General features: G+C 37.5%; 3 protein-coding genes, 2 long non-coding RNA genes and 1 pseudogene across 7 annotated transcripts; 5 read left to right on the forward strand and 1 right to left on the reverse strand.

Annotated features, from left to right (window-relative positions):
* Nucleotides 1-2,173: 2,173 nt before the first annotated feature.
* LOC9304525 lies at nucleotides 2,174-3,701 on the reverse strand. Of its 3 annotated transcripts, none has more exons than XM_021016639.1 (4): nucleotides 3,392-3,701; nucleotides 2,908-3,088; nucleotides 2,672-2,817; nucleotides 2,174-2,581 (listed from the first exon to the last, which is right to left on the reverse strand). In XM_021016639.1, the coding sequence occupies exons 2-4, from the start codon at nucleotides 3,080-3,082 to the stop codon at nucleotides 2,330-2,332; spliced, it is 573 nt and encodes a 190-aa protein (XP_020872298.1). In that variant the 5' UTR covers nucleotides 3,083-3,088; nucleotides 3,392-3,701; the 3' UTR covers nucleotides 2,174-2,329. The 3 variants fall into 3 exon arrangements, with proteins under 3 accessions (XP_020872298.1, XP_020872299.1, XP_020872297.1); XM_021016640.1 differs by having other exon boundaries at nucleotides 2,678-2,817; nucleotides 2,908-3,096; XM_021016638.1 differs by having other exon boundaries at nucleotides 2,908-3,096.
* A 3,950-nt stretch (nucleotides 3,702-7,651) lies between these two features.
* LOC9306535 lies at nucleotides 7,652-8,647 on the forward strand. Its single transcript, XM_021019928.1, has 2 exons — nucleotides 7,652-8,209; nucleotides 8,291-8,647. Exons 1-2 carry the CDS (start codon nucleotides 7,985-7,987, stop codon nucleotides 8,435-8,437), a joined length of 372 nt encoding a protein of 123 aa, XP_020875587.1. The 5' UTR covers nucleotides 7,652-7,984; the 3' UTR covers nucleotides 8,438-8,647.
* A 17,046-nt stretch (nucleotides 8,648-25,693) lies between these two features.
* Nucleotides 25,694-27,115, forward strand: LOC110226940. Its single transcript, XR_002330832.1, has 2 exons — nucleotides 25,694-25,966; nucleotides 26,594-27,115. It is a non-coding gene; the product is annotated as an uncharacterized LOC110226940 (long non-coding RNA).
* A 588-nt stretch (nucleotides 27,116-27,703) lies between these two features.
* LOC110226930 lies at nucleotides 27,704-31,420 on the forward strand. The gene is made up of 4 exons (XR_002330818.1): nucleotides 27,704-27,962; nucleotides 28,034-28,072; nucleotides 28,778-28,849; nucleotides 29,235-31,420. It is a non-coding gene; the product is annotated as an uncharacterized LOC110226930 (long non-coding RNA).
* Nucleotides 31,421-33,769: 2,349 nt separating this feature from the next.
* Nucleotides 33,770-36,724, forward strand: LOC110226154 (annotated as a pseudogene).
* Nucleotides 36,725-37,010: 286 nt separating this feature from the next.
* On the forward strand, nucleotides 37,011-37,862 carry LOC110226155. Its single transcript, XM_021016826.1, has 2 exons — nucleotides 37,011-37,428; nucleotides 37,535-37,862. The coding sequence occupies exons 1-2, from the start codon at nucleotides 37,279-37,281 to the stop codon at nucleotides 37,793-37,795; spliced, it is 411 nt and encodes a 136-aa protein (XP_020872485.1). The 5' UTR covers nucleotides 37,011-37,278; the 3' UTR covers nucleotides 37,796-37,862.
* Nucleotides 37,863-72,089: the final 34,227 nt, after the last annotated feature.

Genomic DNA, 72,089 nt, shown 5'->3' on the forward strand with positions numbered 1-72,089 from the left:
ACCTAATGGCATGACCACCTTGTTCTTTCAACAGTTTTGGAATGTAGTTGGTCAGCAAGTAATCAAAGAGATTACGTTGTTTTTTTATTGTGGCATCTTCCCATCTAAATGGAATTTCACTCATCTCTGCTTGCTGCCAAAGACTCATCATCCTACTGAGATGTCTGATTTGAGGCCAATTGGTTTTTGTTCTGTTTTGTACAAGACTATCTCTAAGATCTTGGTAAGTAGGTTACAACCTATTATGCCTTTGATTGTCTCTGTGAATCAGTCAACGTTTGTTTCTGAGAGGTTGATTTCTGATAATATCTTGGTGGCACATGAGGTGGTTCATAGTCTTAACTCTCATGTGGACATCTCCTCTCATGGCGGTAAAGACTGATATGTCCAAAGCTTACGATAGAGTTGAATGGAGCTACTTGAGATCTTTATTGATTGTCATGGTTTTCCATCATAAGTGGGTTGAGTGGGTAATGATATGTGTCTCTACTATCACTTTGTTGATGTTGATAAATGACAACCCTTTAGTATGATCTCTCCTCAAAGGGGACTTAGACAAGGTGATCTCTTATCGCCTTTTCTGTTTGTACTATGTACTGAAGGGCTCACCCACCTATTGAATAAGGGTCAAGGTGATGGAGGGCTTCAAGGGATCAAATTTACTGATGATGGACCAGAAGTGCATCACTTGCTGTTTGCAGATGACAATTTATTCATGTGCAAAACTTCTCTGGATCAGTGTAATTTTCTCAACAGATATCGGACAGCCACTGGTCAGACCATTAATCTCAGTAAGTCATCAATTACTTTTGGTTCTAAGGTCTCTTTTTTTTTTTTTTGATAGCAATCAATTTGGTTCTTAAAATATCGAATCATAGGAGGCTTGGCATCATTAATGAGGGTGGTGCGGGTACATATTTAGGTATGCCAGAGTGTTTTAATGGTTCCAAGGTGGAAATCTTTAGTTACATAAAAGACAAACTTAAAACTAAACTCTCTGGTTGGTGTGCAAAATTTTTGTCTCAAGGAGGAAAGGAAGTTCTGTTAAAATATGTGGCGCTTGCTATGCCAGTTGTTGTCATGTCATGTTTTAAATTACCAATGACAACTTGTGATTCGCTTTCTAGTGCCATGGCTGACTTCTGGTGGAATAATGTTGAGCATTCCAGTAAAATTCATTGGCAAAGTTGGGAAAAGCTTTGTCTGCCAAAAGATTTGGGAGGACTGGGTTTTAGGAATATCAAGACATTTAATCAGGCCTTACTAGCCAAACATGCATGGAAAATTCTGCAATATACAGACGGTTTGTTTGCAAGACTTATGAAGAGTCGATATTTTCCTCTATCTGACTTTTTGACTGCTAGTATTGGTTCTAGACCCTCATATGGTTGGAGAAGTATCATGTATGGAAGGGAGCTCCTCTGTCAAGGCCTTGTTAAGAATGTTGGAAATAGTAAGTCTTTAAAAGTTTGGATTGATGAGTGGATTGAAGATGAAGTGGAGGGTTGGAGGGCTCCTTTAAGAAAGAACTACTTCTTCAATCCTGATCTCAGAGTTTCTGACTTGATTGACTGGAGGAAAAGGGACTGGGATCCACAGAAACTGAGTGACAATTTCTTTCCTGAGGATATCCAGAGAATTAGAAAGATTAGACATGTGACTGAGCTGGAAGATTTTTATTCTTGGAAGCACAACAAGAGTGGTGACTTCTCTGTTAAGTCTGCATATTGGTTGGTGTCACAGTCTTGCAATCTCCAAGTCAAACTTCAAGGTAAACAACGTCCCTCTACTAATGAGCTGAAAGCAGAGGTTGGAAGTTGAAAACGGACCCATAGATTCAGGTCTTCCTCTGGAAAGCTCTTAATGGTTTACTGCCTATTGCAAAGACATTACAGAGCAGAGGGATGAAGGTGGATGAGAGATGCCAGGTCTGTGGAGGTGACGAAGAATCGGTGAACCATGTTTTATTCACTTGTTCTTTAGCTAGACAAGTTTGGACTAGTGTGACTGAGATCCATTCGGGTGTTTAGTGATATCCATAACCGAACCGGAACCCTTTTTCAGTTCAGTTCGGTTCTTTGGTTCCGATTTATATACCGAGACCTACCCAGGTATTTGTGAAATTTAATCATCAAAAAAAAAAAAAAAAAAAGTAAACTAAAACAAACTAAAATTGAAAATCAAAGGATCGTCAATAACACTACTAAATGTTACGTAGAACCGCTTAAGACAGCCTAACTCGTTAATCACAAACATAACAAATTCAAATATCTAGATTCTAGATGATAATTATCAGATCTCTAGATGATAGTTATCAGATCTATAGTCGTTAAGCGCTTCTGCGTCTTATAGACAATCGCCTTGCATGTTTTTTAAAACACCGATTAATAGGCTTTACATAGCCAATACGACGAAAACAATAATGGTGTACTATAAGAAAGATTCCCAAAGCGAGAGAGTTTATTAGGAAAATCATGTTCATGCATGCAATCGTTGTATGGTTTGGCGCGAGTTGATCATTGTCCAGTTTGGGCTCCATATCATCCATGTGGAAGCAGACATGTTGACATACGGAAACAATCTACACATAATATAACGACAATGGTAAATGATATATAATTGACACTAAATAAGTAAAGATTATGCAAAAGGATGCATGATTAAATGGTACCATAACCTCATCAAAGTTGTGAGAATCAAAAGTCGACACAGCTTTCAGAGTGGCTATTCCAGGCCTCTTTGCCTGGATAACTCCATAGAATGACACAACCAAAATCCTCGTATCTGAGCTGAGCCACTTGTAATCATGACCGGATGCTTTTGCGCATCATATATATATTGAACATCAATTAAGATCTCATACTCATGGCACTTAATAGTCAAACAAGGAAACAAAAGATCATATACCTCCTCTCACAGCTAGATTAATCTTCTGAGAAACATGAGGGGCCCATTGGTCTGGTACCTCCTCTGGATTCTTATGTCCATTAGAGTAAGCATATTCAGAAGAAGCTCCTCCTAGAGAAAGCATGGCCATAACCAAAAAGCACAATGCCAGACGACGGACACAATTGGCCCTCATTCGAACCTAGAACACTAATTAAACACAAAGTCAGATTTGATACTGGAGCAGCAAAAATCTAATGAATAAAGCCCAACGTTAAACTTAATATATACATTAATTCATTTCCGATTATGAATTCCTGAAACGGAACAAACGTATAGGTCCCTACTCACGAGAAATCCGGTACGGCAACCGAACAGCATAAAACCCAACCATTCTATTCTAACACAAAAGAAACTAACAACAAGAAGAGAAATCACGCAGCCATGTGGTGAGCACAAAGCGAACTATTCTCAGTAACTTAAGATATCGGAGAGACATTTGTACCTCTTAATCCAAATATCTGCAGAGGAAGGACAAGAGAGCGAGACGGAGGAGAGTCGGCAAAGATCGATGGTGGACTATATATTAGGTACGTGAAAAATAAAAGATCAATTTGTTACATAACACTAAGGGGGTGTTACTGGATTGATGTTTTCAAAGTTTTTTTTTAGCTTAACCGATAAATTTGCAAGTATTTTGATGAGTTTTGACCAAGTCACTTCAATACACGAACACGATGGAATTTCTCTTGTATATTGGTATAGATTTTGACTGAGTTCCCTTTCCACTACAACCATATCCAAGGATTCCTTGCCAAAAAAAAAAAAAAAAAAAAAAACTAATTTAGTTTTAAAACATAATTTTAGTTTCCCTTTACAAAATAGCTAACCAACGTTTCTAACCAATTTTCTTTTGATACATAAAATATCAAAATCGCTCGATGTTTTATGTGACATACTCAAAGGACGAAACGATTTTTCGCAACCAAAACTAGTAACGCCAATAATATTCAATAAATGATCCATGAGTTTAGATGACAAGCTTCAACTCTTATAAATCCTCTAACAATTGTTTCTATGTTTTGTTTTATAACTTTTGAAAGTCCATGTTTTAATTGTAAAAGCTCATGTGTTTGCCCATTAAATACCACAAAGCTCAACACGTAATTTAATTTTTCAATAACGCTAGGATAAAGCTTTTCACTAATTATTTACATATTTTTTTAATATTTTCAAAATTAAATATAAAAGAATAATTTAAGAGAAATTGCATCTTATACTCCCAAATCAAGTTTTTGGGACAAAAAAAAACACTCAAAAGTTTATTGGACAAAAATAGCATATTAGGCGCGTTAATAGGAGTTAAACTCAAGGAGCTATGCGCCTTACTTTCTGGCCAATTAACATCTGGAAAGTTGTACAAATATATGTTAAAGTATGAACCTAAAAACAGTTCTGAGATGGATTATTAATGGCGTCGTTTGGAGGTCAAAGAGTTATTGGATCTTGCTGAAAATTGATGGAGTTATTCATGGTACTACATGCTAAAGAATAAACGGTGAAATTGAGTTTTCAACGGTTAATTTCTGATTTAATCATGCATTTCTGAGATGGTTTGGTATAGAGCAAATTATGATAAGATTTATTGTTTGGTTGGTAAAATGAGCTTGGATGAGCCGAAGCTCTGCATGAGCATTTATGAGGCATTGATCTATGTCTCGGTTGATGGAAAACTAATCTTGAAACCTATGTTCGAACCGTAGCGTCTCCGACAAAATGCGAAGGTGAGGGTGGTAATCGTGGAAACAAAATGGTTATCCTCTAAGCATGTTCTTCATAAATTGTTTGTATAGGTTTGGAAACTATGTGCTTGTTTGTATGTTCGTTGATTGATATTGTGTGATATGGTAGGATGGTATGATGTATGATAGGAAAACTTTATATATAACATGCATCATATGATATGAGTTGTTGTGGTGGGGGCACGAACCTAAGATTGGTTTTGTGTTTCATGATGGGCGAACCTAGGATTGGTTTCGGGCCTGGCGATTAGACGAGCCTGAGACTGGTTTCGTGCAATACAAAGCCGATGGGATTTCGGTTTAGCGTTATTGTCGATTTTGTATATGGTTGGATATTGTATTAAAATGTTATGTTGTTGGACGTATGGTTGAGAATATGGAGTCTCATTCTATGTTATGCACTGATTGTTGAGTGTGATTAAAATTTCGCCATTGTGTTCATCCCTTTTATCTTTTCCCTTAGGTTAATAAGCTTTATGAGATGTAGAACAAAGAAATAAGCGTTTTGGCGGGACCATATGAATCCATATGAATAACATGCTGACTTCGCCTGTAAGGCGGGCCGGGTGTTACAAACATATTTTTCGCTCGCGGCAAGAAAAAATATCGTCAAAATTTTCCCGCAAAAAAAATTTCCGTCCGACTTTTCCCGCCAAAAAAAATTTAAAGAAATTCAGGAAGAATTCAACGAAATTCAGGAAGGATTCTACGTAATTCATGAAAGATTTCACGATCCGTGAATTTCTTCATGAATTACGTGGAAATTTGTTTTGCAGAAAAATGTTAAAAAAAAATTTTGGGGGGGAGGGGGCGGGGGAATTTTTGACAAAAAAATTGACGGAAAAAAATTTTTACGTCGCGAAAATTTTTTGGTTGAAAATTTCTAATTTTATTTATTTATAGTAACTAAATTAATTATTTATATTTGATATTGAAGTTTATATTGCTATTCGTAGAACTTTTGAAATGTAATGCTATTTGGAGAAGAAAATTTTAGTTTGGTTACGAAGAATCTGCGGAAAAGAGGACTTGAGTGTGATTTAGGATGTGCCAGATGTGGCGCATTTGAGGAAACAATTAATCATACACTTTTTCAGTGCCACCCGGTACGACAGACTTGGGCGTTTTCACAGATTCCTACAGTAATGGGGAATTTCCCCACGGAATCTATTTATGTGAATTTGGATCACTTATTCTGGAGAATACCTTCGGAATTTAACTCATCAGCTTTCCCATGGATTATCTGGTATATTTGGAAAGCAAGAAATGAAAAAATATTTGAAAATATAGATAATGTTCCATTAGAGGTATTACGGTTAGCGGAAAAAGAGGCACAATTATGGCTTTCAGCTCAACTAGAGCTTACTAATGAAAATAAGGGCCCAGTGGAAGTGGTAAATCGATATCGAGTGTGGGATGCCTCACTTGATTCGACCTATTCGGGATACCGTTGTTTTGTGGACGGATCTTGGAAAGAAAGCGACAAGTTCTCCGGGACAGGATGGTTTTGTACATCATCAACTGGAGAACCGCCAACAATGGGAGCAGCGAACCTCCGTAGAAGTCTATCTCCATTACATGCAGAAGTCGAGGCCCTTCTTTGGGCAATGAAGTGTATGATTGGTGCAGATAACCAAGAGGTAACGTTCTTTACAGACTGTTCTGACCTGGTGAAGATGGTGTCTTATCTTCACCCAACCGAATGGCCGACATTTAGGAAGAATTTTCAAGTTTTTCTTTATCTTTAATTTCTCGTAGTGCTAATACAAAAGCGGATAATCTTGCACGACAAGTTCGTACAGAACCGCTTCACATCACGTATGTAAACAACATTCCTCAGGAATGACTTTTTTAAGCTCTAATTAATTTCGGATGACAAAAAAAAAAAAAAAAAATTTAGTTTGGTTCTATTTATGTCAATATTAACTTAATTATAATATTTATTTAAATTTTTGTTAGTTATTTTATTAATATTATTTTATTTTATATTTTCAATTAAGACTCATCCTCTCCGTCCCTCTTCTCTCAAAACCCTCCACGTCCGATCCACTCAGTTTCTTCAGATCTATAATTTTGGCCCCAGAACTTTCAAGGACATCCCTTTCCTACTTGAACTTCTCTTCGATCTTCTCGTACTCTCCACTTTTGGTTTCGGAATCTTCTCCATTTTCATTAGAAATAGCGATTACGGGAGCTCCTCTTCCTTCCCCTACGATTTCACCTCTAGCTCCTGCGTCAAAAATTCTACCTTTACGAAATTTTCGGATGGGTACTACTAGGCTTCTTCGAGTGTCATGTACGGTATGGTTTCTCCGTCTGATTCAGTCTTTGAGAAGGATTTGATCTGGACCCTTGTTGTAACGCTCATTTTTAAGTGTGCCTTTCTGTTTTAGCGTCCTGCTTTTGCTCAAACACTACACTAAGCAGATTGTTTATGCTTGTTTACCTCTCTTTGTCCTTTTCCCCATCTTTTTTCAATGTCTATTGGTTTGTCGCTTGTACTCTTAGCTCTTCTTGTAGCGACGCCCTCCCTCTAGCTTACAGAATTCTTGTCCTAGTCTTCGTTTTCTTGATCATCGGGATCGTTGTCTGGATCATAGTAGCTAATTGGCACAAGATTGAGCTCACTATCCAAATCATCAGTGTTGCATCGGATGCCTTGTCCAAAAATTTGAAACTTTTTGTTGTGTTGCCGCTGCTGATTCTCGGGCTAGTGGTGTACTATGCGCCGATTGTGGTGTTCTTGGTGTTTGCAAGGTTTAATGGCAAGTTTGTGCCACGAGAGTTGGATGGTCACTACTTTTGTGAGTGGAAGGAAGATTCTTGGGTTCCTGCCTGCCTATTATGTGCTTGCCATTTTAACGATGATCTGGTCTCTTGCTGTAATGGTGGAAATGCACGTGTATGTGATAAGTGGAACTATTGCTCAGTGGTATTTCTCCAAGGAAGACTCAATGGTATTCATAGTCTAGACCTTATAGATTGTATACATGTATTGGAATCCATCATCTGCACTTGTTTGGTACTTTAAATGTGAAAAGAGACAGCAGACAGTGGTATTTTCTGAAGGAGATTATAGTTTTGAGGATCCAAATTTGCACTAGTCTCCAAATCTGTTGTTGGCTTATGTCAAATCATGTGTGAATCTTATTCTTTTTCGTATCTGTGTCTTTAGGAACGCATTTGGTCAATCCTTTGGTACAATATGTGTATCAGGACTTCTCATCTGCATTGTTCGTGTGGTCCGGGCAATTGTGGACAATGCAAGAGAAGAGAACCCACAAGGGATAGTGAACATGGTTCTCCTTTGCTGCGCAAACGCCTTACTTGGAGCCCTTGACAATCTCAACAAGTTCACCATCGAATTTGCTGCAATAACAGGGGAAGCCTATTGCACCTCTGCAAAAATGACTTACGAGCTCTTAAGACGCAACCTACTGTCAGCTGAATTTGTCGAAACGGTTTCCACCAGAATCCTAACCGGAATAGTCTTTGTCCTCTCAGCCGCATATGCAGTCGCGGTAAGTATTATCTTTTGCTTTTCACCAACTAAGCATTTAATAATTGTCTTAATCACTAATTTCCGGTTTGATGATGCACAGACATGGGGTGTTCTGAGAGGAGTGAGCAACCTGGGTATAGATTCGTATGTGGTGGCTATACTCGCGTGGCTGTTACTGATTGAGGATGTGATTGACACAATCTATGTCTGTTATGCGATTGATCGAGACAAAGGGGATATTTGTTAGCAGGAAGTTCACGAAGTTTATGTTCACAAGATCTTCTCTCATCCCAAATGCTCTTAATGCAGGAAAAAAGATACCGAGCTACACGAAGTATAACGAAATACATGGCTATACATGCCAAGTTTAGAAATGTACAATCAACTACACGAACTAAATATATTGCATGCCCACATATACCAACTATATGATGACATGTGATCAACATCACGAACATTTTATTCTGGTACACCAATCATTAAAATCCGGCGATGACCATCGTTGACCGGTATTACAACAAAAATATTCAAAAAAATTATTTTTATTTGTTTTAAAATTCTATTGAATCTTTTATGGTACTGTATAATTAAAGAAGAAATCCCATTCTATATTCAACATAAAGAAATTTTGTATTAATACATTGATTATTATAATTAGTTAGTTTTCTCAATTTCAAAACTAAAATAAAAGTGAAATACAAATAATTAAGCGAATTACTTATTTTTACATTGTCAATAAAAACATTAACTTATTATTTTACAAATATTTTTGCTAACATCAATATAGTTAATTTTCTATTTCCTATATATTAAAAAAAATTGCAACCTTTTTTGTTGTTTACGCGTTATTACGAGAATGTTTTTTAATAATTTTAATTACAAAAGTTACCAATGTATTACGTTTAGACTAAAGAGTATGTAAAATTTTCTATATTTTTAACTATGTATCATAATTTTGATTTTAGCATAAAACTTTATATTTTTTACCATGCCAATTTTAGATTAAAGTGTCATAAACTCAATTTTTCTAATAAAATTTATTTTATTTCACTTTTAATTTAGTTTTGAAGTTGAAAAAATTAACTAATTATTGGAATCATACAAAAAAATTTTTGTTAAATATAGAATGTGTTTTTTATTATTATACAACACCATAAATGATTCAATTGAATATTTCTTTTAAAATAAATAAAAATATTTTTTTGAATATTTTTGTTGCTCAATGCCGGTCAATACCGGTCAACGATGGCCAACGCCAGATTTTGATAATTGGTGTACGAGAATAAAATGTTCGTGATGTTCACCACATGTCGTCATATAGTTGGTATATGTGGGCATGCAATATATTTAGTTCGTATAGTTAGTTGTACATTTTAAACCTTGGCATGTGTGACCATGTATTCTGTTATACTTCGTGTAGCTCAGTATTTTTTTTCCCTTAATGCATAGCAGAAGATGATCCAACGTCTTTGCTTGTTGTATTTGTTTTTTGTTTGTTTGCACCATTGTAAATTCCTAACTAGAGAGTTGAATCTGGTGAATTGTCGTTTGTCTTCTTGGGGTTTCTATTGATATTTTGTAGAGTTATGGGATAATGTTGAATAAAAGAAAGACTTATTTTAGGAATTACTGTAATGTGCTATGTGTTTCTTTTATTAATTGAGGGGGTGATTGGGAGAGGATTTAAGTACCGTAACTTTAATTTAAAGTCTTCAAAAACCAAAAACTTACCAATCACGGTTTTAGTGTTTTAATTTTTTTTTAAAGCTTTTAAAGTCTTACTATCCACTTTTACTTCTTTTATGTTCAATTTCTTAAAGTCACAAATATGAAGCTTTTGAAACTGTAGCAAATAAATATTAAAAATATGTTTTTTTCTCTTTCTTCTTCCCTATAATGATTGAAAATTATGTGTAATTTATCACAAAGATATTTTGATAAATTAATAATAATATTTTTACTAGGCCTGGGCATTCGGATACCCGTTCGGGTTCGGTTATTTTTTTCGGGTATCGGGTGTATTTGAGTATGGGGTCAAGACCCATTCGTGTATTCTAAAAATTCGGTTCGGGTTCGGGTCGGTTCGGGTATTTTAATAAAAAAGCAAAATACCCGAAAATAACCAAAAATACCCAGAATATTTTCGGGTTCGGATCAGGTTTGGGTTTTTAACTCATATATACCCAAATCTAACCGAAATACCCGATTTCTCGAAAATACATTGGTTACTCTTTACCCAAATATAACCATAAATATCTAAAATACCTAATATATTCGGATTTATGATTGTAATTTTAAGTATCCGGGTATTATAAATATAAAAATAACTAATATTTTTAGGTGTATATTTGTATTTGGGTACATTCGGATATTGGATTCGGTTCGGGTTCGGTTCGGGTTTTTTTCGGGTAGGAAGTTAGGACCCATTCGGGTATTTTTAAAAATCGGGTTCAGGTTCGGTTCGGGTATTGTTCGGGTTTTTCGGTTCGGGTATTCGGTTCCGGGTATTTTGCCCAGGCCTAATTTTTACTATCGTTATTTTGAGATCTATTTTTTATAATTTGTTTTGCATCAACGACCATCATATATAATGGTGCTAAACTTTGTGTTGCTTTTTATCAAAACAACCATTGTGGCTCAAATGAAAATAAACGTAAAATATTAGGGTTTAAAAGGAGAAAGTAAAAAGTAAAGGGCTATTTAAAGAAGCACAGGGAGAAAGAGGGCCTTTTAAAGAACCACATGGAGAAAGAGAAAACGAAAATTGAATTGGCAAAAAAAAAAAAAAAAAATTAAATCTGTTATAAATCATAGGGATGGACTCGTTAACCGGCCCAAGGCCCATAAGGTTTTATCTCTTTTTTGTGTTCCCGTGTAAACTCATATATATACACTCTTATGTGTTAATAAGATTACACAGTTTATAACACGTTATCAGCACGAGTTTGCTCTAGAGAAATAAAACCACCTTCAAAAAGCTCTAACCCTAAAAATCGCTAAAACCGTAAAAACCGCACATCATCAGATCCGATCGCAGTACTGCTCATTGCGGTACTGTTCATCATCGACACTGTTCATCATCAATACTGTTCATCGTCGACACTTTTCATCGTGGTACTGTTCATCACGGTACTGTTCATCGTGGTACTGTTTGCGGTTCGTTGCAGCAGCGTGAGTTACCGAGGTCTTTAGCTCCCGGTCCCAATCAATTCAGAATTCAATCAGTGGTTAAAAGATTAAACCCTAAATCGCGATGATATCCCTAAATCCTAAATTGATTTTTGCTTGATTGTGTGAAACCCTAAATCCAAAATTCGAGAGATTGAATGCTCTTTAAATCATGGAATCGAATTGAGTTTTATGGATTTATTGATAGAAACCCTAATCGCGATCCTATATCGCGAAAGCCAAACTGCAAGTTGCAGTTGAATTCTAAACCTAACCGAACTTATGTTCGGTCTAAACCCTAGGTTAAACCGAAAGTAAACCGAAACCCTAAATCCTAGGTTATACCGGTTTAATAAATCCTGTCACGGTTTAATATCAAATTTCCCATAAATAGAAAGTTCCATATAAGGAAAGTATCCAGAAATAGAAAGTTTCGTAAAATAGCAAGTTTCCCAAAATAAAAGGCTCTCTAAAATAGCAAGTTTCCCAAAATGGAAAGTTACCAAAATAGAAAACTCCTTCATAAGAAAAAATTCCAAAACCCTAAAGTACATGTTTGTTTAGGATTTCTTTCTAGATGAGAAATAGAAAGTTTCCATAAATGGAAAGTTCCATATAAGGAAAGTTTCCATAAATAGAAAGTTCCATACATAAAACCGAAACCCTAGCAAAAACCCTAGTACTATAAATCGCGGATGCTAACACCCTAAAATTTAACCGCGAGATCCTAATATCCTAATCTAGTATGATCCGATTGTTTGGTTGTTTTTTTGTTGCATACTAGATCAATCTTCTAGGGTTGATTTCATCCATATATATATAACATGATTGTTTAGAAAACACTTGCTGAAGACAAGCATGGCTCGGTCTTAAATACCGCATTACTTGGTCTAACCGATTACATGAGTTCTCATTTAACTCTATATATTGTAGATGTCAGAAATCAACTATTATGAATACACGACATTCAATGCCTTTGGTGACAATTATTTACAATGGACTTTGGACACTGAGATTGTCCTAAAGGAAAAAGGGCCTGGTGAATCTATTGTGGAAGGAAACAATGTCACCAGAAGAGAAAGATATAAGGCGATTACTAACATACGCCATCACCTCAATGAGAGTCTCAAAATTAGTACCTCACTATTAAGAATCCTCTGGACCTCAGGACATAGTTGAAAAAAAACAATCAATATAACCACCAAAGAACGGTGCTATTACCCAAAAGTCCGATTCGATCGAAAGAATCTCAGATTCCAGTAATTCATATCCATGAATGAGTATAACTCAGCACTATTTAAAATAGTGTCAATACTGAGATTCCGTGGTGAGGAAGTTAATGAGAATGACTTGCTAGAGAAAGCATTCTCGACCTTTCACACAAACAATATATTGCCTCAGCAACAATATCGTGAAAAAGGTTTTCACCACATATGCAAGTCTAAACTCTTGTTTTGCTACTTGTTGAGCAAAACAATGAGTTATAAATAGTGAAATGAGACCTCCTGGTCCTACCCCATTATCATAAGCCCATTGGGCTGAAGAGCCTAAAGAGCCTAAAGAGACTAAAGAGACTAAAGAGTCTAACCACGTCCAAAGAGATAAGTATCATGGCCACAGTCATGGTAAATGGAATGGACGTGGTAGAAGTGGCAATTATAATTTATATGATCAAGGAAACCATTCATATGGTTAAGGCCGCCGACCCGACTTTGGTCGTAATCTAGGTAGAGGCCGCGTTATACCCAAACCACAACACTCAAATAAACTTGTTTGCCACTGATGAGGAATGGGGAAACCATTGGACTAAGACGTGCATGACACCTAAGCATCTCGTTGATCTCTATCAAGAGAGTTTGAAAAGAATCTAGAAGCTCATTTAGTTCATCACGATGGTGAAGAAGATTTCGATCATGAGATAGATGACTATGAGACTTCGGATTGCCTAAAAGAGGCTTAATTGTTTTCAGCATCTAAGTGTTCTTGATTTATTTTCTTGACTTATTTTGTTTTGTCTTGATGTTTTCTATGTTCTATGACTTTGAATTGATTGATTTATGAGTTATGAGAATTCAATAAACGAAATATCTAAAGACATAGTTCATTAGCCAAATTCCGAGTATAGCTAAATTTAGTGAAGGCTAAGGGCAGGCCCATGGCAGGCCCACATTCCCAAGGGCACGCATCCTCAGATGCTTCATATTTACCCAGCTCAAAGGGGCTTGTTGAGTTTCAAAGAAATGTGTTTGAATGATCCCAACATTGAAACTAAGGGTGAAGGGAACAAAGGATTCCCATATATTACTAAGAGCACCCAAGACCATGAGAAGGTCTTAGAGACTATACCCGCGTCATAGACCTTTACTATGCCAAGGTCAATATGATAAAGGCTAATACAGTAAACAAAAGGGTTTACTGAGAAATTCACTAATGGCATGACCGGCTTGGCCAGCCTGGTTCTAACATGGTGCGTAAAGCTGATATTAAAATCAAAAGGGCACACCCCTTAAAGACCTCACGTGTGTAGCATGTACACAAGGGAAACTCATACTAAGGCCATCACCAGTCAAAGCAACTAGAAACTTGGTGTTTGCTAGATTGCTGGCCCAGACCATAAGTCTGTGAGCCCACATACTTAAGACTATATGTCTAGATAATGCTGGTAAATTATGTCCCAAGCGTTTTATGGCTACAGTATATCCATGAGGGGGAGAGTAGTATACCCCATGGCACATGTCCATACTCTAACTCACAGTAGCTGCTTGGGGACACATAATATTACATGCAACAAGAACTTATACGCATCATGCCATTCTAGTGAGCATAGATATTCACCATCCCAACTACTCACAGGTCAAGAGCCAGATATGTCCCATCTAAAGACATTTGGGTGTGTCACCTATTTACCCATAGCACCACCACAAAGAGCAAATGATGGGACCTCAAAAGGGGATGGGAATATACGTTAAAAATGATTCTCCCACCATCATTAAGTATCTCGAGCCAAAGGCCAGATACAAGGATTGTCATCTCAATGAATCCGTTTTCCCAACACTGGGTGGAGAGACTAACAAGCATGGTCAAAGAACTTACATGGAATCAAACATCCTTCACATGGCAAGATCCTCGGACTCCATCAGAGATCTAAAAGACTATATATCTGCAAAAGCTAGCTAAAACAGTTGCCAAGATTCCTATAATGACCCAAAGAGAGTAACAATATCGTACATACCAGCTTGTAATGCACCAGTACGTATTGATGTTCACAAGGAACACAATCAAGTTGCTACATAGGCTACAACACGTAAGAAACGTGGTAGACCCAAAAGGTTCCAAAGACAAGAACCCTCGGAAATCAAAGAAATGTGCAAGGGAAACCGAGAAGGTTCAAGAAACCATAGACATGGCCGGCTAATAGACATAACCCTAAGGTACCAATCAATGAGGTTTGGGACGCCAAACCTCAAGGTCCTGAAAGTGTAAAGAGATCTCTATCAACTATATCATGTCTAGAATACAATGGAACCGAAAAGATGTCGACATCAATGATAAAATATTTGCGTACAAGGTGGCAACTGAAATAAATGAGGATCAGGAGCCCACGTCTATACTAGAGTGCACTCAAAGACCTGATTGATTAAAATGGTACAAGAGCATAAAACGTGGAGCTAAGAATCATTAAGAAGAGGAATGTGTTTGGTCTAATACGAAGGACAACATTCAATGTAAAGCCAGTGGGACAAATGAGTCTTTGTGATTGTGTGAAATAAACATAGTGAAAGCGTGATATATCAGACACGGCTTGTCTCACAAGGATTCACACAAAGACCAGAAATAGAGGAGATATACTCCCTTGTGGTGGATGCTAAGAAATTTAAATTTTTGCTAAGTCTGGCTATATAAAAGAGAAAGACTTGATTTGCGGCTAATGGATGTAATGCCTGCATATTTATATAAGTCCACTGGATAATATATGAGATTACCAGAGGGTATTGAGCTCAAAGATAAGAAAGATTCTCGAGAACAGCATTGCATAAGGCTGGACAAATCCTTTCATGGACTTAGACTAAGTGGGCGTATGGAAGGTTATAAATGATCCCATCAGTCCATGTATTTTCATAAAGAGGTTTGCAAACAAATGATTTGTAATCATAGCAGTGTATATGAATGATTTAAACCTCTGAGTAATCGACCAAACAGTTGAGTATATCTAAAGAAAGAATCTGAAATGAAAGACCTAGGCAATAATTAAGTTCTGTTTGGGATTACAACCATAGTACGTGAATAATGGAATCCTTGTGCATCAAATGGAATACACTGAAAGAGTACTCAAGGAGATTTAATAAGGACCAGGCCCGCCCATTGACCAGGCCCAATGGTGGTGAGAAGCCTCAGATTGGATAGTGATCCATTCAGTCCGGAAACGCCATACCTCAGTGCCATAGGAGTTCTAATGAATTTGGCTAGACACACTAGACCAAACATTTGTTTTGCCGTGAGTGTCCTGTCTAAATTTAGTTCATGATCAACCCAAAGGCACTAGAAAGGTTTAAAGGAAGGTTTGGTTAAATTTTAAAGTTTATTCTTCATGTGTTGTTTACTTGGGTTTATTCTATACTGATCTAACCAAAGAAGGTCCAGTTTGCTTTGGTTTAGTTTGATTTGCTGATGCAGGTTATTCATAAGATCAGATTATGGCATGGTCAAAGAATAGGAACTACGTGTGGCTTGATCCCTTCCACGGGTACGTAGGCAGCCTTCCTTAAGGCGCAGCTACTACTACATCAAGACCATCATATTTGAAGACAACGCAGCCTGTATTGCTCAACTCAAGGACGGCTACACTAAGAGAGACCGGACAAAGCACATTTTGCCAAAGCTCTTCTTCACACACGAGTTACAGAAAGCCAGTGAAGTACAAGTTCAACAGGTCCGGTCCAACAACAACTCAGCCGATTTATTCACCAAGTCTTTCCCAACATCAACACTTAAGAAACTCATACATCAGATTGGGATGCGAAGACTTAAGGAGCTTCAGTGATGTACAAATCAGGGGGAGTAATGTGTGTTGTACTCTTTTTCCTTCACCACGGTTTTGTCCCACTGGGTTTTCCTGGTAAGGTTTTAATGAGGCAGCATTCCCAAGCACATTACGAAGATCTCTGAACATTTACATGGTTATGTCATCCAAGGGGGAGTGTTATAAATCATATGGATGGACTCCATAACCGGCCCAAAGCTCATTAGGTTTTATCTCCTTCTTGTGTTCCCGTGTAAACTCATATATATACTCTCTTATATGTTAATAAGATTGCACAGTTTATAACAAAATCGGCGCTCTGTGGGGTAAGTCACCATAGACTTCACCGTCAGGCCTAGACAAAATATTTGTAACGTTATGTAAACCTATAGTATATATAGTAACGTGTGGATTTGTACTATAGCACCATTAAATTATTTTGTAGCACCCATTAACCAGTGCCGGATCTAGAATAAGTTTCTAATGGGGTCGTTATCTTATTATATAAAGTATAGTTTTCAAAGTTAATAACTCATGTGATCGTAACATATGGTAAATCTATCAATCTTAGATTTTGACACGTGTAAAACAAAAATTTCCTTTTTAAAATAAAAAAGAAGATAATTGAAAGTAATTACAAATTTAAATAATTTTAAAAATGTAAAAGATAATTATAAGAATAATTGTAAATAATTCATATTTCTATAAAAAAAAAAAAATTAAAATTTTCAAAAGATAATAATAAGGAAATTATACGTTTTTCATATTTCAATTAAACAAGAAAAAAATCAGGCAAATATTTTTAAAAAGGAAACATATGTTATTATATATTAATTTAAAATTTGATATTATTTTTCTCAATTTCTTTTCCAATTAGAAATATGTGATGATTTAATTAAACTAATCTTCATATTATTTATTTGAGTTTATTTTTTCAATTAGAAATATGTGAGATAAATTTGTTTTCCTTTTTGTAATATTTTTTTACTTAACTATTTTTTTTGTCCTCAATTATGATTGTAGTATAGTTAGATTGTTTATTTCAATTTCTCTTTTCATATTTAAATTATCAAAGATTCATATATCATCGTGTTTATAATTTTTTATTTTTAGTTTAACTGTTGTATCTTTAAATTATTTATTTTGGTTTCTACGTTCAGTTTAAATTATATAAGATTTTTAATATATCACAGTTCTAATGATGTTAGATAGCGACATGTGTCATGATTTAAATTATAAATTTACATTATTTATATCAATATTATTTTTTAATTGGAAATATTTGATGATTTTAAGTAAAGTTTTATATTGTTTTATTTGAAATTCTTGAATATGTAAGAAACATATATGCTTCTTTTTTGTTTTTGATATTTTGAATTTAATTATACTATTTCAAAATTGTTTATTTCAATTTCTATGTTCATATTTGAATTATATAAGATTCATATATCATGGTGCTTATAATTTTTTGAATTTATTAATTTTTATTGATTGATCATAAAGTTATTGCAATCGAGTATATAGGAATCGAACCCGCAACGTTAGCTTGGAAGGCTAAAGAATTTAGTCGATTTATCATCTTTATATTTTTAACGTGTCTAATTAAACACCACTTTGGTTTTACTCACCAACTCTATGATGAATATTTTTAATTTTTGTTATTCATATAAGTATACCATTAATTATTGTTATGTGATATATTTTTCATTCAAAATAATTTTGAATTAATAATTTTAGTGGTTAAAGAAACAAAGCAACAGTGAAAAAGTAATATTGTTTTTACTTTTGAAAAAAAAATTCTACTTACAACGTTGTTAATTAATTTTTTGTTAAATTTGATATTAATTTTTTAAAAAATAAATCCGTCCATCGGACGGGTCCTTATCTAGTATTGTATAAATAGAAGAAAAGAGAATTGAAGCTATGTTAATGGGGTCAACTCAAGAAATTTTAACCATTTTCTCTAATTTTTTCTTAATTTTTAATAACAAATCTTTCAAAATATAAAAGTTATTAGGGTCAGTTGACCCCACTCCCACCAACGTAGCTCCGCCACTGCCATTAACTGCTGGTAAATCGTGAATTCAAATTTACCAACAATTCAAGAGTGACATATTTTTCACTAGGCGTGGGCATTTCGGTTTAATTTCGAGTTCGGTTTGGATTTGGTTTGTTTATTCGGGTCACGTAAAACTCTAACCAAACTCAACCGAAGTTAGTTTGGTTTGATTTGTGTTTAGGTTAGTTTATGTTTGGTTATGTTTGGTTTGGTATAGTTTTAGTTTGGTTCGGGTTTAGTTCGGTTTAAAAAATCAATTAATGTAACAAAACAAAATTCTTTAGTTCATTGTCGTTTGTATTTTGAATCTTATTATATAAAGTTGGATTTTCAAAATTGCTAACTCATGTGATCGCGACATGTCAAGTAAAACAGTTGATGTTGTCATATGTGAAACCTAAATTTGTTAATATATACTCCCTCTGTTTCATAATAAGTGTTGTTTAAGGTTTTTGCACACATATTAAGAAAACAATTAAATTTTCTGTTTTACCCATTATCTATATATTTCATTATTTTTTCATTGGTCAATACATTAAATTAGTAAGGACGAAACTGGAAATTTTGCCAAACATCTGCGTTGAAAAAACAAACGACACTTATTATAAAAAAAAATTCAAAAGCTAAAACGACACTTAATATGAAATAGAGGGAGTATTTAAAGGCATAAATAAAAACATTTATAACCATATTGGAAAAGGGAAATTTATATAACTAGCATGAAGTTTGAATTTGTTGATAGAAAAATAGAAAAATTCTTGACCCTATAGGAAAAAAATAAAAAATGTATATATGTAACTAAAAAATATTTGTTTTTATATATTAAAAAAATAATACTATATTGAAATATTGGCCTAATTCTATTGAAAATAAAAATGTGTTGATATATTCAAGAAGAAGTAAAATTAAAATTCCTTATTTTATCCAAAAAAATGTGTTAATATATTAAACTATTACCTTTTCTATTAATTTTTTTTGTTAATATAATAAAAAATAAAAAGTAGAAGTTCTTTATCCTACCGGAAAAAACTAGAGAAATTGTTAGAAATACATTTACTTTGATACTCTTTTTCAAAATACCCCATTTTCTAGCCATTTTCATTTCTACCTTCTTTCAATTTTTAATGACCATTTTATCCCTATTTGAAAATTAATTAGGTCAAAAATGAAAAAAGTGAATTTTCCCGCCAAAAATCAATCCGACAAAAGTTTCCCGCAAAAAAAATTTCTAACAAACTTTTCGACAAAAAAAATTCCCCCAAAAAAATGTTTCCGACAAAAATTTTTTGGTTAAAAAATATATAGATTTACAGGGGTTTTAAAAGGATTTTATAAGGGTTTACAAGGGTTTAAAAGAAATTACAAAGGTTTTAAAGATTTACAAGGGTTTTAAAAGAGTTTTAAAAGGATTTACAAGAGTTTTGAAAGATTTTTTAAAAAGTTCATAAGTGTTTTTAAAGGATTTTAAAAGGATTTAAGAGGATTTAAAAGGATTTTAAAAGGATTTTTTAGGGGTTTTAAAAGGTTTTAAGGAATTTACAAGGATTTTAAAAGATTTACAAGGGGTTTTAATGGGCTTTTAAAAGATTTACAAGTGTTTTAAAAGGGTTTTAAAAAGGTTTATAAGCGTTTTTAAAAGATTTTCAAACGATTTAAAAGAATTTACAAGGGTTCTAAAAGGATTTTATAAGGGTTTTAAAAAGGTTTTAAAGGGTTTACAAAGGTTTTAAAAGATTTACAAGGGTTTTTAAAGGATTTTAAAAAGATTTACAAGTGTTTTCAAAAGGTTTTAAAAAGATTTATAAGTGTTTTAAAGGATTTTAAATGATTTATAAGAGTTTTAAAAAGAGTTTATAAGTATTAACAAGGATTTTTAAAGAGTTTTAAAGGTTTAAAAGGGTTTTAAAAGCTTTTACAAAGGTTTTTATAGGATTTAGAAGAGTTTACAATGGTTTTCAAAGGAATTTTTAAGGGTTTTAGAAAGGGAAAAATGTTGTTAAAATCCCCAACTTATTCAAAACGTTGATTTAAATCCTCAATTCATGACGAAACGAAATAAATATCAAACTTATGTTGACTTTCCAAATAAATATTAAACTTATGTTGACTTTCCAAATAAACACCAAACTTTCATTGACTTTCCAAATAAATATCAAACTTCCGTTGACCTGACCATATTAGGTTCGACGTTAAGTGGGTTAATAAATCCCCAACTCATGACAAAACGAAATAAATATCAAACTTATGTTGACTTTCCAAATAAATATCAAACTTATGTTGACTTTCCAAATAAATATCAAACTTCCGTTGACCTGGCCATATTAGGTACGACGTTAAGTGGGTTAATGGATCTCGTTAACGGAGGTAATTTTCTGTTAACATATATGTTAATTGATAACGACAATGTTTCATATAACAACAAAACGACGTAGTTATGTCGTAACGATTGAATTAAATCCCTAAAGTCAATCTTAGATCCCCAAATCGAGCATTATCCCTAACCCTAAATAGAGTATGATTTGAAACTCGGGATTTTATTGAACAGTTACGACAAAACAACGTCGTTTTATGTTTAGAAGGAATACTTGTTAGTGTTTTGATCAACAAACGAACTCTGTTTTAACAGAGTATGAAGAAACTTGATCTTTATTGATAAGATAAAATGTATTACACACAATGATGTTATTGAGTTTGACTCGATCTACTTATACAACACGAAACAACGTGTACGTACATGTGTTAATCGAAAAGACACAACTTTACGAACAGACACAACTATACGTACGTACATTCATGAGTCTTACGTAAATAACTAACTTATATGAATACGGCTTTAGGTTATATGACTTAGATGAGATTTGATTATAGTTCAACAATACTGTTATTTTTAATTAGCGGGTCTGTTAACAGAAAATTAATCTTGTTAACATTGTCTGTTAACTCACTTAACGTCATGCCTAATATGGCCAAGTCAATGAAAGTTTGGTGTTTATTTGGAAAGTCAACATAAGTTTAATATTTATTTGGAAAGTCAACATAAGTTTGATATTTATTTCGTTTCGTCGTGAGTTGAGGATTTAAATCAACGTTTTGAATAAGTTGGGGATTTTAATGACATTTTTTCCGTTTTAGAAAGATTTACAAAAGTCTTAAAAGATTTACAATGGTTTTCAAAGGATTTTGTAAGGGTTTTAAAAAGTTTTACAAAGGTTTTATCAATTTCCGTCGGAAATTCTTTTTGGTGGGAATTATTTTTTTTTTGGCGGAAAAATTTAAATTTCTCATTACCTTCTCTCAATTAAAAAGGGTAATTTAGTCATTTAACATATAAAAAGATGTATTTTTGAAATGGACAATAAGAAGGGGTATTTTTGATAAGGAACACAAAAAAAAAGTATTTATTGCAAATGCCCCAGAAACTACAAATTTTATTAATGTTATTATATAAAACTCAGTCAGAATTTGACATGTAGAAAAATTGTAATTCACAAAATCACGACATGTTTCAATTAATTGATTAGATTTTAATACATGGTTTAGTATTTTTCAATTTTCTAACATAAATTTGTTTATTTGTTTTGACGTAAAAAATGTTTTAAAAACGACGCTAAAACTGGTGACGTCAAAACATTTGCAATGCTTTCTTACACAACACTATAATTCATTTTTTCTATCGTTTATTGTTCCTCATCATTTGCAATGCTATTGTTTAAAGAGATAATACCAACTTTGTATTTAGCACCATATTTTTGGATTGAAATTCATTTGTATGACCTTTACCAACAAATTTTAATAATGAATTAATTATAATAAATACAATAAATTGTGTAATAAAAAATATATGCAGTAAATAATATCTTTAATGGGAAATTACGAGATAACATTTTTTAGAAAAGTGTATAATCATGTTTAAGGGGATAATTGTGAAATTAGGTTTTCAAAATTTTGGCAATAAAATTGATAAATGGTGAATATTTAGCAAATGTTTTTGGTAATTGACAGTTAACATTACTAAATTGTTGTGATATATTTTAATAATAATTTTGTTTGATTATAGAAACGTAAATTAGTGTTTTGATCAGGAAAAAATAAGACTATGTAAATAAGTAAATAACTTTATTCACTAAGTAAACTACTCTCTATTTTTTCGCAAAATGCTTTGGATACCGTTTCTCTATAATAAATTTTGATTTTTTTTAATATTTCAATTTTATTGTAAATATAAGTATCCGTCGATCGGACGGGTCCTAATTAATCTAGTTTGATAATATATTAAAGTAAGTAACAAGTTCAAGTTAAAAATTTAAATTGAATAATCCAAATAAACCATGAAAAGAATTAAATATTTAGTTATTTACAATATTATTAATATAATTAATTATTTAATTAAAACACATTAGGTTATTGGTTTGGGTTGGTTCGGTTCGAATAAAATTTCCACCCTTAATTTTTACACGAAATAAGTATAAAATATTTTTATTACAACAAAAACCTTAAATATGAGAGTTTATTTAGAATTTGTTTTATTGAAAATATTTAAAGATTGAATTTTTAATAATCGCTTGCATGCGACAACGCTGCTTTGGGCTTTAATACGATCAGTTGGGTTCAGAGAAGTCTTTTATTGGGCTTCATTCGAAGCCGGTTCCGAGTCTCGAAATTTATTATGTTTATGAGATGAGATAGGATATATTATATTTCTTCTTCCTCCAAATTTCCTTTAGTAAAATGCGCATGAAGACAATAATTGGGGTTTTAAATGGAAAAAAGAAATACTGGGGCTAAAATGAAAAAAGAAAAGAAATACTGGGGTTAAAATGAAAAAGAAAAATACGAAGGCCTTTATAAGAAAGACGTCTCGCCTAATCTTCTCTCTTCTCCCGCTCCTCTTTAACTGAATCTTTCTGGCGCGAAAATCGATCACTTTCGTCTTCTTCAGTGAGTTAGGTAATCTCTTCCTTCACCTTTCTACACTAGGTAACCATATATGTTTTACTCTCTCACAGTTCGCGATTGCCAAAAGCATCTTCTACTCAAGTTCTTGGTCACTTCGTCTTCCTCACAGGGATCGGAAATCTTCACTTTCTTGTGCCCGAATCGAATACATATTTTAATTTCCATTGTATCGCTCCTCGCAATCAATGTTTAACTTCAATGATTGTTCACTGATTCATGTTATTGTCATATTTGGATCAACTTGTATAAACTCTTCTGGCTTAGCCACATTACTGTAGTTCAATAACCAACCTTGTCTCTGATTTTTCGTGTAGATATTCTTATGATGGCTGGCTTTTTCTTGTCATATAAAAGAAGAATGAGAGATATCGAATTGAGCATGCAAAGGGGGAGAACAAATTTGTACAGTTTCAACACTCTGCTCGCATTGATGGGGATAATGACTTTTCTTATGAGCTGTGTTAGCTTGGGAGATATTCTGCAGATAGCTGAGGTCCACAAGAAATATCTGAAGGGTTCATTACTGTTGCTCTGGTCATGCCTTGTTGCTATCCTGTTGCTCTGGCCTGCTTTTATATGGTTCTATTGTGCCAGAAGACAGATGGATGTAGCAGAGTCTAGGAGAGCTGCTGTCAATCAGAACTTATACATGTTCAAAAAGAGTTTTGGGCAAGTTCTTACTCTGGGGTTCTTTGCATATTTGGACACTTACCTAGATGCTCATAACAGATTTTGGATAAGATTTTTGTGCGTGAGTGTCTATATGCATCTTGTGCTATTGATGGTCATCTTCAGAATCAGAGAAGATTTCGACCTGTGCTTTGGATTTCTTGCTGCAGCTTATACAATGTTTTATGACGCTTCCGAAACTTTGGAGGAGCAGCTTCTTCTTGGAGCTGTTATGTGGTTTTTGTGTTCCTTAAAAAATTACTTGATTGATGGAAAGGGGATCAGGCCTATGCAGAGTGTGTCCCGCTTACCTAGGGATCTCCGTGAGTTGATGAAGCAGCAGCCTGTGCGAACAAGCAACAAAGTCGAAGAGACGTTGTCTGAATTTAGAACCAGGTGGTACTTGATGTACAATTTGAATGTCATTTGTACCTTTTTGACATTCTGGGCAGCCTACATGGGGTGTTGTACCATTCTAAACAAAACACACCAGGAGCAATTGAATCGCCATGCTGGGGCCCTTGGAGGGTTTATACCTTTTTGGGCAGGATTCTGCAGCCTTTATGGTTGGGGTAAATGTACTGATACAGGAGAGGATAAGGAGGATCCAGTTAACCTTAACCTTCATATGCTTAAGAAGAGCCTGGGACAAGTGGTTACGTTGGGTTTGTTCACCTATTTGGATAAATATCTACTTGCTCAAGGTATATGGGTGGCAATTATTGTCTGCGTTGGACTATATCTACACATCGTGTTTCTATTGGTTCTATTTAGGGTGAGAGAAGATTTTGATTGTACCGGAGGTTGTTTAGCTGCTGGGTTTGGAGTCTTCTACAAATTCTTAGAGGATAGATTGGGGAATAAGTTCTCCAAAGAGAAATTGGGGAAGCTTGTTGTGCTAGCATTAGTAACTGTATTATTGTCTTGTCTAAAGAACTATCTGATCGGAGGCCGAGGTGTAGCGTACTCAAAGAATGCAGGAACGATTCGCCCAGGTCGGGAAAAGCGTAAGGTTGAAAGCAAAGAGTCTAAAGATAAGAAAAAGTGTAAGGTTGAAAGCAAAGTGCCTAAAGATAAGAAAAAGCCTAAGAAGTAAGTCTGAAGAGAGATGCGTAGAAGTTGTTAATAATCCTCTTTTACCGCCTTGTTTGATTCTTTTTCCATGTGTGTTGTTAATATGTTTAGTTGATTTTGAGGAAACATTTATACAAGTTAGACAATGTAAAGAGTACTAAGCATAGTTTGTTGTGGTTTGAAGTCTATGATATTAATGAAGTAAAATTGGTTGTTCCTCCATTGCTTCTTCGTGAATGCGCATGAAGATAATGATAATCTATTTCATTAAATCACCTTTGGACGGCAAAAACAATAATAGCATAGTAAACACAATTTGGTTATTGTTATTGTTTGGAGAAATGAAGTTCAAAACCGTGCAACAAGTTGATTCATTGACAGTTGTCTCGCTTTTACAAGCCTGTTAACCTAAACCTTAGAACACCATTAACGGTGAGCTCTTAGACTAAATCTTAGGTAAGTGATTTAAATTAAATCATCAATGGACTAAATAACTAAGAAACGCTTTTTAGTTAAGAGGTTTTCTTAAGTTTAAGAGGCGACACGTGTCGCAATTCCAGAAGAAGAAAAAAATCTCTCCCGTGTTTATCTCTCATTGTTTCTCTCTCTCTCTCGACTGCGTTAACACGAAATCAGATAGAATTTTCGCAAATCGATTTCTCCTCCGATTATTGTTACATCCGGTGAATCGGAGAGAGTTATCACAAGCATCTCAACGGACGGCGGCTCACCACGGCGCATGTGGGTCATATAATCGGCGATTTAGGGTTTGAAATCGAAGAGTCTTTTCACCGAATCTCCGATTGAGTTCATCAAATCTGACAAAATCCGTAAGCAGTCTATTTCTCATAGTAGGAATCTCCTTCTGTAAGTATTAATTAATGTTATTTGATTGCTATTTGAGTGTTTTGAAATTAGGGTTCATAGATTTGGGAAATTTAGGGTTTTCGTAGTTAGTGAAATTTCTTGAGGTTCCATTTGATGTTAGCTTAGTGGTTAAAGTTTGGTTATTTCTAAATCTATCTCAAAATCTTGGAATGAAAAAAATGCAATTGATGATTTATGTATGTGAAATTCACTAGCTTTATGGCCTCATTGCCTCTTTAAGTGATTAGAAAGTGACATTGTTCTCAGTTTTTGAATCCATATCTGTGAGGTAATGGCTTACTGTTACTATGTTGGGATCAAGATTCTAATTTCTATGTATATCTAGTAAGAGGAGAGGATATAATTGCTGCTTATTTAGCTGTGGATTTTATTGTTGTTATGAATTGTTTCATCAACGTAGGCTCTTTGACGAGATCCTATAATGTTCTGCTCATTTCTTGATTCTTAATAGTCACTGACTTTGTATAATTAGTAGTTCAATTATCATTTCTCGTTCTGTTTTTTACAATCTGAAGACTTGAGCTTTCTCTGTGTTGGCTTTTTCGTATTTCACTCTATTGGAAAATCAGGTACAAGGGTATATCCCATTACGGAGGAGATGAAGCAAACAACCACACAGCTCTTCCATGCCCTGGTGAGTTACTAGTTGAGCAGCATCACAGCAACTATGGTGAACCTTAGGCAGGTGGGCGCGATGTATTCGAGTTCTTGGCTGAATCATCCAATCTTAAACCAAACTCTCGTGTTCTAGAAATTGGATGTGGCACGTTACGTGTGGGTTTGCATTTCATCATTTTCACTGCCTTTGAGTTTTAAGGAATGGTTTGTGGTTATTCTTGTTTCCTTGTGATTCTAATCGATGAAGCTCTCAAGTTCATTGGGAGATGCAGAAGGACAAGAATCAAGAAGAAGATCAAAACAATGTAAAAGTCTGATCAACACAACAGACAGTTAACTCTTTTTTCTTACAATCTTTTGTTTCATTAAGAAATCTTAACCAAAGAGACAGTAGTAGCAACTAAACCTGTTGTTTTTTTAATTCTTTGTGGAAGCAAAATCAAACTTTACAATCAAACAAACAATTTATTACAGATTCTCTCAAATTCCATAAAAACATTAACTAAAGACAAGTAGTGTAACATTTCTTGTGTAAAGAAGCAAACTTTGGATTAGATATGATCTCTTTTACAATCTTTTGTATCATCAAGAAACCCATACAAAGTTTTGTTGTGACCAATTCAGTACAGATTCTCTCAAATTCCATTAAAACATCAACGAGAATCCCAGATTTACCTCTTGTAATCAACATCTTGACCAAGCCCTTCAAGTGTTTACCCAATTTACCTCTCTCAACATCATTGACTAAGACCTTGTTCCTCATCTTTTCTTCTCCCACAAGAAACTCCATCAATCTTATAAATTGTATATCATGTATGTTTTAAAATTTTTAATTTGCAACAAATATTAAGTTTTCTAAAATTAAAATTGTTATTTTAATTTATTTATTTAATTAATATTTTTTTTTCATAAGAACGAGAAGTTAAGAACTTATCATTGGAGACAAATAAAATTTAAAACCAACAAACAATCTCTTAACTCTAAACTTTATAAATTTAATATTAAACTAAGGCTAAGAGCCAATATTAACATACCACCAATACCACCAATAATGTTGCTCTTACATAATTTAGAGAATTACACCAAAAAACCTAAACCTTCTTCTCCTTCATTCCTCGACACATCTCTTCTTCAAAAAGCACACACGAGAAGAAAAACGAAATCTCTTCTTCGCCGGATGTCTTCGTCGCTGGATCTCTCCGCCGGATCTCTCGCCGGAATCCACTCCTCTTTGATCTCTTCGCCGGATCTCTTCTTCTCTCTCTCGTGCGTGGGTTTAAGGTGTTACGGATTGAATTAGCTGCGACCATTGTTTGAGAGGTAAGACTCATGGGTTTGATTATTGGATTGGATTTCTCCTTTAGTTATTGAAATCTCGAAGTGGGTTTCAGATGTTACGGATTGAAATCGCTGCAACCACTGTTTGAGAGGTATGATATATCTCTAATTCATGATTTTGTATTGAGTTTATGTGTACCAATGGAGACGAGTGTTATGACTTTGTTTGATTTTGTGTTTCTAATGCTTATAGGCTATGTGAATCTGGTGAGTTTTTCTTTCAGTGATTAGCTATTTCTTCTCTTGTAATTCTTTTCTATAGAACCTCCGAGAAAGTAGAATTTGATACAGATGTTAATTGGTTTGAAACCTCGAATGCATTTTAATTGTTTATAAGATGCTGCATTGTTTAGATTTATGTGGATTGGATCTGTGTGGAGATTATATAGATCCAATCCACATAAATCTAAACAATGCATTGTATGTAACTGTTTATAAGATGATGTGTTGTTTAGATTTATATGGATGTTTGTTACCAATGTTAAGGTGGATCTTTGTGAAGATAGCTTGAAACGTTTCATGCTTGATGGATTGTATTGGAATCTGTAGTGTGTGTTACAGAGATGAAATGTTGTCAAGCTTGGCTGCATCTGTCTTTGGATTGTAGAATTCGTTAGGGAAATGAATCTAGTGAGTTTTTATTTGCTGCTTTATCTATCAAAATTTGTGTGTTGCATTGTTTCCGGTTTTGATTAGTTCGGTATTTCTGTGATCTGCTTTTTAAAATTGAGTTTCTGTGTTGAATTGGTGTCAACTTTAAGAATCGTATGAATGATGATGTATGAAGTCTGTTGCAGATGTTGAAGGTTGATCTTAAGGCTGAGGCAGAGAAGACTGATGGTGGTGTTGGAACTGGTAACCAGAATAAGGTTTGTATTGATAGGTTTAGGAATGCACCAAAAGTAGTGGTAATGAATTTATATTTAGTTATGACAAAAAAGTTGAGCTTCTGGGATCTTGTTTCTCTTTTGACCGTTGCATCTGTTGTAGAGCCATTCTTAACATTATAGGTCACAGAACTAGTAGTAGTATCTCTCAGGTTAGACACACACACATGCTCGAGTCCAATATCAGTGATACATGTTTTTGCTTGATATGCTACTTCAACCTTGAATGTTTTGCTGCTGATCTTTAGATTCATAGATCTGTACGTTGCCATAAGGCTTGCTTAGCCTCTTGAACTTTTAGGCTATTGAGATTGCTTTGTTTTGTCATGATTATGATTGTGTGACGATTACTTTGTTTCTGTTTCAGAATTTAAAGACTTTGACAAAGGAGATGCTCTATATAAAGAATTTGACAAAGGAGATGCTCTATATGAGGCTCGCTCAAAACTAGCTTGATAACATCGTATTTTAGCCCACTTTTACTATGTTTTATTTAGGTTTTCCATGGAGAAAACAGGAGATATTGGAGATTTCAAGGATGTTTTCAAGTATTTATGCTTCAAGGATGAATAATGTGTTTTCAAGCAAAAAGGAGTAAAAGACGATCAAATCCCGTTTCAAGACAGTTTCTGTGTCTCAGAAGTATAGCGTCCGTTCGAGGTCTTCCCGATTACCTAATCTAGAGATCTTGGTGGCTGTGGAAAGCTAGGAGAGTCAAGATTCACCTCAAAGTAGAATCGGAGATTTTCATCGAGCCAATTGGAAGTTATTCCCTGAGGAGTGAATACATGTCCCGGACCGGCCAGACAGCCTCGCGACCGGTTCGGAGCTTTCTGACGTCCCCGGTCGTGGAGCCCGTGCCCGAGCTGCTCTTTACGCCTCACCTCGGTCATCACTCGTCGTGCCCTGTCCAGAAACTCGAGCCTCACTTAACCTAATTCATGGAAAATGACGGTTTTGCCTCTTGACCTAATCGAAGCCTATAAATACCGAGACAAGTTGAAGAAACCCGACGGCCTCTTCACAGCTTCCTCACCGCCTCCTAAACCTAGATCTCGCAGCCTCCTTCGACGAGACTCTCAGCTCTCCTAGCTCCATGATGTGTGTGTAATTTCAGTTCATAACTACGAAAGGCGAATGAACGAGTTATCCTATGTTATAGAATAAGCCGGCAAATCTCCCTATACTCCGTTACTCAATTGACGCAGGCAATGATGCATAGATCGACACATTAGGGTTGGATTCGCTAAGTACTCTAAGTCCTGTTACTCAACTTACGCTGGTAACAACACGAAAGATTGGTAACACTATGTCCGAGATTAGGTTTACCCGATTCGAGCTCCTAACACATGCATTAAGTAAAAGATGTCCCAAAAGAATCTAATTATGAGCGAAATAATAGATCTATAAACCTAATATGATTTGAACCATGAATCCCCTTTGAATCACCCTATAAAACCCAACAAAGAAAACTGCTCGCTCATGATGCTAAGAAACGACATGGAGATGAAGTAGAAAAGCATAAATAAACGAGTATGAATAAACAAAGGGAGTTCAAAGGAAACTTCTCTAGTGTCACAGAAGATAACTTGTCTCCCCAAAAGTCTTGAAAGAAAGAGTAGAAGAAAGAGTAGAAGAGAAAACAATGAAGAATAAAGGAGAGAGCTTCAAAGGACGACTTCTTCGGAATGCAAGAGCTTCGGCGAGGTGGAGCTAGGAGAGCTGAGAGTCTCGTCGATGGAGGCTGCAAGATCTAGGGTTAGGAGGCGGTGAAGAGCTGTGAAGAGGCCTTAGGGTTTCTTCAACTTGTCTCGGTATTTATAGGCTTCGATTAGGTCAAGGGGCAAAACCGTCATTTCCCACGAATTAGGTTAAGTGAGATTCGAGTTTCTGGACAGGGCACGACTGGTCACGACTGGGGTGAGGTGTGAAGAGCAGCTCGGATGCAAGCTCCATGACCGGGAGCTCCAAGAGGCGCCGGACCGGACACAAGGCTGTCTGGCCGGTCCGGGACATGTCTTCCCTCTTCAGGACATAACTTCCGAATGGCTTGATGAAATGCTTTGATTCTACTTCGAGGCGAATCTTGAATCTTCTAGCTTTCCATAGCCACCGAGATATCTTGATTTGGTAATTGGGAAGACGTCGAACGGACGCCATACTTCTGAGGCACAGAAATTGTCTTGAAACGGGATTTGATCGATTTTTACTCTTTTTTTCTTGAAAACACATTATTCATCCTTGAAGCATAAATACTTGAAAACATCCTTGAAATCTCCAATATCTCCTGTTTTCTCTATGGAAAACCTAAATAAAACATAGTAAAAGTGGGCTAAAATACGATGTTATCACTCCACCTCGCCGAAGCTCTTGCATCCCGAATAAGTCGTCCTTTGAAGCTGTCTCTTTTACTCTTCATTGTTTTCTCTTCTACTCTTTCTTCTACTCTTTCTTTCAAGACTTTTGGGGAGACAAGTATCTTCTGTGACACTAGAGAAGTTTCCTTTGAACCCCCTTTGTTTATCATACTCGTTTATTTATGCTTTTCTACTTCATCTCCATGTCGTTTCTGAGCATCATGAGCAAGTAGTTTTCTTTGTTGGATTTTATGGGGTGATTCAAAGGGGATTCATGGTTCAAATCATATTAGGTTTATAGATCCGTTTATTTCGTTCATACTTAGATTCTTTTGGGATATCTTTTACTTAATGCATGTGTTTGGATTGATCACCAAACGCTGATCGAAGAGGTTAGGAGCTCTAATCGAGTAAACCTAATCTCGGACATAGTGTTACCAATCCTTCATGTTGTTGCCTGCATAAGTTGAGTAACAGGACTTAGAGTACTTAGCGAATCCAACCCTAATGCGTCGAACTATGCGTCGTTGCCTGCGTAAGTTGAGTAACAGAGTATAGGGAGATTTTCCGGTTATTCTATAACCTAGGATAACTCGTTCATTCGCCTTTCATAGTTATGAACTAGAAAGAAAACATAGAAACCATTGAGATCTAAACCCCAGTTAGTCGAGAACCATGATTCTCGGAGAAACCCCAGAACGCCCAACGCCTTAGTCATATTAGCTTACAACCGATTATCATCTTAGCTTTCATTAGTTCATTTAGCTTTCATTTATTTGCTTTCTTATTTCATTGCATTAGTTATTAGGAAACCCAAAACCAAAACACCAAAGTTTAGTTTTGTCTTAGCTAGCTTTTTTTTTTTGAATTTAATAACCTGTAGCTACACTCTCTGTGGGATCGATCCTTAAATACTATTCTGATTACTGTGCACTTGCAGTTTAACATGTGGTCTTTCAGGTAAAAGATTGAAGCAGAAAATTCACACGCATCAAGCTTTTTGGCGTTGTTGCCGGGGAGTGAATCAAGCTACCATTGAATTCGATAAGAGATTTCCTCTAAGATACTTTGAGTTTGACGTTTATATTCTCACTTTTACTTTTCTTCGATAACTTCGTTTTCCTTTTAGTTTCTGTTTTTGATACCTGCAGTACATGACAAGGAGTCAAAACTCAGGTGTGCCGCCATACCAAGATATAGGAAGACTAGAACATGAAATCTGGAGACTTCAAAGACAACAACTTATGGCCGACCAAAGAAACCCGCAAGACGGAGACCTTGGTGTGGATGTCGGATTCGCACACTCAAGTATTTTTATGAAGTAGGAAAGATTACTCTTGAGGGACAAAAATGAATATGTAAAAAGCTTATGAATTGTTACAAAAATTGCTATAGTATTTCTTACTCGAAAAAGATGGATCCCCCTTACATTGACATTCGCCCTTATATTTATACATAGAATAACAACACTTAAATGCCTAATTAAGTACAATTATTCTCTCTTACATGTGTCCGTTTTGATCCTTGACTTTAATGCTTAACGCTCGAATTTGAGGTGATTCCGATCTTCATGGGCTTCGCCAGTCGGCCCAAATATCCTTGGACCGACTTAACTGTGACTTCGACTCCGGACTCATGTCGAGGTGCAGTCACTTCGACATGAGTGAATCAAGCTTTTTGGCGTTGTTGCCGGGGAGTGAATCAAGCTACCATTGAATTCGATAAGAGATTTCCTCTAAGATACTTTGAGTTTAACGTTTATATTCTCACTTTTACTTTTCTTCGATAACTTCGTTTTCCTTTTAGTTTCTGTTTTTGATACCTGCAGTACATGACAAGGAGTCAAAACTCAGGTGTGCCGCCATACCAAGATATAAGAAGACTAGAACATGAAATCTGGAGACTTCAAAGACAACAACTTATGGCCGACCAAAGAAACCCGCAAGACGGAGACCTTGGTGTGGATGTCGGATTCGCACACTCAAGTATTTTTATTAAGTAGGAAAGATTACTCTTGAGGGACAAAAATGAATATGTAAAAAGCTTATGAATTGTTACAAAAATTGATATAGTATATCTTACTCGAAAAAGAAGGATCCCCCTTACATGGCCATTTGCCCTTATATTTATACATAGAATAACAACACTTAAATGGCTAATTAAGTACAATTATTCTCTCTTAAATGCGTCCGTTTTGATCCTTGACTTTAATGCTTAACGCTCGAATTTGAGTTGATTCCGATCTTCATGGGCTTCGCCAGTCGGCCCAAATATCCTTGGACCGACTTAACTGTGACTTCGACTCCGGACTCATGTCGAGGTGCAGTCACTTCGGATTCTCCTTGTGGTGATAACCACTTTGACTGTTCCTTTGACTCACGGGTCTAATGGGCTTTATCCTTCGTGGACCGTTATCTTGATTACGTGGCAATCTTTGGTTGGTCCCGGACTACTGGTGCGGGATCCGACACCAACAACTAGCCCCCCAAGTCTTTCAAAGTGCTATTCCAATTCGGAGGACTTTACTGCTTTAATGACCAAAGATTGCGTTTTGAGGAATCTTCTGATTTCCCGCCAAGATCTCGTCAGTCCTTTAATTTCGGCGCTACCCATATTTGGTCGCGTGACATCTGGCGCCATCATGACCGTATATTAATTATTTACTATTAAAGCGAAAAAACCTCTCCACTTCCCCCACGATTCCCAAGGCGATTTCATCATTATCACCTAGCTTGCGTGAGGTAACTTCTTTCATCATCATTTTTACTTTTACTTTTACACTTGCGCTTTATTCGAAACTTCTCTCTACTTTCCTTCGCCAAATTTCTCCTCGTCGGATCTTGAATCTTTCATCTTCTCCAATGGCTTCCGATTCTGAAAGACCCGAGTCTCCGTCATTCGACGATAGGCGCTCTAGTAATGACGAGTGCACTCGTCCTAATGATATTGCTGGTCCGCACTATAGATCCACTTGTACTCTTCAATCCCTCGAGCAGTTAAAAGAGCTTTGCCGGATTCCGCCGGAAATTATGGCGGAAGCACAAATAGCTGACCCCACGGAATCCCCAGAGAACCTTCGTGATGGTTACTTCTGTGTGTACGAGATTTACTTCAAGGGCTGCGGACTAACCTTCCCCCTTCCCGAAGCCCTAGTTCGATACTTGGCGGTTCTCGAGATCGCTCTCCCTCAGTTAACCCCCAACCTTCTCCGAACCATTCTCGGAATTATAACAGTAGCGGTGGAAGCCAGATACATTATCGGTGTCCCCGAGCTGAACGAGCTTCTAAGCGTGAGAAGTTCATCGAAGAAGATAGGGTATTTCTCGGCATATCCAAATGCTAACAGGAACGGCATTTCGCATCTTCCAAAGAAGGATGAAAATTGGCACCATCCTTGGTTCCTGATTAAGAAAACCCCTGCTTCGATTGGAAGTCTATCAGATTTACTCCCATCGAAATGGTCCGCGAAACCTGGTAGAAATTAGGTCGCATACATTTTTCCAGTTGTTTTACTATTCCTGTTGATTAAACTTGTTGTTTTCACTTCGCAGCTTTCGTCGCTCCGACTCTACCATCTGAAGAATTCATCGGATTCTTCAAAATAATCCTCGAAGGGGAAACCCTTTGGAATTCTTTCACTCTCCATCGGTTCATAGAAGCCAATCAAAAACTCAGGATGAGCCCTCCCAATCAACTTCATCGTCTTCCGCCTCCTCCCTCAACCCAGGGAATGTCAGCTCGGGCTCTTACTGCCCAGCAAAAAATGATCTCCAAGCCGATGACTGAGGCTTTTGACGAGAACAAGGCGTTCCTTGCGACCGCCATTGACAAAAAAGATTATAGCAAAACCTTGTTGGTTGACGATGGTAGCACCGAAGGAGTTAGATCCGTCGCCGTTTTTAGATTGACACCTCGTCGTGAACGTCGCGATGACCGTCCTCCCTGGAGGCCCCAATCTCCTCAAAGAACGTCGCGATGAACGTCCCCAATGACCGACCTTAGCAATGAACCGCTTAAGGATTTGATTCGCAAGAAGAGGGACAGGTCATCTCGCAGTGGTTCTTCTCCGCGGAGAGAGAAGTCAAGGGCCTTGACTGACCGTTCTCCTCGATCGTCCCCTCCTACTGAACCAATGGGTCCTCCTCGTCCTGTCGATATGTCTTCTTCTTCTCAACGTAGTGGCGAGAAGACGAACCAGAGTGTAGCTCCTCAGAAGGAAAGTTCTGAGTCTCGAGATGACCCTTCGAAGACAAAGCCTGCTCTTGTTCCTCAGATCAAATCGCTCTCAGGTCTTATGATATACATGTATTCTTTTCTTTTCGCCTTGTATTTATTCTGAATTTCTAAGACTCTTCCTCTTTTGCTTTCGTAGCCATGGAGAAAGAGGGTAACGTCTTTCGGTGCTTCAAAACCCGATCAGGCGCGATCCTGCCGGATTTTGACTAGTGGCGCTCTGCGATTCGCGAACGCTACCTACTTCATGCTCATCATTCATCTCGGGTTAGTTCCGCTTCATTTTTCTGATTTCACTGTCATTCTTTGAACTGATCTGCCATCCCGAGTTTATGTATAATGTCAGGCTAATGGCGAGCTTAATGATATAATTGAACATTACGAAGGGTTGGTCATTGGTCGGGGAAAAGAGATTGACACGTGGATGGGCAAGTTCTCTAATCTCGAGGCTGATCTCCGTTCTTCTACCGACTCTAAGCACGAGCTAGAGGACAAGGTTGACAGTCTCTCTTCCGAGCTTGAGAAGATAAAGGGGCAGACTTCATGAATCTGAATCAACTGCTTATACCCTGAACGACCAACTCATTGAGCTCAGCGCAAAGTACAACGCGATCACCAAGTTGCGCGATTCCGAGTTGGCAAGGTCGGCATCGAAGGCTAGAAAAGAGGTGAAGGGACGTGGGATGGAGTTGATTCAAGGGGCCATCCGCTTCATCCAAACCGAGAAGGCTAGGTCAGATCTGGATTCAGACATCAAGGAGCACGAGAGCAACCTGATCCTGTTGGATCAAATCCATGACAAAGATTTCTCCGAAGTGCAAGAAAGGTCCGAGCTGACGGCTAATTTATTCGAAAAGCGGAGTCGCTTGGCATCTCTTCCTGCTTCAACCTTCAATCATCAGCACTTCGAGGAATTCTTCTCAGAATCGCCTGCCATAAGTGAATCGGGTCTAGACTGGGCAGGTAACCTCTAGCTCTTGATACTCACTACCTTCTTCTTGCCTTATATTTAATTGTCTGGAACTTTCCTTCCTAGGCTCAAGCAAAACGGAAGGTGTCGTTCCACCCGAAGTTCCTGCTGCGCCGGAAGTCACCCCGGGAGATGGTCGTACCGTCGAGAGTGGACCAGGAACTTCTTCTGATCAAGCCCCAACCAAAGAGACGAATGAAACCTCGACAGCCGAGACGGGGTCCGAGGTGACTGCCAATCCGTAGTGGCTGTGTCCACTTTAAACTGGGGATTGTCCCATTTATTTTAAAACTTAAATTTGAACATGTTTTTGCCTAAGGAGGCTTTATTATCACTTTACTTCGAACAAGATATTTGCCTGAGGAGGCTTTTAAACCTTTTTAGGTCATGATCCCAAGAGGGTTTGGTTAAAACTGTGTACGGGTTTGCAAAGTCCGCGTTTAACCCTTTTTGGCCTTGTGGCTATGCTTTCGAGATTTTAGGTTGATCAGGCCTTTCTCTTTAGAACGCGAGAACTGAGCTCGGCTTAACGCAAGTTCCCCACTTCGGGTTTAGTCAACTCAGTAAATTTGTTTGGCTTGACCCACAAAAGTTATTTATAATAGGCTTTCTGCCTTTAATGCGACGGTTAATTTTTCCCTTTCCAATCTTTGGGAAATAGGAAAAGTCACACGTCTTTAAGGCAATAACTGCTTTTCCACAACTTCCAAAAATGGTTTAAACCACTCGTGCACGACATCATTATTAGACTTACGGTTCCAAGACAAACCCTAAGCCCTTATAAATAAAGGCTTAACTACTTCTGAATTTTCTAAGAGGAATTTCGGAGTTTATTCGGTAAAACCACAATAATGGAAAACGAAATAGCAGTCCCCATTGATCCCTGCAGCCCACTTTTCCTATCCGGTGATGGTTTCGAACCAACCGGCGTTCTCTTCCCTCATGCCGTGTTCCACTTCCCTTCGAGGGAAAAGAAAGAGGCTTACGATTTCATGGACAAGGTTAGTATCCGTCTTTTTTATTTGGACTTTTTTGTCCTCCTTTTTAATTTACTTGTTTCTACGGCAGGTCGTCGATAAACATCGCCGTTTGTGCGATGAACGGCAGCGGCTGGGTATTAAAAGACAAACACTCGAGGCTCGTATTGCTCGGGTGGAAAGGAAGATAAGGGCTCTGGAAAGTGATCTCTTTCAATGGGAATGGCGGAACTTTGATTCTGTTGCTGAGATCCCAAAGATGCTCTGGATGTATCTCCGTGCTAAAGGAGTTCCAGGGCCCGTGAATGCCCCGGTGGATGCCAAGAACAAGGCGTCCACTTCGAAAATTAAACCGGCGATGAAAGAGCCTGTTCCTGAGCCTCTTCCATAAATGTTCCCTAACTCTGCTCCTATTTTGAACTTGTAATGGGCTTCGGCCCTTTTTTTCTATTTATGGAATCATTTGCAATTTTCCTTATTCTTCAAAATATTTTCGGAGAGACGTCTTTTAATACAGGATCGGTTTAAGAGCATAAATCTCTCCGCGAATCATTCCATTCCTAGGATAGAATTCGCAGCTTACTAGGGACATGACGTCCTTAAAAATTATAGTCTCAATTTCCTTTTACTCCTCACCACTCTTTTTTATTTTAGCAGGTATGGAGTTCAACCTTCGATGTTCAGAATCTATGCCCGACTTCTCCAGGATCGAAATGATAAACGAAGATGTTCTAAATGGGCCAAATAGGCATCCCCTTCCACCTCGCGGCTTCTTCAGATCTCAGATCCGAGCTCTGTGCGCTTTGATCAGGGATCTCCCAATCAGAGACCAAGGAACAGCGATGGCATTCATAGAGGCGCTTGCGATTCAACATCAAAAGCTTACGTTGGAAAAGAGGAGACTCCGGAGGAGGATTAACCGAATGCAACGCAGACTTACTACGGTATCAAGAGATCTTCACATCCTTGGCTCTCACCCCGGAGAATGGATCGAGCTTGGAATCTCTGACTTCGCTCGTATTCCGGACTGCATGATGCCAATCCTCGATCTTGCTGGTCAAGGAGTTGAAGTGTTCTGCTCATCAACAAGATCTCCCTAATCCGAAGTGTACGATGAGGGATATTCCGTCTTATTTGTTTAAATAAATGCTTTTTTTTAAACCTCCTGTATGTTCGCATAGCCGAACCTTTATTCCCTTCATTTGTTCGCACAGTCGAACCTTTTCCTTTAATAAAGAAATAAAACAAATTTTTATTAATAGCTGAACTCGTTTCCGAGCTGCCTACGTACCCATTTCGGGATCAAGCCACACCGTAGTTCATGTACATAAAAAATTCGTGTAGCTTAAACATAAAATTTCTTTAGATTGATCACATTCCAAGGTCCCTTGACTGGCCTGTCTTCTAAGTCTTTCAGCCTATAAACACCGTTCCAAACTACTTCGGTAACAATGTAAGGTCCCTCCCAATTAATGCCGAGTTTGCCGGCGCCTTCTTCTTTTTTATTGTCAAAGACGCGCCTTAACACATAATCTCCTACGAAGAACGGCCTACTTTTGACTTTAGTGTTGTAATATCGGGCTGCTGCCTGCTGGTAATTCTGAATCCGAATCAAAGCTTGATCACGCTTTTCATTTATGGTATCTAGCGAATCATCAAGCATTGCTGAATTTTCTTCCTCATTTAATGGTGCTTCTGTTCGGCGAAGTCCGGGCACGTTGAGTTCAGTTGGTACTACCGCCTCCATGCCATAAACCAAGGAGAATAGAGTTTCTCCGGTAGGTCGCCTAGGGGTTGTACGATAGGCCCATAGGACGGGTTGGAGTTCTTCATACCATTCTCCCTTTAGATGATTAAAGCGTTTCTTGAGATTGCTCAGTAACGTCTTGTTCGCGGCTTCTGCTTGACCGTTGCCTTGCGGATATCTTGGAGTAAAGTAACTGACTTTGATTCCCCAGTCCGCACAAAAGGCATCAAACTCGTGTGAAATGAATTGTGGCCCGTTATTAGTGACTATTTCGTACGGAACTCCATGTCGACATATAATATTTTTCCAAATGAAAGTCTTCACCGCCGAATCCTTGATGCCAACATATGCCTCAGCTTCAATCCACTTCGAAAAGTAGTCCGTCAGGACCAAAAGGTATTGTACACCTCGAGTTGATCTGTGCAACGGTCCAATGATGTCCATTGACCACCTTATAAACGGGTATGGGGCGGAGATGGAGGAGAATAACTCCGAAGGTTGATGGATCAATGGTGCATGGAGTTGGCAGCTTACATCTTTGGGCGAACTTAACACAATCAGTGATCATAGTGGGCCAATAGTATCCCATTCTTTTAACTATAAAAGCCATAGCCCTTCCTGATGAATGACTCCCACATAATCCTTCATGCACTTCGCTCATGACGATTTTGACTTCGGGCCCAAAAATGCATAATAGGTAAGGGTCACTGACACCTCGTCTATACAATGCATCCTTTGATAGAAAAAATTTCGCGCTAACGATTTTCATTTTCCTGGCCTGCCACATTATTCTTTGGGAGCTCGCCTGTCATGATGTAGTGCTTTATTGGCTCCCTCCAGTCAGCCCCCTAGTCTTTAGCCGGAATTTGGTCAACCTTGTGAAATACTCGTGGCTCTGGTTCGGGATGTTCGTTTGGTTCAAGAATATCTTCCACGATTAATGGCTCGGTCTCTAATATTGTTTCTGGAATCACATCTTCTGCTAAGACAACGGGTTACTTGTTAGATGTTTTCGATCCCTTTGATTTCCTCCGTTTGATGGGTGGCAGTTCGACCTCCGGTTCGCCACGGTCACTTGCCGCTGCTCGAGATCTTGTAACGACGAGTGTTTCTTTGTTATCTTGAATGCTTCGCTCCGAAATGCATTCCACTGGAATAACTCTTTTCAAGTCAGGATCTGATGTTGATTCTAACGCGGCAAGTGCGTCCGCGGTTGTATTCTCTCCCCGGGGTATGCGAATTAACTCAAATTTCGAGAAATTTTTAGATAGATCCTTCACCACTTCGAGGTATGCTTCCATTCTTGAGTCCATGGCCTCGTAGTCTCCATTAAACTGGTTAACTACTAATTGTGAATCACAATAAGCGACTATTTCCTTAGCTTCAACTCCTTGTGCCAATCGAAGTCCGGCAATTAGGGCTTCGTATTCTGCCTCATTGTTGGAAGCATTAAATAACAATCGGAATGATTGTTCTAGAATTTCCGATGTTGGAGACTCGAACTTGATTCCCAGTCCGGATCCTTGCTTTGATGAAGACCCATCTACATGCAATTTCCAAGTTTGGTTCTCCGGTTGTTCTAGCGTGCCAGGTATTGGTAGTTCGGTCAGGAAATCTGCTAAAACCTGAGCCTTCATACTGATTCGGCTTTTGAATTCTATATCGTACTCGCTCAATTCCACCACCCATTTCGCCAAACGTCCGGACTGACTTGGACTATGAAGTATTGTTCGGAGTGGCTGGTTGGTTAATACTTCGATCGGATGGGATTGAAAATATGGGCGCAGCTTCCGAGCCAAAGTCACTACCGCGAGTGCGAGTTTTTCCATCATTGTATATCTGGTTTCCGGATCCGTCATTGACTTACTTATGTAGTAAATCGGCTTTTGCTCCCCGCGGTCTTCCCGGACCAAGACTCCACTAACCGCATGGTTCGAAACGGATATGTACAAATAAAGCTTTTCATCCATTTCTGGTTTGGACAATATAGGTGGAGTAGTTAAGTATGCCTTAAGCTGCCCAAAAGCTTCTTCACACTTCTCATTCCAAAAGAATCCTTTGTTTCCTTTTAGAATTTGGTAAAAAGGTAACGACTTATCTGTTGATCTCGAGATAAAACGATTCAAAGCCGCAATCCGCCCAGTTAACCGTTGTACCTCCTTGAAGTTTCTTGGAGACGGCATGTTTAAAAAGGCGTTGATTTGATTTGGATTGGCCTCAATCCCTCTTTCTGTCATAATATAGCCGAGAAATTCTCCGGATGGGACTCCGAATGTACACTTTGCCGGGTTCAGCTTCATTTGATATTTATTGAGAATATCGAAACATTCCTCTAAATGCTTAACGTGATCCTCCTTCTTTAACAATTTAACCAACATATCATCTATGTAGACTTCCATTGTCTTCCCGAGATAATTGTGGAACATTTTGTTAACCAACCGTTGATAAGTTGCTCCTGCATTTTTCAAACCAAAAGGGATTACTTTGTAACAATAGATACCTCTATCCGTGACAAATGACGTTTTTTCTTGGTCTTCGGGGTTCATCATTATTTGGTTATAACCCGAAAAAGCATCCATGAAGGTTAACAGCTCATTCCCAGCGGTGGATTCTACAACTCGATCTATATGCGGGAGCGGGAAACTGTCTTTGGGACATGCTTTATTGAGGTCTGTGAAGTCGATGCAAACCCTATCTTTTCCATTCTTCTTTTTGACCACGACGGTGTTTGCTACCCATTCCGGGTATTGTACTTCCCTTATGGATCCTATCTTTAAAAGTTTGTCCACTTCGTCATTTACTATTCTTGCTCGCTCCACTCCGAGCTTTCTTCTTTTTTGTTTTACCGGCTTGAAGCTTGGATCCACGTTTAGTTCATGACAAATTATGCTTGGATCTATGCCAGGCATATCCGCCGCTGACCATGCAAATGATGTTATGTTTTTCCTCAAGAGTTCGATCAAAGCTTCTTTTAGTTGGCCAGTCAAAGTTGCTCCAATTCGGACTTTCCGATCTGGTTCGTCTTCTTCTAACACCACTTCGATCACTACATCCTCTTTTTCCTGTCCACTAGGAAATTTTGGTCTTAGTCCCTCTTTTGCGGGATTCGTTAATTGCTATTGGATCTTCAAACGGTGGCTAGCTAGATAACATGTTCGTGAAGCTTCTTGATCTCCTCGAATTATTTCCACTCCATTTGGTGCTGGAAATTTGATACATTGATGATATGTAGAGGGGACTGCCTTCATTTGATAAATCCAAGGAGTCCCGAGGATGATGTTGTAAGCTGCGGGCTTATCGAAAACGACAAAATCCACAATTTTTGACACCTGTTTGGCAAGGACCGGTAGCTTGATCGTTCCGAGAGACATGGCTGACTCGCTTGTAAACGCAACTAATGGAGATGGAGGTCCTACTATGTCCGCCCGACTAATTCCCATTCTTTCTTAAGTACTTAAAAAGATTAAGTCGACCGAACTGCCTGTATCGATAAGGATCCTTGATACTTCGAAGTTGGCAACGTCCAGGGTAATGACTAGGGCATCATCATGAGGTCTTTCGAGGTGCCGCGTTTCTTCTTCGTTAAATGATATTGACCCTCCTTGAAAATCGACTTCTTCGCTCAAACTTTCTTTGAGTAAAACGTTTTGCCTATGCTTCTTGATGGAACTTATGGAATCTCGGCAAAGTTTGGAACCTCCTAGAATCACATTGATCTTACCCTTCGAACTCCTTGGCTCTTCCTCATTGGATAACTTTGGTCTTTTGGAATTCTGATATTTGGAGTTATCCTTTGCTTCGTGGTATTCCTTCACGAAATCTTTTATATCGAATTTGGAAAGATCTCCACTGGCCCAAAGCTCCGCGAGGTGCCTTTTAAGGATACTACAATCCTTGGTTAAATGTCCGGTTACTTTATGAATGTCGTAATATAAACTTTCATCTCAGACCCAAGTGTTTGACCTTTCTTTCCCTTGGAATTGTTTTCTGACGATACTGTTGAAGGGTTGCGACCCAAAATTTCTTGGTCCTTTGCTCTCCCTAGGCTCGAACTTCTTGGTAGGGACGGTGATTCCCAGCTTTTCTTGTTTATTTCTTTTGGCGAAATTTGCTTTTTTGTCCTCTACTTCCATCCAGTTGTTTACGCGGAAGAGTGCATCCTGAATTGTGTCTGGTTTATGAAGTATTAAATCCTCTTTAAACCTTGAATCATGTCGCAATCCTTTTCGTAGGGCAGATAAAGCTGATTGTTGCGAGATTCTTGGGAGCTTCGACAGCATTGATTTGAACTTGGTGATGAAAACTCGAAGTGACTCATTTGATCCTTGTGATAGGTTCCAAAGATTGGCATCCGAAACGCTTTTATCCATAAGAATGGAATATTGTTTTAAGAAAACAGCTGATAGTTCGTCGAAATTGCTGATCGAACCCGGCTCTAATTGGGTGAACCACATTAGAGCTTGGACGCATAGATTTTCTGAAAAGAGCTTGCAGTACCCTGCATCCTCATTAGCTTCATCCAACTCGACTCTTTCAGCAGCGATCAGAAAAGCTGCGAGATAGCTCTTTGGATCCTCCAATCCGCTGTAAGGGTCCAACTTGAGCTTCCGGGAATCTTTGATTTTCAAACTTGCGATTCGCGGAATGAAAGGTGTTCACCTAGCTTCTTCAATGACTCGATTGATATCCAGCTCCGAACTTGTAGCCTGATGGAACTTTGACTTCATTTCTTTTAGTTTCTGGCTAACCTTCCACATAGTCTCGAACTGATCGAGATTTTCCTGCTCGTATTGATCTGTAAGTTGATCTTCATCTTCGAGCTGTGTCTCTCCCTCCAACGGCTGAACTACCGTATTAGTAGCACAAGGAGTTGTTTGTCCTCTCGTTTCATTTCGCGCAATGGAACTTGGCGAATTGAATATCCTTCTTCGTATTCCCACAGGGTTTCCTGCACTTAAAGAGCGAACACGGGTTTGTATAGTACTGACGTTTTGACTAAGAGATACCTGGGATGTTTGTAACGTATCGACGGCCTTTTCCACATTTGAGAACTTCTGCGACATTTCCGACATGGTTTGTTGCATGGCTTTGAGGGATTCGGCCAATGATAACTCAACGGCGTCTCCTCCGGACATTGCTGCTTATCTCGGAAATGTAGTAAAGAAAAATCTGACCACTCAAGAATCCTCTGTCCCCACAGGTGGCGGCAAAATGTGGATGTCGGATTCGCACACTCAAGTATTTTTATTAGGTAGGAAAGATTACTCTTGAGGGACAAAAATGAATATGTAAAAAGCTTATGAATTGCTACAAAAATTGCTATAGTATTTCTTAATCGAGAAAGATGGATCCCCCTTACATGGCCATTCGCCCTTATATTTATACATAGAAAAACAACACTTAAATGGCTTATTAAGTACAATTATTCTCTCTTAAATGCGTCCGTTTTGATCTGTGACTTTAATGCTTAACGCTCGAATTTGAGTTGATTCCGATCTTCATGGGCTTCGCCAGTCGGCCCAAATATCCTTGGACCGACTTAACTGTGACTTTGACTCCGGACTCATGTCGAGGTGCAGTCACTTCGGATTCTCCTTGTGGTGATAACCACTTCGACTATTCCTTTGACTCACGGGTCTAATGGGCTTTATCCTTCGTGGGCCGTTATCTTGATTACGTGGCAATCTTTGGTTGGTCCCGGACTACTGGTGCGGGATCCGACACCAACACTTGGTCCGCAGCACCGACAAGTTCCAGCCCTAGACGAGGACGGACAGCCCTTACACAATGAAGATGGCAACCCCATCTACAAACCGCAAGAAGAAATACTCGACCCACAAGATGGCTGAGAACGTGATCAACAAGCTCCTCCAGAAGCAAATCCTCAAGGCGTGGGAGACAACCTCAACGTTAATCTTCTGCAGCCCGCCAATGTCATCAGTGCACAACATCCTCTTAATGTTGCCGTAAGACATGCCGCCTATGTTCCTCCTTTGAGATGAGCAGCTCCAAATCATACGATAGCCGATTATGATGCACCAAATCAATATCCGCAAGATCGAGCTGCCATACGAGTACCTAATCCTCCGAGACGTGAATATGAGATCAAACCTCAAATCATTGGTCTTGTGAAGCAAAAACAATTCCATGGTTTAAACACGGAGCACCCGATGGACCACATCGATCTTTTCGAAGAAATCTGCAGTACAACACAATCCCGTGGAGTAGCTGACGATTATTTGAAGTGTAAGGTTTTTCCCTTCTCATTAGCCGACAAGGCTCATAGATGATTAAAGTCTTTACCTCCTGGATCGATAAATGATTGGGAAAGATGCAAGTCAACCTTTCTCAATCACATATACACGAAGTCACAGTCCAATTCTCTAAGAAAAAAGCTGCAAGGATTCCAACAAGGACCAGTTGAATCATTTCACGAAGCATGGGAACGATTCAAGGACTACAAACGCGATTTTCCTCACCATGGCTTCCCGGAAGGTAACCTCTTAAGTACTTTCTCTAGAGGATTACATTCCAAATTTCAACTTTCACTAGACACGGCGAACAATGGAGATTTCACTACCAAAACCGTTCAAGAAGGACGTGACTTGATAGAGAATCTTGCCACAAGCAACAATAATGCTTCCACCGATTTTGATAGAACAACCCGTTCTAATGATTCTGACGCAAAGCAAATTGCCGAGCTGAAGGGAAGGATGAATCAACTTCTAAGGAACCAAAACCGTGCCGTCAATGCATGTGATACGATTGATAATGGAAACGCCGAGGCTTTCCAAGAGTTCTATGATACATTCAACCAAGAGGTGGAAGTAAACTACGTTGGTTCCCAAGGATTCCACCAAAACCGAGGGTAAAACAACAACTTTCGCAATACTTCTAACCTTTCTTACAAGAACCCGAATGTGGAGAATCCTTAGGATCAAAGCTATCCGCAGCAGAAGCCGTTTCAAAACCGCTTTCAAAACGCCAACTACGGTGGTAAGAACTTCCAGCCGAGAGATCCTTTCAACAACAACAATAAGGTGCCTTTCCAAACTGGACCGATCCAAGCCGCGCCTTCTCAAGGAAGTAAGCTCGAGATGATAATGCAAGAACTTCTAGCATCTCATCATAAGACTTCCCGAGATATCAACGTGAAGATTGAGAACGTATATGGTGAATTAAATGGAAAGTTCGAAAGTTTTTCCACACATGTGAAGAAACTTGAAACTCAAGTTGCTCAATAAGCGACAAGCCGGTGTACTTCCTGGAAGAGCCGACAAAAATCCTAAGGGATATTGCAATGCTATCTCAGCCGTACCAGCCCTCCACACCCGTGAAGCCGAGCCGTTGGTGCCGCTCTTCGATTCTCATGAAGACATGATTCATATGATACGAGTCATTGTCGAGGACAAGCCCGAATGCTACCCGTTACGGAGACTTATCAAAGTCGAAGATCCGGGACGTTTTGGCTGCTCTTGCTCCATTACAGGCATCGAATTCCCTAACTCCCTTTTTGATTCTGGTGCTATAGTTAATGTGATGTCAAGATGTGTTGCAGAGAAGCTTGGATTGCGAGATTTATCTCTATCCAATCTTAGCTTAGTCTTTGGAGACTCATCCCAAAAGACTCCCGATGGATTAGTTCGCGACTTGCAACTAGTCGTATGAGATTGCATGGTCCCTACCGATTTCTACATCTTGGAGATGGATAAGAAGACCGAGAGACCTATTATTTTAGGGAGACCGTTCCTTGCAACCGTTGGTACCGTGATTGACCACAACCGCAAGAAGACGATCTTCGCGAAAATCAACAAAAAGATCTCTTATCCGACGATCTCTAACACGATCTCTTCTCAAGTAAGTCCTCTACTTGATGATCCTATTGGTCCCGATATCTATAAAGTGGAGACAATGAACCGCTAAGTTCAGGATAAGACTCCAAGGACGCAATTCAAACCGCCCGAGCCACCTCAAATTTCAAAGATAAGGATCATTGTTCCTCCGGAGCTTAGCAAGGAGAGCAAAGATCAAATCCAAGAGATGATACGGTATACTAAGGAAGTTCTCCTCTAAGCTAAAGTTTTCGAAACTTTGACTAAAGGACAACTTGTTATAGAAGCCAGAGACGATTCCCGAAGCTTCGTACCACCGAGCCTAAACTGGGTTCCCAAACGTCAAGCCAACGACGTTAAACAAGCGCGCTTAGTGGGAGGCAACCCACTCGTAAGTTTTTCAATTTTATTTTAGTTTTACTTTACTTTACTTTTGGTGTTTTTCGTATTTACAATTTCAGGGCATTCATAAAAACCATAAAAACAAAATCAAAAATCAAAAAATCAGAAAATCAGAAAAAGAAGAGAGGTCCGTCAACCGGACCGGTCACGACCCCCCGTGGCCGGGGCCAACCGTACACGCCGGACCGGTCGCTACCCCTTGCGACCGGTGTGTCCGTGAACCCGCGGACCGGTCACGTCCCTTGTGACCGGGGCCGTCCTTGATGCCAAGCCCGATCGTACCCCCGTACCGTCCATACCGCCATCACCCCTTTCGTACGTACCGCGTCCGTTCCACGCCCGTATCGCGCTCGTACCGCCGTCCGTACCACGATCGTTCCCAACGCACCTCCACGTCCGTTCATTAATTCTGTAAGATGAAATGATCTAAGATTGAATATCTACCGATAACTTGGATATTTCATGAGTAATCATCGAGACAGAATCCAAAAAGAACGAGCCGTTTGCGAGATATCACTGTCCAGCCCCTATGAGCCGTACCGAACGACGAAAGTCGACATGTTCAGAATCTCCCAAGATTTAAAATCCATCGGCAGTATGCTTATTCCAGAGCATATGATCGAGAAAAAAGTGGTCATCACCGGACAAGATTGGGAGATATGACGATTGCAACACCAAAAGAGCCGTCACCGTACTAACGATCCAAACTTCGTGCAGTTGACTTGAAAAATTATATTCGTCCGGAAAATGGCTGTTTTGAAGAGAATGGTCGAGAAAAACAAGTTAAGCATCAAAGTGGATTGGAAGATATGACATATAAGTACGTCAAATACTTATTATTAACCGATTGGAGTTTAAATGTCTCAGGAAATACTTTGGATGAAATTTCCATAAGTAATGTGCCCATTCCGGAGACAATGGCCGAGAGAAAAATAGCAGTTCCCGGGGTAGATTGGAAGATGTCCGAAGCAACTCTTCACCGTGCCGTACCCAAAAAGCGTGATCTCGATGTCGAAAAAATTCACCGCACTTAAAATTCACTGGTAATATGTATATTTTAAAGTTTTTTGTCGAGAAAATTATGTCCGCTTGCGGATTAGTTTGAAAGTTACAGCAAGAGAACCGAAACTTCCGAAATTAGAACGAAAGCACGGCCCGGACCGGTCACGACCCATCGTAACCGGGGTGTCTCGAGGAGCCCAGATCGGTCGCGTGTTCATACTCGAACCATCTTCCGTCTTCATACATTCGTTGCACGATCGTGAGCCGATGTCCCGACACCGGATACAACTCACCAATTCGTGCAAACCAATCCGTTCTCGAGAAGAGATTCTCTGTAAGTTTCTATTTTCAGAAAACCCGAAACCGTGGGCTCCACAACAGGTAAGTTTTCGATTCCCTCCCTTCCCTTTTAAAGCCCACCCTTTAATTAGAAACATCTTTTTAAAAGAAAAATGAAAGCTTTTTGGATCTAAAACCCTATTCTTCTTCTCTCCCAAAACTTTTGAGAGAAAGATCCAAAACTCATCCTCTTTTAAAAATTTGGAGTTTTTCAAAATTGATTAGTGCTTCCTAATTGATTTCTTCTAGAGATTCTTATTCTCTAATTCAATTCTACATAAAGCAAAGGTATGTCTCTAAAACTCTAATTCTCTCTTTATTCCCAAAGTAAGTTAATCTCAATTCTCTTGATTCTTTAGCTTTAGTTAGTTAATTAGGATGGAGAACTTGTAGATATACTTATAGGTTTGTAACCCAACGGATTTGGTAAAGTCTTGTAGCTAGAATTTGATTATAGATTTGTTGAAGTTTTTGGACCTATAGGGTTTTGTGAAATTGATGATGCAAACTCTTAAATCTTACTTCTTTAAGCTTTATTCATCATGTATAAGAGGAATTAGATTGATTTTTCACTTGATTATGCTTTGATTAACACTTTTGAAGTTGAATTTTGTGAATATCACCTTGAATCCGAAAACTGAATTGTATGTTCATACTCAATGAATTCGATTTCTTGATTCTCATACTTTGCTATTGTTTTAAATTGCTAATTCAATCTCCAGCTACTTGTTTAAGTATCATTGCACTTAGAGATTTGAATTTTGGTTATAACCATGCCTAGTGCTAACTTAGTCTATATCTTTTGCATTCTTAGGTACCAATGGATTCTAAGAATACCTCACGACGATCGCGACATTCACGACCTCTTGAGGAGCCCGTTCGCATATTCAAACTCACCGACGACGTATACGACGAACGGCGTAGCAAAAGATACCATGACAAAGGTGGAGACAAAGGCAAAGCAAAGCAAGTAGAAGGAGACTCTACAACCTCTAACGCGACTCAAGACGATGAGGATGACGATTTCATGCTCACATACTTAGTGCCCCAACGAGTCGGAGCAACGCTTAGACGCCTTTCACGACAACAACCATCGAGAAGAGAGCTACCAATGAAGTTTATTGGCCAACTGATGAAAGGCGATGTTGATTATAGAGAGTTCATCGACAAGATCAAGTTGACACCAACTTTGCTCATCGATTACTCAACCATTAGGGCACTTGATCTTGACGATGACGTGATATGGATGTTCGATACACTCGGACTTTGTCATTTCATGGAGTCCCTTCGCCGTGAGGTCTACGAAGAAGAGACGAGGCAATTTCTTGCCACGGCTTCCCTTGCATTCCCGCGCACGAATTCACCTTTGGCGAGGGATGGGATTCTCTACATCACGATCAACGGCAACCACTTCAACATCTCCATACCATACCTTGGAAGAGCACTTGGATTTGATTACCAAGATGCTATAGACTTTGGCCCGAAATTGCATGGAGATATTTGGCAACGAATCGGGAAAGGTCCTTTCTCTATTGGAACGACCAAGTCCGCCTTAATATCACATCCGACCATTCGATGCATTCACAAGCTACTAGCCACCAATATCTTCGCCCATACCGCTCATAACAATGTACTTGGCGATGAGCTTCTTGTTTTGAAGACACCTTTTGCAGGACTCACAAGAACAGTCAATACCTAGAAGCTCCTAATGGGATCTTTCCCCTGAAGTCAACCGTAGAGACTTTGTTTGACCAGAAGTTAACTCTATTTTATTTGGACGATCTAACCTGAACTTAATTCTTTCTCATGAAGAGGTGTTAGATCGAGGAAACGAGCATATACATTCAGGACTTCTTATCCCTTTTTACCACTCTCTTTTAATCCTGAATGGCCACTCACTTTTAGTGTTTCCTACCCTCAAAACCCTATCCTCTTTTCAGACCTCATGTATTCTCTTTTTCCTTTTCTCATTTTAGCAGCTATGTGCAAAAACGTCGGAGAGAAAGGAACGGCACAGTTTCTCGACACAAAGACGGAGATTCGGAAGCTACAGGGAGGCTGTGATGATTTGGTCTAGAGCTTATTCTTCCTTGGGACTCGATTTCAAAAAGGTATTTATTTCGTGCGTATAAGACCCGTGTATATAATAAGTACTGCTTCCCCTTTCTACTTTAAAAAAAAATGAAAGGAAAGGAAGCGGTTACAAATAAGAAGTCTTATAAGTAGAGAGAGATCCCAAGGAAAGACATGAATCACCTAGAGGAGAGATTGTTGAACCTGAACCCCCCAGGGTTGGTAATATCATGTAAAAGATGGGACAAAGTTCTTATAAGACAAGCACAAAGATGGGTTGAATAGATCGTATAAATTTGTGGAGAAAATAATATAGATTTTGTTATAGCTGGACTCGAGAGACGAGCTGCCTACGTACCCGAAGCGGGATCAAGCCAAAACGTAGTTCGATTACAACAAAGAGAATGTATTTAGTTATTATTAGGAATGACATTGTTTGTGTCAAAATAATGGTGAGAAATGTAGAAGATGAATCTTGTGTAGAAGAATGTGAGTCCCCTTTCTTGGAGTCTTCACCTCTCTTTTATAGCCTCTTCCTCCCTTCTAGGGTGTCTTTACATAGTCATTCAATTCAGAATTAACTCCATAAAATAACTCCAATTTTTGGCAATTAACTCATAGTCTTGAATGACAAACTTTATTCCTTTGACAATGGCAATTAATTCATGAATTTAATCACAAATTAATGTCAAGGTTTGACCACCCCCTTTTGCAAAATAGGGCTCCTTGGACTTTGTAAAGTGATGGTTCTCCAACATGTAAAATGGACCCCTTCCGGGATCCGGTACCAACATTAGCCCCCCAAGTTCTTCGAGTAAGATGATTTGCTCGGAGAACTAATATTCTTGACAATCATGCGGCAATAATTTTGATTAGTAGATTAGGCATGCAAACTTTGTTGTTAGATGCGAGGTGTACTCGTTTTTGCATAAAGACTTATTCGCGTAAATGCGAGCATTGAGCTCTGCTTTTGAACGTATTTTGGTACGAGGCGAGCTCGGCTTTTTGAACATAGTTTATTACGAGACGGGCTCGGCTTTTCAATGTAGTTCTGTGCGAGCAGGCTCGGCTTTTGAACGTAGATTGGTGCGAGACGGGCTCGGCTTTTTAACGTAATTCTGTGCAAGCAGGCTCGGCTTTTGAACGTATTTTGGTGCGAGACGGGCTCGGCTTTTTAACGTAGTTCGGTGCGAGCTCGGCCTCGGCCCTTTTATTCAAATGCAAAGTAGAATTTGGTTTCCTGGCCAAGGGGCCTTTATTTTCTTTGTCTGAATATTTTGCCCGAGGGGGTATTAAATTTTCTTTCTGGAAGAAATATTTAATTTGGTGGAAACCATCGGTTTTACCTGGAGGGTTTGCAAGGTCCTCCTAACCGAAATGGCTTTAGCTTATTGGAGAGATAAGCTGATCAAACCCACTTGCCTTTTTTAAAGAAAAAACATTAGAATTTTTTCTCGGTCTCTCGGATGCGAGGTTAGAGCTCGGCTTACAAAAACATTCCTGATAGTTCGGAAATGTTTGTTCGAAGAAAAGCTAGTGTAAGAACTGTTTACTTTTCTTGAACTGAACTAGAATAATGTTTGAACATTGACTAGAATTTCGCGTTGGAAATTTTTGCATAGTAGGTGTCAGTTTGTACTTGAGTAACCTATATTTGGTAGGACTTAAGGCTATACTTAGCGCATGTACGCAACCGCTGAAGAGCAAACTCGAAACTTAGATTTCACCAGAGTAAATTCATTTTTCTGAGAGTTGGAGCTCAGAAAATTCTCCGAGGTGGAATCTAATTTAGTGAAGAGCAAACTCAACACTTAGATTTTACCAAAGTAAATTTATTTTTCTGAGAGTTGAAACTCAGAAAAATCTCCGAGGTGGAATCTAATTTGGTGAAGAACAAACTCAACACTTAGATTCCACCGAAGTAAATATATTTTCCGAGCGATGGTACTAGAAAAATCTCTGTGAGGCAGAATCTAATTTGGTGAAGAACGAACTAAACACTTAGATTCTACCGAAGTAAATATATTTTCGAGCGATGGTACTCGAAAAATCTATGTGACACAAAATCTAATTTTTGTGAAGAGCGAACTCAACACTTAGATTCCACCGAATTAAATATATTTTCCAAGCGATGGTACTCGAAAAATCTTTGTGAGGCAGAATCTAGTTTTTGTGAAGAGCGAACTCAACACTTAGATTCCACCGAAGTAAATATATTTTCCGAGCGATGGTACTCGAAAAATCTTTGTGAGGCAGAATCTAGTTTTTGTGAAGAGCGAACTCAATACTTAGATTCCACCGAAGTAAATATATTTTCCGAGCGATGGTACTCGAAAAATCTCTGTGAGGCAGAATCAAATTTTTGTGAAGAGCGAACTCAACACTTAGATTCCACCGAAGTAAATATATTTTCCGAGCGATGGTACTCGAAAAATCTCTGTGAGGCAGAATCTAATTTTTGTGAAGAGCAAACTCGACACTTAGATTCCACTGAACTGAATATTTTTTCTGAAAGACTGTACTTTGGAAAATCTCCGTGAGGTGGAATCTAGTTTTTGTGAAGAGCGAACTCAACACTTAGATTCCACCGAAGTAAATTCAGTTTTCTAAGAGTTGGAACTCAGAAAAATCTCCGAGATATTGCTGGGAAATCACCTCGCAAAGAGGCAGTTTGAATTGGTGGCACTTTCTTGTTGTCACCGAGGTTTGGATGTTTTCGAGAGAAAATCTCATTCTTTCGTCGTCACAACTTCGTATTTGAAAGACAAGAAACTTATGGTCCCCACAGGCGGCGCCAAATGTTGAACCTGAACCCCCCAGGGTTGGTAACATCATGTAAAAGATGGGACAAAGTTCTCATAAGACAAGCACAAAGATGGTTGAATAGATCGTATAAATTTGTGGAGAAAATAATATAGATTTTGTTATAGCTGGACTCGAGAGACGAGCTGCCTACGTACCCGAAGCGGGATCAAGCCAAAACGTAGTTCGATTACAACAAAGAGAATGTATTTAGTCATTATTAGGAATGACATTGTTTATGTCTAAATAATGGTGAGAAATGTAGAAGATGAATCTTGTGTAGAAGAATGTGAGTCCCCTTTCTTGGAGTCTTCACCTCTCTTTTATAGCCTCTTCCTCCCTTCTAGGGTGTCTTTACTTGGTCATTAAATTCAGAATTAACTCCATAAAATAACTCCAATTTTTGGCAATTAACTCCTAGTCTTGAATGACAAACTTTATTCCTTTGACAATGGCAATTAATTCATGAATTTAATCACAAATTAATGTCATGGTTTGACCACCCCCTTTTGCAAGATAGGGCTCCTTGGACTTTGTAAAGTGATGGTTCTCCAACATGTAAAATGGACCCCTTGCGGGATCCGGTACCAACAGAGATGGAATCATTCACAGAGATCCCTACAGAAAAGCCTAAGTCTGGGGGAATCGAAAAGACGAAAAGTAGTTAGGAGATGAGGTGTTTACAAGAAGAAGTGGTTGGAACCTGTGGACCTCAACAGATCTGTTCTCTCTTTAAGTTTTGCGACATATCCTGCATTCTCGAGACTTACGGTAACCTAAACACTTTAACTCCACCACTAAACACCAAAAACTTACCAAGCGTCGTCTACCCCGAGTGACATCTTCTAATGAGAAAGGCTCACGCCACTTATTAATGAATGTAGAGAGTTAACTAACGTAATTTCAGAGTTCTCTTGTAGGTTTGAGATGGAAGGATAAGGATGGCCAAAGTTTTGAGTCAATAGTGAGAATGTTCTAACGTATTGTGTCTGTCTTTATGCGTCCGCATGATATCTTTTACGACATGATCTTTGATACTAAGGGGGGTGTATTCAATAAAGGATTTGAAATGATTTGTATTAAAAAGTTAAATCCTATGTTATTCAAACATGAATTTTAAAAATCTTTTTAAAATCAAGTGTTATTGGATTAGTGATTTTAAAATCTACAATCAAATCCATTGTTATTGGAAACATTTTAAGTTGTGGATTTGAAATGACTTGAGTGATTTTTGGTGGGATTTCAGAGAACATCTTAGTTAAAAATTCAAATATCCAAATCCCAAGGTTTTAGGTGGGATTTGGGAGAGTTTTGATATCAAATTCCCTAATTCACCAAAATTCACCAAAATCATCTCAAAACTAATTAAAACTCAAATCACTCCAAATTCCTTCTTCAATACACCCCCCTAAGAGAACTCCGAAGGTTTTTGAAAACTCTCCGCCGGCTTAGCTTATTTGTTTGCTTGAGGACAAGCAAAGTCTAAGTCTGGGGGAGTTCATAACATCGTATTTTAGCCCACTTTTACTTTGTTTTATTTAGGTTTTCCATGGAGAAAACATGAGATATTGGAGATTTCAAGGATGTTTTCAAGTATTTATGCTTCAAGGATGAATAATGTTTTCAAGCAAAAAGGAGTAAAAGACGATCAAATCCCGTTTCAAGACAGTTTCTGTGTCTCAGAAGTATGTCGTCCGTTCGAGGTCTTCCCATTACCAAATCAAGAGATCTCGGCGGTTATGGAAATCTAGGAGAGTCAAGATTCACCTCAAAGTAGAATCGGAGCTTTTCATCAAGCCAATCGGAAGTTATGCCCTGAGGAGTGAAGACATGTCCCAGACCGGCCAAACAGCCTTGCGACCGGTCCGGAGCTTTCTGACGCCCCCGATCGTGTAACCCGTGCCCGAGCTGCTCTTCACGCCTCACCCCGGTCATCACTCGTCGTGCCCTATCCAGAAACTAGAGCCTCACTTAACCTAATTCGTGGGAAATGACGGTTCTGCCCCTTGACCTAATCGAAGCCTATATATACCAACACAAGTTGAAGAAACCCGACGGCCTCTTCACAGCTTCCTCGCCGCCTCCTAAACCTATATATTGCAGCCTCCATCGATGAGACCTCAGCTCTCCTAGCTCCACCTCGTCGAAGCTCTTGCTCCCGAAGAAGTCGTCCTTTAAAGCTCTCTCTTTTACTCTTCATTGTTTTCTCTTCTACTCTTTCTTTCAAGACTTTTGGGGAGACAAGTATCTTCTGTGACACTAGAGAAGTTTCCTTTGAACCCCCTTTGTTTATCATACTCATTTATTTATGCTTTTCTACTTCATCTCCATGTCGTTTCTTAGCATCATGAGCGATTAGTTTTCTTTGTTGGGTTTTATGGGGTGATTCAAAGGGGATTCATGGTTCAAATCATATTAGGTTTATAGATCCGTTTATTTTGTTCATACTTAGATTCTTTTGGGATATCTTTTACTTAATGCATGTGTTTGGATTGATCACCAAATGCTGATCCAAGAGGTTAGGAGCTCTAATCGGGTAAACCTAATCTCGGACACAGTGTTACCAATCCTTCATTTAGCTTTCATTTATTTGCTTTCTTATTTCATTGCATTAGTTATTAGGAAACCCAAAACCAAAACCCCAAAGTTTAGTTTTGTCTTAGCTAGATCTTTTTATTTGAATTCAATAACCCGTAACTACACTCTTTGTGGGATCGATCCTTAAATATTACTCTGATTACTGTGCATTTGTAGTTTAACGTGTGGTCTTTTAGGTAAAAGATTAAAGCAGAAAATTCATACGCATCATAGCTCTATATTGTAATCAGGATCAGAAGTTATAAGGATGTATTGTTATTAAGATTTTTGGAGTTTATGTTGGGTAATGATGTTGGCTCTTCCTTAATTGTCATAACATATGCTTTGGTTCTTATAAAAATTTCATGACAATGGAAATTTATAAATGTCAAATATAATAATTTGAAATTTGTTTGGTCGTAAAATACATTTGATCAATAATTAAAATTAATATGGTTAAAATTAAGAATTAAAATATAATTAGATGAAAACATGGGCATTTTAGTCATTTGTCTAATCAAAAGCATCTAGATGAAAATGGTTCTCAACCGAAAAACAAAGTTTTAACTAAAAGCGGTTAGATGGATCATTCAGATAAACCACCAAAAATGGAAACGATCATTATTCAGATGTAATAGCCAGATAGATCATTTGGATGGAGAATTTAGATGCATATCCCAAATGAGCACACGAACAACCAGCAAGGTTTGAAAATATTGCAGCCGTAAAGGCATGTTGAACCGAATCACGAACACCTTGCCAGCACAATGTTTACAACATTTTCAAATTTAAAACTGCTATGTACTATATCTTTAAGATCATAGATCAGAATTATCAGATCAATATGTAATATATATGTATATAAACTCTCGATTTCTAGATACCAAAATTCCTTGGTTATAAAACACAACAGTTAAATTCCTTTCCAGCACAATGTTTACAAGATTTTCAAATTTAAAACTGTTCAGATAAAAAGAGAGGCTATAAATTGAATACAAGTTTAAACTGAGATCTATTTACGATTCAACAAAACTTGGTAGGACGAATACTGTTATAGAATGAAGAAAATAGCTAGGCATTACATTGCCAATACTATATTGGGCAATGGTTTAGAGTCATACTATAAAAAGGACCAAAATAATTCTGAATACAAAACGGGGTATACCACGGGTGAAACCTAGAATTAAAAATAAAGATATAATTATATAATCTTAAATACTAAACAAACCAAACAAATATAATTTAAAATTTAAAAATTTTAGTTTAAAAAATCGACCCACAATATATCACAGGATAAATTTTTTTTATACAAAATAATATCAAATTAATATAATAGTCCTTGATTATTGATGTAGTCCTAGAAATATCCATGGCTCATCAAAGATTGGTTCAAGGAAAATCAAGATCAAATTATAAAGAAGTTTCTAGAAGACAATCAATTCATGGCTATATCAAGAAAGTGTCTAGATACAAAGAACCAATCTCCATCAATGATGATTGATAAAATCTCTCAAATTTATTCTTGATTGATCCATGTAATTAATTTGATTTATTTTGTACTTATGTTATTGATTTGTAAATTGAGCCTATATAAGCTCATGTTTCCCTTCATTGTAAATATATAGATTTTTGGAAAAAAATAAAGAGAGAGTTTCTCACTTTTAAAAGCTTAGGCTTTTGTTTTACTTGTTTTTTTCTATTGTGTGTGATTCCTTTATAAAACAAGTGGAATCTTTATCTTTGTGTGCGATTCATTTAGATATTGATTTGTGTTCTTATCACAGAGTCATTCCGCAACTTTGTGTGGCGAACTTCGATCCATCCAACTATCCATCTCCATCTCTATCGAATCTGTTGAGAGTGACCTTAGTCCAGCGACAGTTTTACCATCTATTCACTTCTATATTCATCTTCCCTTCCATTCGAATATGTTGAGAGTGACCATAGTCCAGCAACAGCTTCTCCATCAATCACCACGCTCGTTCCTATATCATCTGGTATCAGAGCTTAAAAGCTCCTATCTCTTATTGTTTCATTTCAATTTTATTTGAAAAAAAAAAAAAACGTTTTCTGTTTTATTTAGTTCGTTTTTCAAAAAATATATATACAAAAAATAACTCGGTTTTGATTTGTTGAATTTCAGTTTTATTTGAAATTTTTTTAAAAAAAAATTCTTTTATTTTAATTTCGTTTTTGTTTTCTTCAATATCAAAAAAAAAAAAATGCACACTTTGGTTTTAGTTTTGAGGACAAAACCTTTTCAAGAAGGAGAGAGTGTTGTAGTCTAGAAATATCCATGGCTAGAGTGTTGTAGTCCTAGAAATATCCATGGCTCATCAAGGATTGGTTCAAGGAAAATCAAGATCAAATTATAAAGAAGTTTATAGAAGACAATCAATTCATGGCTATATCAAGAAAGTGTCTAGATACAAAGAACCAATCTCCATCAATGATGATTGATAAAATCTCTCAAATTTATTCTTGATTGATTCATGTAATTAATTTGATTTAATTATTGTACTTATGTTATTGATTTGTAAATTGAGCCTATATAAGCTCATGTTTCCCTTCATTGTAAATATATAGATTTTGGAAAAAAATAAAAAGAGAGTTTCTCACTTTTAAAAGCTTAGGCTTTTGTTTTACTTGTTTTTTTCTATTGTGTGTGATTCTTTTAGAAAACAAGTGGAATCTTTATCTTTGTGTGCGATTCATTTAGATATTGATTTGTGTTCTTATCACAAAGTCATTCCGCAACTTTGTGTGGCGAACTTCGATCCATCCAACTATCCATCTCCATCTCTATCGAATATGTTGAGAGTGACCTTAGTCCAGCGACAGTTTCACCATTTATTCACTTCTATCTTCATCTTTCCTTCCATTCGAATCTGTTGAGAGTGACCTTAGCCTAGCAACAGCTTCTCCATCAATCACCATGCTCGTTTCTATATCAGCTTCTCTGATACCATATGATGCGGTCATCACACCAGAAACTGAACCAAAGCTCATTTAAATAGGATACACTATGCGAATCAGACCCGAGAAGGACATACGTTCATTGTGTGAACCATATCAGCTCAAAAACTAAGATTCAAGGCAGAAAAACACTTGGAAAATATTCTCAGCTCATCTACACGTGGCAGTAGAGAGGGGCAGCTGCCACTGTCAATTTTTAAAAGAGTAATACTTGTTGTGAAACTTATTGTTGTCTCATTCCATTCCATGAATAATGATACATATATATAGGCATATAAACCTAGGGTTTTAGAGTACATAATGAATAACCCTGATGGGCTTATTGGGCCCGGTTATAAGTCCAATATGATGTATTATAACACTCCCCCTTGGACGGAGTAACCGGACCTGATGGTCAATCGGGATCTCGATAATACGCTGGGGAATGTTGCCTCATTAAAACCTTACCAGGAAAACCCAGTGGGAAAAACCATGGTGAAGGAAAAAGAGTACAACACGCATTACTCCCCCTGATTAGAGCATCACCGTAGATCTCTAAGTCTACGCATTCCTATTTGTTGGATGAGCTTCCGGAGTGTTGAAGCGGGCAATGATTTGGTGAAAAGGTCGGCGGAGTTATCGCATGATCGGACCTGTTGAACGCTGATCGTACCATCCTTCTGCCAATCCGAGGTTGAGAAGAATTTCGGTAGGATGTGCTTCGTCCGATCTCCTTTGATATAACCTTCCTTGAGTTGAGCAATGCAAGCCGCGTTGTCTTCAAACATAACCGTGGGCTCCTTATCTTCTTTCATACCACAATCTGATCGGATGTGCTGAGTCATGGATCGTAGCCAAACACATTCTCTGCTGGCTTCGTGAATGGCCAAAAGTTCTGCATGGTTTGATGAAGTGGTAGAGATTGTCTGCTTTATCGATCTCCAAGAGATAGCTGTTCCTCCATGCGTGAACACATAACCAGTTTGAGACTTGGCATTGTGCGGATCTGATTGATATCCTGCATCAGCAAAACCAACTAGTCCATCCTTGTTGTGGTTAGTGTAAAACAGTCCTAAGTCTTTAGTACCTTGAAGGTATCTTAGGAGGTGTTTGATACCATTCCAGTGCCTCTGAGTTGGACATGAGCTGAAGCGAGCTAGGAGGTTCACGGCAAAACAAATGTCTGGTCTAGTGTGACTAGCCAAGTACATTAACGCTCCTACAGCACTGAGGTATGGCTTTTCTGGACCGAGAATTTCTTCATCGTCCTTCTTGGGACCAAATGGATCACTGTCCAATCCTAGGCTCCGGACAACCATTGGGCTGTTCAATGGGTGGGCCTGGTCCATATTGAATCGCTTGAGTACTTTTTCAATGTAAGCCGCTTGATGCACAAGGATTCCTCCTTTAACGTACTCAAGTTGTAAACCCAAACAGAATTTAGTTTTACCTAGGTCTTTCATTTCGAATTCTGCTTTCAAGCAGTCGACTGTTTGGGAGATTTCACCAGATGTTCCGAGGATGTTTAGATCATCCACGTAAACTGCTATGATTACAAATCCTTTGTTTGAGTATTTCTTGATGAAAATGCATGGACTGATGGGATCGTTTTTGTAGCCTTCTCTGATGAGATATTCGCTTAACCGGTTATACCACATACGTCCACTTTGTTTCAGTCCATACAAGGATTTGTTCAGCCTGATGCAGTATTGATCTCGAGATGCATGCTTATCTTTAAGCTCTATGCCATCTGGTAATCTCATGTATATTTCATTGTCGAGGGGCCCATAGAGATATGCGGTGACAACATCCATTAACCGCAAATCTAGATTTTCTCTTATGGCCAGACTTATGAGGAATCGAAAAGTAGTTGCATCCACCACCGGAGAATAAGTCTCCTCATAATCGATTCCGGGTCTCTGTGAGAATCCTTGTGCTACAAGCCGTGCTTTATAACGAACGACTTCACCGAGTTCGTTTCTTTTACGCACAAAGACCCATTTATGGCCCACTGGTTTGACATTGAATGGTGTCCGGATGATCGGACCAAACAAATTCCTGAGTTTGAGACTCTTTAACTCCACGTTTATGGCTTTTTTCCATTTTAGCCAGTCTGTTCTATGAGTGCACTCTGTGATAGACGTGGGTTCTAGATCCTCTTGCGAGTTCGCAATATCAAGTGCTACTTTGTATGCAAAGAGTGCATTTAAGTCGACTTCTTTTCTGTTCCATTGGGTTCCAGACATGTTGTAATTGATAGAGATCTCATTGTTATCGATCTCGTCAGAACCTAGAGATTCGGCGTCCCGAACCTCTTCTGGTGGTTCATTAGAGTGAGTCGCAGCGCGCGCTATGTCTGTTATATTAGGAATCCCGGTTTCAACTATTGCACCTTTCTTTGATTTCCGTGGATTCTTGTCTTTGGAACCTAGAGGTCTGCCACGTTTATTTCGTGATGCAGACTCTATAGCAACTTGAACTTGTCCCGTTGGAACAGTGATTCGTACTGGTGCATTACAAGCTGGTATGTACGATTTGGTTACTTTGTTCGGGTCAGCAAAGGAATCTGGCAATTGATTAGCTAGCTTTTGATATTGTATAATCTTTTGGATCTCCGAATCACATTCTAGAGTCCGAGGATCTTGCCAATTTAAGGATGTTTGATTCCATGATAGCTCTTTGACCAGCTTGTGTTTCTCTCCACCCAATGTTGGATATACCGATTCATCAAATTGGCAATCCGCATATCTGGCCTTAAATAGGTCTCCAGTGGTCGGCTCGAGATATTTGATGATGGTGGGAGAATCAAAACCAACATATATTCCCATCCTCCTTTGAGGTCCCATTTTGGTTCTATGTGGTGGAGCAATGGGTACATAGACTGAGCACCCAAATGTTTTGAGATGGGAGATGTCTGGCTCATGACCCTGTAATAATTGGGATGGGGAATATCTATGCTCACTAGATGGTCGGATGCGTATTAGTTCAGCAGCATGTAATACTGCATGTCCCCAAGCTGAGACCGGGAGTTTCGACCTCATGAGTAATGGTCGAGCAATCCATTGGATTCGTTTAATGAATGATTCAGCAAGTCCATTCTGAGTATGGACATGTGCCATAGGATGTTCAATGGTTACCCCCATGGCCATACAGTAATCATTAAACGCTTGGGAAGTGAATTCACCAGCATTATCAAGACGTATAGTCTTTAGTGGGAAGTCTGGAAAGTGGGCTCGTAATCTGATGATTTGAGCCAACAACCTAGCAAAAGCTTGGTTCCGAGAAGACAATAGGCAGACATACGACCAACGGGTCGAAGCGTCTATTAGTACCATGAAGTACCGGAATGTCCCAGAAGGTGGGTGAATGGGACCACAGATGTCTCCTTGGATTCTTTCCAGAAAATGTAATGTCTTTTTGGACACTTTTACTGGTGAAGGCCGAGTGATCAACTTCCCTTGGGAGCAAGCTGTGCACATGAGGTGCTGAGGGAAGACTCGGTTTTCTCGAAGGGTGTGTCCTTGAGAATTTTGGATTAATTTACGCATCATGGTCGTACCGGGATGACCAAGCCGGTCGTGCCAAATAGTGTAGTCTTGGAATCGGGCTTTGAGAGCATTATTAGCCTCAATCATACTGACCTTAGCATAGTAAAGGCCAGTAGATAATGCGGGTATAGTCTCGAGGACTTGTTTATGGCCAAGTGTGATCTTAGTGATCAGTAGGGATTCTTTATTCCCTTCACCCTGGGTTTCTATGTGGAAACCATTAAGTCTGATATCTTTAAAACTTAAAAGGTTTCTTTTTGAGTTGGGTGAGTATAATGCATCTGGAATGTCCAGATGTGTGCCGTTTGATAACAACACATGTTCAGATGATAGAATCAATCGAGGAGATCTGAGATCTCGTAGTCCATGGGATCGGTCGGCTCGATGGTGGTGTCGTTAGCATCAACTTGCAGGGCCTTGTTAGCTTCAGCAGGTGCTTTCCCATGTTTCTGATAAAAATCGCAATGAAACTTGGGAATACGACAGTTCTTTGTCCAGTGATTGAACATTCCGCAACTGGTGCAGGCAGACTAATTGGTTGGGTGGGCAGGGCGGTTTGGTTTAGAGATACCACGGCCCTTACCGGAACCATAACCGAGGTTATGTCGGTTGCCACGTCCATTTCCGCGTCCACGCTTTCCACGTCCATTCCCATGTCCACGGCCACGATTCTTTGCGGGAATCTGGTACTGGAGCCGATCCCGGGGGCCTCTGGGCACTGTTCCTCATTAACAGCTCGTTGTTTTTCTCGGCCAAGAGCAAACAAGATAACAAATCTTCGTACAATGTATGTTTCATTGCACGATATTGCTGCTGAAGCACAATGTTTTGGGTATGGAAGGTGGATAATGTTTTCTCGAGGAGATCATTATCAGACACCTCTTCACCACATAGTTTCATGATTGAAACTATCCGAAAGAGTTCGGAGTTGTAGTCATCCACAGATTTGTAATCTTGGAACCGGAGTTCCTTCCAGTCAAACTTGGCTTGTGGCAAGAGCACCGTTTTCTGGTGATCATACCGTTTTTTCAGGGCCACCCAAAGTTTGAGTGGGTTCTCAAGAGTGAGATATTGTTGTTTGAGGCTCGCGGCCAAATGATGGCGGATATGAAATATCGCCTGGGACCGGTCTTTATCAGAGGCTTTGTTATCCGCTTGGATACACTCACCCAGTCCCTTTGAGTTGAGGAAAATCTTGGTGTCCAGGGCCCATTCGAGATAGTTTTCACCGGAGACCTTGAGGGCCTCGAACATGAAATTGATTTCATTAGGGGTTTGTTAAAAGGATAGTTATATGAAAATAATTAAATTTTCTATTTGAGGAAACTTTATATTTGAGGAAAGTTTCTAATTTGGGAAACTTTCTAAATGAGGAAAGTGTTCATTCCGGGTCATTTGCTATTTGAGGAAAGTTTCTATTTTAGGAAACCTTCTAAATGAGGAAAGTTTCTATTTGAGGGAAACTTTCTAAATGAGGAAAGTTTCTATTTGAGGAAAACTTTCTAAATGAGGAAAGTTTCTATTTGAGGAAACCTTCTAAATGAGGAAAGTTTCTAATTTAGGAAACTTTCTAAATGAGGAAAGTTTTCATTCCGGGTCATTTGCTATTTGAGGAAAGTTTCTATTTTAGGAAACCTTCTAAATGAGGAAAGTTTCTATTTGAGGAAAACTTTCTAAATGAGAAAAGTTTCTATTTGAGGAAACCTTCTAAATGAGGAAAGTTTCTAATTTGGGAAACTTTCTAAATGAGGAAAGTTTTCATTCCGGGTCATTTGCTATTTGAGGAAAGTTTCTATTTTAGGAAACCTTCTAAATGAGGAAAGTTTCTATTTGAGGGAAACTTTCTAAATGAGGAAAGTTTCTATTTGAGGAAACCTTCTAAATGAGGAAAGTTTCTAATTTGGGAAACTTTCTAAATGAGGAAAGTTTTCATTCCGGGTCATTTGCTATTTGAGGAAAGTTTCTAATTTGGGAAACTTTCTAAATGAGGAAAGTTTTCATTCCGGGTCATTTGCTAATTGAGGAAGGTTTCTATTTTAGGAAACTTTCTCGGGAATCGTAAATTTTAAGGATACGGAACATAAGTTCGGTTTAATGGTTTAAAGTTGGACCGGAATATTAGATTCCGGTTTGGGCCGAATTGATTTCCGGTTTAGAATAACCAGTTTGAACCGGTTTACCCAGATTGAGATCCGGTTATTATTTTGGAACCGGTTTGATAATCGGTTTAACCGATGAACCGAATTGATATTCGGGTTTAGGAGTTAAACCGAGAATGATTTCCGGTTTAAGGGATACACGAAAATTGCGGTTTTGGATTTGATTTGATTTAGGTTTTAAGATTTCGGCCATGGCTTAGTGTTTTCGATTTTGAGTTTTAGGTTTAAGTAATACAAGGTTTTTGATCTTTAAGCTTTTAAGGTTTTGTTTTTACCTTTCACCAATTGGGGTTGAACGAATTGAACCGGGAGCTTAAGACCTCGGTAACTCACGCTGTCGATGAACAGTACCGATGAACAGTGTCGATGAACAGTATCGGCGTGAACAGTATCAGCGAACAGTGTCGATGAACAATATCGGCGAACAGTGTCGGCGTGAACAGTATCGGCGAACAGTGTCGATGAACAGTATCGGCGAACAGTGTTTTGCGATTTTTAGGGTTAGGGTTGTTAAGAGCAAACTCGTGCTGATAACATGTTGTGAAACTTATTGTTGTCTCATTCCATTCCATGAATAATGATACATATATATAGGCATATAAACCTAGGGTTTTAGAGTACATAATGAATAACCCTGATGGGCTTATTGGACCCGGTTATAAGTCCAATATGATGTATTATAACAATACTAATTTATATGACTTTTAATATCTGCCCCTTTTAATATATTATTTATTGCCCCTAATTTTGTTTTTTTTCTAGAGATACGTTTCTATTTTCCAGTTTTAACTTTTACTAAAAAGTCCACTTCATCTAAAAATAAGCAGAGCCCAATTGTGTTTATTTATTTTGTTACAAGCCCATTTTTCTTAAACACAATGTTAGGGTTTTATTTGTTTACGAAGTAAACGTGCCTCAGTGTAACGTCGTCAACTCTGATATTTTCTGGTTCTTCTTTTTCGATTTCAGTCAAATTTTGATTTTATTTGTTCTCACTTCTCATCAAACACAAAATCTCCATTCAAGGTAGTTCTCTTCTATATTTAATTTTTCTTTTATTAGAATTTTATTTTGTTTCTCTTACTCTAGTGTCTCTATTTTTTACTTTAAGTTTAGAACATTGTTTTTTTCTGTAAATTTGGTTTTCAGAAGTAAAACCAAAAACGTTTTATTAGACAAATTTACAATTTAGAAAAATAAGATGTATAATATAGAATTAAAAATCTGAGGCTACTACGATGATCAATTTGATCATTATAATTGGACTTAGTGTATTTGTTTAGGAAAAGTTAGTTTATAGTGATAATTTATTATTTTGCAGATATGTCAATAGACCAATATTTCAAACCAACAACATCTGCTTCAAATTCTTATCATGATTTGGATAATTTGCCGTGGAATCCTGCTGAAAGAAAAAGAATATTAGATTATCATCCAAATCAAAGGGACGAGGTAAGACGCAAGTACTTAACTAGAGGTCCATGTCAACCCTATGATCATATTTTTCCTCAAAAAAGAATAGGAACTGCATTGAGGCGATTTAATTCTGCTTGGTTTGGTAAATACTCTAGTTGGCTAGAGTATAGCACATCGACCAATAAAGTCTACTGCTTGTGTTGTTACTTATTTAAAGACGAGATACCAAAAAGAGGCAAAAATTATGCGTTTGTGGAAGAAGGTTTTTCTCTGTGGAATAAGCCTGAGACATTAAGGGAACATGTGGGTGAAACGCCCAACACATTTCATAATATTGGTGCTAAGAAGTGTGATGATTTGTTGAATCAAGCTCAGTCTATTGTGCATGCTTTGCATAAGCAAGATGATGTGGTAAAAAAGGAGTATCACATCCGGTTGAGTGCTTCTATTGATGCTTCTAGGTACTTGTTGAGACAAGGGTTACCTTTTCGTGGTCATGATGAGTCAAAAGAGTCTACTAATAGAGGAAATTTCTTAGAACTCATTAAATACACTGGTGAACAGAATGATGCTACACGTAAGGTTATTTTAGAGAATGCTCCAAAAAATAACCAGATGATTTCTCCAGTGATTCAAAAGGATATTGCGAATTCTTTTGCAGAAGAAGTTGTTAAATCTATCATAGAAGAAATTGATCATGATGTGTTTGCCTTGTTGGTTGATGAGTCTGCTGATATTTCTGACAAGGAACAAATGGCTATTGTTTTCCGATTTGTTGATAAGAGTGGAGCAGTTAAAGAAAGATTTGTTGGAGTTATTCATGTAAAAGAAACATCTTCTTTATCTCTGAAATCTGCAATTGATGGACTGTTTGCAAAATATGGGTTAAGTTTGACAAAAGTGAGAGGACAAGGTTATGACGGAGCAAGGAACATGAAGGGTGAGTTCAATGGGCTTAGATCATTAGTTTCTAAGGAAAATAGTTCTGCATATTACGTCCATTGCTTTGCTCATCAACTTCAGTTGGTCGTCGTTGCAGTTGCAAAAAAGCACTTTGATGTTGGAGGGTTTTTTGACATAATTTCTACGCTGTTGAATGTGGTTGGAGCTTCTTGCAAGAGAAAGGATATGATTCGAGAAAGTTATCGGAAAAAAGTTCAGGACGGAATTAGTAGTGGTAACATTAGCACTGGAAAAGGATTGAATCAAGAGCTTTCTCTTCAAAGGCCTGGAAATACTCGTTGGAATTCTCATCATAGAACGTTAGTGCGTATGGTTGAGCTGTTTCCTTGTATCATTGAAGTTCTTGAGTATATCCAAGATGAAGGAGTTGATGACTCAAAAAGACGTCAAGCGTTTGGTCTTCTCAAGTACTTTCATACATTTGATTGTGTATTTTATATGCAATTAATGTTAGTCATTTTGGGACTGACTGATAATTTATTGATGGCTTTGCAAAGGAAGGATCAAGATATTTTGAATGCTATGTCACTTGTTGAATCAACTAAGCGGGAATTACAGAAGCTACGGGATGATGGATGGGATTCATTTTTGATTAATATTTCTTCTTTTTGTGAGCAACATAATGTTGAAGTGCTCAAGATGGAAGAAGACTTTGTTGATTCAAGGAAGCCAAGAAGAAGAACCAACATAACCAATGTGCATCATTATAAGGCTAATTGTTTCTATACTGTTCTGGATATGCAGCTTCAGGAGTTTAATGATCGTTTTACCGAGGTAAACACTGAACTGCTTATTTGTATGGCTTCTTTAAGTCCCGTTAACTTGTTTCATGAGTTTGACAAGGCAAAGTTGATGAGATTGGCTGGATTTTATCCAGAGGACTTTAGTTTTGGGGATCGTTTGTCTCTTGAACATCAACTCGGAATCTATATTGACAATATTCGCGCAGATAAACGATTCAAGAATTTGATGAATATTGGAGATCTTTCTCGTCTTATGGTGGAAACGCAAAAGCATCTTGCACATCCTTTAGTTTACAGACTTTTGAAGTTAGTTTTAACTTTGCCTGTTGCTACTGCAAGTGTCGAAAGGTGTTTCTCTGCAATGAAACTAGTGAAGACAGCATCACGCAACCGAATTGGAGACCAGTTTCTAAGTGATTGTCTAGTATGTTATATTGAGAAAGATTTATTTGGATATGTCACAAATGACACAGTGATAGGAAGATTTCAGTCTATGAGTGAGCATAGAGTACTTTTATAAAGTGTTATTATATTTTGTTTTTTTTATTATGTGTTTCGTAAGATATTATTTTAAAATATTTAATTAATTTTTTTTAATTTAATATTATTACCACGGGTAAAAAAATTTCCTGGATCCGCTACTGTACACAACCCCTCGAAAAATAATCAGCCCAAAAGGAGATCCCACGAAGGAGTTATTCAGTTTACAAATCGGATGATTTCCAGCTTACCCGATTTGGACATATACGGGTTCATTGGAGCTTTCCAACCAGACCAGAAGGATTTAAGCTATGAAGTAGATTTTCCTACATTCCTGACTCATCAGAGGAGTTCGTAGAATTGGAATCAAGTCAAAACCAATTTTGGTTTAGAAGATATTAATTTTCTAATCCAGATGATTCTCGGCTTGCCTTATTTAGAAGCTGACGGGTTTAGTCACTTGCAAACCAAACTTTGGCGTCCAGGAGAGTTTCTAATACAACTAGAAGCTTCTAATATCACCTCGAGCTTCATTCTCAGCCATTGGATTAAGTGGATTCCATCTTGGCCATTCATACACCAAGACTTTCCATATCTAGACTCAATTGCCTTCCATGCACTCCAACAGCTAAATACATTTAAAGCAAGGAAGACCACGACATTTGGGAGATTCTACATGGACCAGAGGCTTCTCTCACATGGTTATATCAAGAAGATTTCGAGATATAAAGAGGAGAGAACAAGATTTCCTTATTTGGCCAAGCATTGACTTCTAACGGTCAAATATCTTTCAAGATCATTTCCTTATTTAGTCTTTTAATTTCGTGTATTTTGCTTCCTTTTTTTAGTGTTAAGGAACGTTATACAGTAGAACCTCTATAAATTAATACTCGATAAATTAATAAACACGATAAATTAATAAATTTTGCCAGTTCCGAGTCGGGCCAATGTAAAGATTTACCAAATTCGATAAGATAATAAGATAATAAGTTTTTTAAAATCCCTATGTAAAAATATAGTCCCAATAATATCATAAATTAATAATCATGTAAATTTGCATATATATATATATATATATATATATATAATAGTTTTAGTATTTTTCATAAAAATAGCCAAAATTTTTTATAAGTTTTCAAATTTTAAATATGCATAATTTTTTTTAATAGTCGTATAGGTTTTAAAAATAAAACAATTGATGTCACAATTTGTGAATTTTAATTTATGTATATCGTTTGTATAGGTGAATTCAATTATCGTTGTTATTCATTGTCAAAAGAAATTATTCTTAACGAAATATTAAGTGTTTAACTCTAAAACTATAAAATTTATATAACATCCAAAACATTAATTTTATTTAGATCACATTGATTTACCTCATATTTTTTTTAAAAAAATTCACAATTGAATCAAAACTTTCTATAAATTAATAAATATTAATTTATGCTATAAATTAATAAGTATTAATTTATAGCATAAATTAATATCACTATAAATTAATAAAATATCATGGTCCCAATATTATTAATTTATAGAGGTTTTACTGTATGTGTCTAGAGTCGAGCCTATAAAGCTCAAGTCATTTGTATCATTTATGCTCACCCTTAATCATCTAATTTTAATAAACGTTAAGTTTTCTTTCAAAGACAATTTCTTTGTGTTCTTTTCATTTTAAGTTTAGTGTGAGATACACTCTTCTCTTATTCGTCCATGTGATTCAACATTCTTATTCGTCCATTGATTGAGTGAGTCAATCGCATCTATCCATTGTTCCATCCCTTGATTCATCGAGAGAGTGCGTTATAGCCAGCTCGTGAATTCTACATTCCGCAAGTTAAGCTTGGAATCTCTTGATCATTGAGTGATCATAAGTTGGAGTGATTCCAATCTTATATCAATTATAAATATCTGCCAATATTAACACTATATCATTTCTACACCTACAACTCTTCTAAGTACACATATTTCGACGATATTAATATAATATAAAATAATTAAATTAATTTTTTTTAATATCAATTTAAAAATCTAATAAATTATAAATTATTATATAAAATGCATAAATACAATTTTGCCCCGCGGTACACAGCGGGTTCAAATCTAGTATATATACATTTTTGGAGTACACTTAGCAAAGAAATCCTAGAGTTGCTAAGTATTTACGATCCCATGTCATTAGCATTTATTATTTAGTTTTACAAAATTTAAATAAAAGATATTAACCAAACGATATCTTGCCTAATTTGTTTATAAAAATCTCTACACAATCTTTCCATATATCTTCAAAAAAAAAATTCGTGAATTTTACTCCACAAAATATGCATAAAATCGATTTATAGCAAATATTTATATTAACATTTAGCATAACAATAAAACTACTAATTTATAATAATCAAAATATTCACATAGAAAAATCATATAATTTATATGATAAATTTAAAATATATATTAGAAGTATAAATTTAAAATCATTCAAGGAACGGTATACCACAGGTGAGATCCTAAAATTATTAGATTTTATAACAATAATAATTTATTTTCTTGGATTTTATAACACTAATAATTTAGCTAATGGGATAATATAGACGGGTTTATATGGGATGACGTGTTTGGGTCAATATTAATAAAGAACGGTATATCACGGATGAAATCTTAAAATTAACAATCAAAATACAATTGTACAACCTTAAACACAAAACAAAACATATAATATTAACAAAACAAATATAACTTAAAATTTAAAAAATTTAGTTATACAAGTATTGACCCACGGTATACCGCGGAGTAAAATATTTAAAATTTTAAAATTGACCATACATCATTACTTAAAAAATGTATGTTTTCGTATCTATACTTCAAAAATTGAAACTTAAACAGTAGTAATCATACACTAAATAATACATAGATAGGTTTCTACATTTAAAAATACAAACTATCTTCAGTTAATCTTTTAAAAAATAACATTACATTTTTTAAAAAAATATAGCCCCGCGGTGTACCGCGTGTTAAATTCTAGTTTACTATTAATAAAAGGAATTTATTGAGACCTCTCAATCACTCAATGTCTCCAGAATTCTCATAATTGCTCTTAAATTGCCATGTAAGTTTCAAATTTTCTAATTAAATAAGAAAATTGTGTTGCCGCATCAGCTATTCTATAAACATTAATTCTACTCCAGCTTCGTAAAATCAACGCCACACATTAATATTTGGCTCCATTAATAACTCTATTACAATAACATTTCAATGGACTAAAAAATTAAAAAAGTAAAAAACACGTATAATAGCCCAAGAAAAAAATAAATAAATAACCCACATCTTTTAAAGCAAATCCCAAAACTACCTTTCTTTTTTTGGTAGGAGGAGGGAGATGGGAGTGTCTCCCATTTATTAAAAATAAAATAACTTATAAACGGACTCGTTTTGGGCGCGTATACCCAATAACGTCATCACTCAAAAGTGAGTCAATATCATTCGGAGCAACATCAAAAAAGTGAAAGCCAGGAGGCAAAGAGAACGCATAGTTAGCTAACCCGTCCGCGAGACGGTTAGCTAACTCGTCCGCGAGACGGTTAGCTAACCCGTCCGCGAGACGGTTAGCTTCCCTATACACGTGCGAAATACGGACTATCCAGTCCCTCGATAGA

This window comes from Arabidopsis lyrata (assembly GCF_000004255.2).
Source record: "Arabidopsis lyrata subsp. lyrata unplaced genomic scaffold ARALYscaffold_7, whole genome shotgun sequence".
Lineage (NCBI taxonomy): Eukaryota > Viridiplantae > Streptophyta > Magnoliopsida > Brassicales > Brassicaceae > Arabidopsis > Arabidopsis lyrata.

Coding starts and splice junctions, on each gene's coding strand:
- LOC9304525 (XM_021016639.1), bottom strand. CDS start 3,082: ATGAGGGCCAATTGTGTCCGTCGTCTGGCATTGTGCTTTTTGGTTATG. Junction 2,818..2,907: donor TAATCTAGCTGTGAGAGGAG/GTATATGATCTT, acceptor GATGCGCAAAAG/CATCCGGTCATGATTACAAG. Junction 2,582..2,671: donor ACAACTTTGATGAGGTTATG/GTACCATTTAAT, acceptor TATTATGTGTAG/ATTGTTTCCGTATGTCAACA.
- LOC9306535 (XM_021019928.1), top strand. CDS start 7,985: ATGGTTCTCCTTTGCTGCGCAAACGCCTTACTTGGAGCCCTTGACAAT. Junction 8,210..8,290: donor CAGCCGCATATGCAGTCGCG/GTAAGTATTATC, acceptor GATGATGCACAG/ACATGGGGTGTTCTGAGAGG.
- LOC110226155 (XM_021016826.1), top strand. CDS start 37,279: ATGGAAAACGAAATAGCAGTCCCCATTGATCCCTGCAGCCCACTTTTC. Junction 37,429..37,534: donor CTTACGATTTCATGGACAAG/GTTAGTATCCGT, acceptor GATGAACGGCAG/CGGCTGGGTATTAAAAGACA.